The 60,948-nt window shown below is 38.4% G+C and overlaps 1 protein-coding gene across 1 annotated transcript; it reads right to left on the reverse strand.

The window, feature by feature from the left end:
- Positions 1–8,712: 8,712 nt before the first annotated feature.
- On the reverse strand, positions 8,713–60,465 carry AEBP2 (AE binding protein 2). Its single transcript, XM_086610590.1, is given in 10 exon segments — positions 8,713–8,740; positions 9,986–10,052; positions 10,315–10,428; positions 14,699–14,766; positions 22,539–22,663; positions 28,510–28,696; positions 37,362–37,469; positions 40,711–40,918; positions 59,841–60,066; positions 60,069–60,465. Coding segments are annotated over 9 exon segments (1,488 nt in total). The 3' UTR covers positions 8,713–8,740; positions 9,986–9,997.
- Between the last annotated feature and the right edge of the window lie 483 nt (positions 60,466–60,948).

Consider the following 60,948-nt stretch of genomic DNA (forward strand, 5'->3'; position numbering starts at 1 on the left):
AAATTAACAAACACATTTGGCAAGGGCAGAAAAAAAAAAAAGAAAGGAAGGGGACTCCAAGGAGACAAATACATCAGAAACTACAATATGCAGTTTGTACAGCTTGTAGTAGATTATCCAGATGAGGCATTAGCCAAGATAAAGCTTTTGGTTTGCATTTCTCCTCCACAATAATTCACTTCTGAACAATAAATGCAGTTTAAGACAGAGGCCGCCTTTCACCCCGAAAACAGCTCTTTGAAATTTTTACAGCAGATATTCAACTTTTATCCTCAGTTGTTCATTTTAAAAGCTATTACTAACTAGTCCCTGAGAAGTACAACATGCAAAAAAGTTACTGCCACCATAGATTTGACCTACGCAGCCTATGCTACAATTCGAGAGACTAAATGCACAAGAAAGCAAATCCAGACAGTTTCACCCATGAGGAAGGAATTTCCAGCCTCTGAGATCTGACTGTAACATAAATCCTCAACCTTCAAATCAATGGCAAACTCTCAACAGCTGTAGAAGGAATAGCTACAAGGAAACTAGCACAGGAGCACAGAACTATTGAAAACCAAAATCTTTGTATTTATTATCCTCCTTTAAGACTGTACAACCCCATCAAATGTTATCTGGATGAGGTACCACATATATCTGGTTAGTGAGGACACGAAATTCGCAGATGACTGCACAGCACCACGAAAAGGCAGCAATACTACATGGTGGCTCCGAGCATGGAGCCAGAGCAAAATTTTTAAGTATTTACACATGAACTTGCTCACTGTCAGCAGAATGTCTCCTGACATCCTTTTATGTTTCCCCACCTCCCCACTTGTTTGAAAAGAAAGAATCCAGCTGCAGGCAACTGCTAATTAAATACTTTGGCTTTCAGCTACAGTTGCTGTGTGCTCACATCTGCTGTGCAATAAACACTGTTTTAAGTGTAATTGACGTATTTTTCCATGCTCTAGGAGAGAATATTTATGACAAGAAGAAAGAAAAAGCAAGCAGGGTCCAAGCCCCTGCCTCATATTCACCAGAAGCTGCAAAGCGTTTAAAATTAAAACTCTTTAAAAATGCCTTTATTGCTTAAGGGCAGTCTTTAATCTCACATTCCAATGCTTTGCTCCCAAAACACCACATTTACTAATTTTTTGGCCTTGAAATTATGTAAATCCAAACATATATTTCATTGCCTAGACACGTTTAAGTGGCTCATGTTGAGCATTTTGGCATTAATCATTAGCAACATCATGTTCCATTCCCCCTTATTTCACAATCTGGGTTTCAGACAACAGATTTGAAGAGAGGTAGATGAGTCAAAGATCCGTAATGAAGTCTTTCTAAAGTCAACGAGGCATTGGTCAGACTCCATATGGCTGTACAAATCTCACTGAGCTATGTGAGCTTCAACACAACGTGGATGGAACAAGCCAAAAGCCATGACTGAGCAAGGACGTTCAGACAACGAGTTTGGTCAGTGGCATTAAACATTTAGTACTATTACAGAACTAGCTTTTGACTGTAAAGTTGTATTCAAGTATTTCATAAGTCCCTTTGGAACTTATGGCAAAGCATCTTTCTCGCCTTTTACTGGACATTGTTGAAAGCAGCTGTTCTCACAAGAAAGTACTACAGACAGAGGAACATCTCCATTTAGAACCACTTATTTCCCCAACACAGTAGACACTCTCCTTAAATATAATGCAACTATACACTTCCAAGTAAAAAACAAATAAAAATAAAATAAAAAACAACCCACACCCCACAAAAAGAGCAAAACCAAAACCTAAAAAAACCACCCAAACCAAAACAAAAACTCCACTAACACAAACCAAAAAACCCACCAAATAAACCATCACTGACTGAGTTTTCTTGGTTCCCTTTGACAGTCAGAAGGGCTCTCAAATCAGAGGCAGTTCTTCACAGTAAATACACGAGGCGATCAGATCAAACACAAGCAAAATACTAAGATGAAAGGATGGTAAAATTCGACAAAACTTTATAACTGCATTCGGTAGACAGAACTCAAATCTCTAAGCAAGGCGACCCAAGGGTATGCTGGTCAGCAATTATCTCTCATCTGGGATGAAGTAAACAGATTTATCATATTACTTATTATTTGTTACTCTACTACCAAGGAGCATTTACACAAGTGAAAAGGGCCATTTTCAGAGTTAGGAAAAACAAATAACGTAGCATAAATCACAGCGTATTAATCTTCCTAAACAACTGCAAGAGCCGAATTTACCCGTAACTGGCTGTCAACCAAACAGCCTGCTTTTCTTTTTTCTGCTATCAACACAATTTGATTCTCTTTACACCTAGAACTACATTTCTTTATTCTGCTGTAAGCTACACTGTGACAAAGACATACTGATTTTACCTCTTCTCTAGAGAAGAACTAGAGATGGAAGCACAAGCATGCGTGCGGAAGAGAACAGGAAATAAGTATGAGAAACTTCATGTACAGCTGACAGCAAAAAAGCACTGGACCAGAACAACAGGCTAGACCAGAACATTACTTTTTTGCCTTAAAACACTGGAAAATGGCAAAGAAAAAACTTAAGCATAGAACCTTAGAAGAGATATCTAGATCACAGTTCCTTCCAGGTTAGAGCTCAGCACAGTATTACTAACTCTCCATCAACAGCTACCAAACTCTCACAGTAGCATCTTCCTCCCCTCTTGTTCCAAGTCTCCATGAAAGATGATATCCACGACTGGTTTGAGCTATTCTATCAGCTCCAACAGGACAGCTCAGCACAATGAGCCTCGTGGATATCAACAGGTAACTCCCAATTCTGCACCACCCTTGAAAATGATGGTCAGATGCTACATACTGGAATTGGTATATAATTTCAAATAATTTAAGAAATTACAGATAAAAGTACTTTAAGATGAGGTTGCAAGACTTTTCAAAAATTAGGGCACACAAGTATTATGGAACTTTACTTTGATCCACCTCTGTACTTGTACTACTGTGCGTTATAATATAGTGTAGCATGGAAAGTACGGGACAGAAAACATAAGTTGGTTAAATTTTAAGGACTACAAAGCATTACGAGGCAGATAACAACATTCCAACTATACATTTCATTAAAATGAAGAAAAATTCAAAGTAGCGATCACAAAGGATTTTAATAAAGCTACATCAAACCCCAAACATACATGCTTTGTAGATTACTGTGCGGAGTACTGTATATTGTAGTATAAAAATTAAGACATATAGTCTGGGAAGAATTTTCCACTGTAAGGACAACCGCTATAACAGAGTAGGAAAGCAAATTCTCAGTATCGCCATTTCTAGTCAAAATCCAAAAATACAGGTTGCAACACTGGTCAATACTCCTCACTACGGTTTCTTAGCTGGAAAGAGTAAATTCACAGCTCCTCTGTCTCCTGGAACCAGTGTTCTGCTTTAATCACAAAACATTAATCTCTGGTTTTATTCTCCCCTCCGGGAGATAACCTGAGATTTGACAGCATATCTAAATCTATTTGTTTTTTTCTAGCTTGCCGGCTATATTCAGGGAAACATAACAGAATACACGGTTGGAAAAAAATCTTAATCTTCCAGGAGTACAAGGGTTTATTGTTGGTCAGATTTTAGTTCATTTTATGTTATTAAAAATATTTTAATAGAGATGACAATAGTGAAGCTGTAATAATTCTTCTCATAACTATACTTTAAGAGATTCATCTCTAGTATTTACACCTGATTCTTTTCATTATAAACACTAGGAGACTGAAGCTGCATTAATACGGGTATTCATTCTTTCAGTCTCAATTTGGTTGACATAATTGCAAGAACACAGAATTGTAGAAAAAGGTGCCTTATGGAGAAGGCATGAACAAATGGATATTCTTGATTTTAAAACATTTTTTCTATCGTATTGTTCAAATCAGTAGAGCAGGTAGGGTAATTCAGAAATTTTTACTAGAAGTTGAAGCAACATAAGCTTACCAAAGAGTATTCTTTGCTTGGAATAAGTAAACACCAGGATAACTAACAGATGTAAGGGCATCTTTACTTGACTATGAAAAAAAAAAAAAAAATATATGTGATGTTAAGACCATCTTCTGCTGCTGGAATGCTTTGTTTGAAGTGTCTTGTTTTAGAGATGAAACTTTATTCTACTTTCAGAGCCATGTGCATATAGAAGCCATTCACAGGATATCTACTTAGCAACTTATAAGTTGCTAAAAAAAATAAAAATTTATAAAATCACTGAAAGAAACGACAGATTCAGCTGCTTTTCTAAAAGCCAGCTTTCCTGATGAAATGATTTTTCTTTCTGTTGTACTTGTCACACATTCATGTGACAAGAGCAATACTTATGGTAGGTTTATACGTAAGTTTAAAACATCACAGCAAGAGAGCATTAAGTGAGGATATATCACCAATTTCAGACGGAAGTATTAATTACTAAAAACAATGCAGATTTAAATATAATTAACCTATTTGTTCCCAAATGAAGCTAGTCCAGATTTAATAGGTAATTTAAATTGGAAACTACTGATATATTACTTAACAGGCTACAGAAATCAAGAAAAATATACAGTGCTGCATATTATTCAATTTAGCCAAAATCTGAAACATCACAGTAACTTCAGATAAATTTATATGCAATTTAAGCATTAGAAAAGAGCTGATGTGTTTCTGCTCCATCTATTAAAGAAGAATGAGATCTAGTATCAAACAACCAGCCCGTATGCTATGCCCAAATGCTATGAAGTCTTCCCAGACTTCCATCTACTTGAGCAAAAGGCAGAGAGGTTCTTCGTTCCCAAAAGAGCACTCCTCACTCAAAAATCCTGTTATTCAGTTTTAGGAAACTAAAATGCAAGCCAACACATTCCCAAAGGACTGGTGACTTTGGGCACAGATACCTGGGTGCGCTGCAACTCCTGAAAAGCGTGACTTACAAAGAGCTTGATTCAGCACTCCGTTAAAGGTGTCCCAGAAGTAAGAACCCAAGAGAGCCACACACACATCTGAGATTTCTGAAAACCCTTGCTGGTGTCACTGGACAGTGAAGGAGTAAACATTCCATCCCAGGCCCTTTTCAGACCCACATCCTCAAGCATCAGCATCTACTTTAAGATGATAGCACCAGGGTAGTTCAAGCACACAGGCCAAAACGAACACAGACTAAAGCCCCAGATCCAAGTTACTGCCAGAGCTGATCGATTTCAATCCCAACAGCTTCAACTCTAGCCACGATCTATGAACACATGAACAGCTTGCTAATGCCACCTAAACATAGCTGATGTCTTCCTGAGCATGTGGGCTAGAAGAGAAAATCTACTTAGTTCTGAATCACAGAAACACAGAATAATTCATGTCCCTCCCTTGAAGTTCCATGAATTATTCTGTGTTTCTGTGGGAGAATCTCCAAGGGAGCATCTAGTCCAGACTCCTGCTCAGTGCAACACTAACAACACTGAATCCAGACCAGGCTGCTCAGGGCTTTGTCTGGATCTTGAAAACTATCAAGGATAGAGATTTTTGGGACCTCTGGGAGTAATCTGTTCTGATGTTTGACTATCCTTACAGTGAAAAAAACTCCCATTCCAGTTTATGACCACTGACTCTCATTCTCCTGCTGTGCGGTTTTAAGTGAGAGTTCCCCTAAAGCCTTCTCTTTTCCAGGCTGAACTTGTCCGGCTCCCTCAACCCTCTCCTCATGGAGTACACACTCCAGTGTATCTTGCCATGATTTAACTGTAAAATTAGTCATTTTCTTTTGCTCACCTTCTGTATTGTGTTAAAGATAATACAGAACCTCTAAGCGAAAAAGTATAAATTTAGAATATTTACATAGTTACTCATTAAAGCGGTCTGGAAACAGACTGCAGCGAAGGGTAAAATAACGACAAGTTTGTCTTGGTGACACTTCTCTACAAAGAAGATAAACACTTCAGCTGGGAGGGAAAGCGTTCAGTAGGTATTTGAAAAAATGTATTAAAAAAAATGTTCTTGAGAAAAACTGGAGGAAACCTCTATGTGTCACATCCCGAAAGAAAGCGCACGGAACTACTGAAAAGGGGAGGAACAATTATTTCATTAACACTTTTCAAGAATAACAGTAAGATTTTTTTCAGAACAAAGTGATCAATACCTCCCGGCACACTGTGCCAGTTCCGTGTATCTGGTACTCTAAAAAAAAAAAAAAAAAATTCATCTGGGGACAAAGACAAAAACTGAAGTAGAGCTTTAGAGAGACATGAATGTCATTTGAAACATAAACCACCACCAAGTAATTACATCATTTGTGGAATACAAACAACTTTCAAACATAAATAGTTTTAGCAGTCCACTTTGATAACTTCAAGACAAAACACAGCCAAAAGTCCACTTACCTTTTGACTGCTATGAAAAGTTTAATTAATTCCAATGTATCCATTTGTTCACAGATGTCTGGAATTTAAACTGATTTTTCCTTCTAAGGTAGAAGTTGTACCATGAGAACATCAGATAGTACTTCTTAAACCCAAAAAAAGGAAGTCACAGTTTACAGGAACAATATGTGACTTGAATCCATGAATTTCCCATTTTGTAAAGGTATGTGTGTTACCACTTCCAGAGGAAATGAAGGGATACTGACATTTTTATATTTATCTTTGAAAACTTCATTGAAATCTTACAATTTTGAAGTTAATGAGGTTTGTTTGCTTTGTTTTATTAGAAAAAATACTCAGGCAAGGTCTACAATCATCTGTCAATTATAAATGACTTACAAGAAACTCATGAAGCAATAAAATTAAAAAAATACAAATACAAACTATATCTGAAACACTTCTATTTGGCAATTTTATAACAAATTCAAAAAAGAAACAAAGATTACGGATTACTTTATAGGTACAGAAAAAGCAGTAGGTGAAGTGCTCAAGCAAAAAAAAAAACAAAACCAAAAAACAAAACACTGCATTTTTTTCAAAAATAAAGTCACATCACTACAGATTTTATGAATAATACCCTTATTAAACAACCATTCCAGAACATCTTATATTAGTGGTGCTTTTAATCTGCACTTCGTTTCGTTTGATAAGATTTATTTTTTTTTGTGTATATAAGTAACATTTTTAACCCACTGGAGCTAAGCAAGACTCATGTCAGTACCAACGCGGAACGCATTTGAATTCCATTAGGATATGCTCACTTCTGCAACCAAAGGGTTACTTTAAGTTTTATTCTATTTAATAAAAATTTAGTGTAAAAACTGCTGGTTATTAGTTTCACTGTAGTAAATTCCTCCCCAATAAGGAGGACTAACTCTGCAGTTTGACTGCATATATCCATACAAATTTTACATATTAGTTCCTTCCAACAGTAAGGAAAAAACTAATTTCATGTTCACTATTAGAAAGGAGCGCCATGAATTAATTATGGGTACTATTCATCCCTCTAAGATTTCTGGGAAGGATGTTCAATGTATTTTTGTTCTTACAACAGATATTAACAGTAGTATATAGTCCCTTAGGTATGTAAAAGAAGGTTTTTTATTGTTAAGGAAGGTGCTTTTTTTAAACAATTCTTCTGGCAGCACTAGTGAATTACAATATCCTTCAATATTATTTCTACCGTAATATATACATTTTAACTTTCATGCCTCTAGAAAAACATCTACAGTACATTTCATAATATAAAAATATATTACAAATCTGCTGAAATATTTACAAGCAATGTCCTATTATCTATATGCAACATTTTTGTCTCCGTACAAAGACTAACAGGTTAGACACATCTCTATTTGTCAGTTAAAAAAATCCACGGCTTCTTGCTTATTAAGCAAGAAAATGATTTTACTTTCCTTTTCAAAGCCAACTTTGGTGCATAAAGGATTGAATTTCTAGATATTTTTTTTTAAAAATACCATTTTCTTTACATCTAGAAAACATTAGGCCAAATAAAAAAAGTATACTTTAAAAGTGAATGGGGATCCTAAAGGGTCAAAAAAGCAAAATAAACCACCAATAACACTAATTGCTTAAGTCGAGGTTTTTCAAAAACCATCCACCGATACAGATCACATAAAGGCAGATCTCATTAACATACTATACTACTCCTGAAAAGGGGGTCAGACATACTGCAACACTCTTAACATCTTTAAACCGTACTATATGTATTCATAGTCGATTGGAAAAGACAAGCATTCCATCAACATTTGTTTAAACATTATAATCCAACATATTTTAGGGATCTGCAAAAGGACACGAGATTACAAATGACAAATGATTACTATCCACCATACTCAAAGGGCAACAGGAGAATCCCTTGGTATCTGTTTTACTGTCTGGCATGTGTTATATTTGGTTAACACTGACAAGAAGCCTAATAACTTGTTAACAGTTCTCTTGGGAATTGTGAGTAAATGGTGATGGTTACTTTTTCTTTTCATCAAATATAAACTACTGTATTCACTAAAGAAAAAAGCAGCTTAAAGAAGCAAGCATGCAAAGCCTTTCAGTTGTTCCACTAAGTTGCCAGAAGAGTGTTTGCTCAGTCTCCCACTGTACCATTCCATGAAAATGTGGATATACAGTAATATATTAATATATTCCACGGAAGCATCAACTTCATTCACAGAATGTTTACACTAAGCATAAATATTTATCTAAGGGAAAAAAAAAAAAAGATGGGATTTGACTAATGTGCAACTTTATCTCTAAATCCACTGTCAGTGACTAAGACTGCAGGTGTCCCCACTTGCTTGGTTTTTACCTCTTCAACCTCTTCTGGGGCATTGTTCTGTAAAAGAAGATAGTACAGTTTTACTAAAGACCCTGAGATGTACATTTGAGTCAGCTAGTGTGTGCTATGAAATCGCGACTGTATAAAATCTACTTTCGTTTAATTTGATTAAAACTGAAGCCATTTTAGATGATCCCATATTAACGTTCATTTCAGATCATTACTTCAAACTTTCTATTGGAGTCATCATTTTAGCATGACGTTAATAGCTGTCACCGAATTCCCTTGACCACGTTTTTCCCTTGTAAAGTTTTGGTCTTCAACTTTATTTCTTTCATCTCCCACAGTCGGCCCCAAAGCTCTTTTTAATAATCACACACTAATCTATATTGGTAAAAATCTAGTACAACATTGTGTTCTCCAAGGACCTAATCCCGAAGATCATTACGTTTTTATTTTAAAAGGTTACATTTTCCTTTTCAAATCAAACTAATCTCTCAATTTCTGCAAAGGTAATCAATATAAAGATGATTAACACCTAAATTAGATTATAAAACAGTCACTGTGTTAAGCAGTTTTAAAACATGCAGTCCAATTTTCTCGTAACATTTTTATCGTTTACTGTTATATTTTCATATACTAAAGTAAGTATTTTAAATACAAGTACAAGGATAGCAGATATAGTGTGACAATTTATTTTCATATTGTAAACTAAGTTTTCATTAATTTTATTAGTGAAATACGCTGAATGTTAAAGGTGACCTGAAAGGCTTATCGCATATCAGGAGTAGTGTTCTAGTTACTCCTTTAGACACTAAGTCACTGGATGTTAAGGAAGAAACACAGGAACACTGAACTTCTGTTATGGCAGAAAAACCTTTTTTTTCCACAACCCATTTTCATGAATTTTTAACATAAACCCATAAATACGTTATCTTTGGAAGTTCAAAAACCTAAGAGTGAATTAAGCATTTCAGATTACCTTTAAAAACTGTACACACACAGAACTGTGGGTACTGAAAATTATGTGAACACACTAATAAAGAGGGGGGAAAAAATCAGGAAATTATTAGAAACAAGATGGATTACAAGCCAATCTGAAGTTCTAAAACACAAACATGAATCCAGCTTAAAGACAAGTAACATGTACTGTTCCCTTCTGTCCCCCTTTAAAGAATCTTGTATTAAAAAAAAACAGTACTTGTATACAAGTACAGATTTCAAGGTAATACTGCATGTATTACAGTCGAATATAAAAGATGTAAAGATAAATTTGGACTTTAAAAAAATTGGTATACAAACCAGTATGTGATCTTAACAGAAGTGATCTTTCAGGATTCCACTGTATGTACCTCCTTTACTAGAATTTCTGTGTACCAAGCACAAAAAATTAAAATACACTTGGTAAATACACACATTCCCCGTTTCTCAGTAACTAGAGTTCAGTTCAAGAAGTTAAGTAATTCTGACACAACTTAAGACCTCAGAACTTAACTCCTGGATGCTGACAGGATTGAGCTTCCCTGCTCTGGTGTATAATGCATTAGCAATCCTGATGTTCCAACGTCAAAAAGTTAAGCGAGGCTTAAGACCACATTTAAGTAAAGAAAGGTTCAAAATTAGGACGTTACCTGTATATGTTTGGGTCCAGAAGCAAGGCAGTATCTTTTGGTAGTTTTGATAAATGAACTACTTTAGTTTTTAACTGATGTCGCTCACTTTCATTTACCCACACATCAGGCAGACTATGAATAAATAAATAAAATAAAAATATTCAAAAAAGATCAATTGCTTTCTTACCATAAATTTACGTGGTAAACTAGTATACATGAGGTTTTTTAAAGTAATCTTCACATTTCACTGGTTAAAAAGCATCTTCACTGGAGTGAGGAAAAGACAGTCAATCTTTACTCATTATACTTCAAAGTCTTTCAAGTTCTCAGTGTGAAAAAGATACTAAACAGAATTTAGATTATTCCAGAAGAATACTAAACCAACATACAACTATAATGGTGCTACATTCTCCATTTTAGCAGTTTAATGTGAAAATTTTCCTGCATAGCAGGAAAAACAAACAGATGTTTTAAAATGTTTTATTTTACTGGGTGTAAAATTCTTTGACGCTGTCTAAAAGTAAGTAAAGGCCAGAGCGCACTCCGGGCACTGAGCTTCAAGTTACACTAATTTCCTTGCTCCAAGTTCAAAGCTTTCAATATCAAAATGCTACAGCTTTGCTGAAGTTAATCATTTGATTATCTTCTAAGGAAATCTAGGTCATCACCACAAAATATTTTGGCTACTCAATAGTTTTCATTGGGAGATGGAATACAACTTGGTCTTTACACATTAAAGGGAATCGTTGCTTCAGCGTCACTTGCAATGAAATCGTGGGGAAGAGGGCTGGAGAGAACATACACAATGGATCTATGTTTTGTACTTTAATTCTTTGAAGCCACACATGCCTACTTACGAGTTGCTCACTGCATTATTGCTCCTTGTGCTACAAGAACACTGGGTTTTGAAGGCCCTGTGGAGTTTTGCAGGTAATACGTTGCTAAGAGAGGCACTGGGTTTGCAGAGGTCATTAGTGTCCTACTGAAAATCTGCTTTCCTGTCTCCTTCCAAAAGTTAGCATTGACCAACGCTGTGCAGAACAAACAAGTTATCCATTTTGCTTCCACTATGGAGGAGGTGGAAAAAATCATCCCCCAAAAAGCAAAACAAAAACCCTCAAAAACCAAACAACTCCCTGAGATAATATTTTCAGCCCACATAAAGGGTTGGGTGTGTTGTTTTTTTTTTATTATTTGTTTCTCACATGATCTAGGAGCCAAAAATTAATTTCAGGTTGAGGAAAAGTTTAAATTTGCAACTAAGAATTCTAACATTTTGAAATAAGTTTCAAATTGAGACACTCAACATTTAAGACTATCTAAATAAAACAGTTCTTTCTCTGACCAAAGCTATGTGCAATTTAATAGACTTCTGCAAATTATTAAATTGAATCTCTGTTTTTCAGCAATGAAATTCAGCTGCAACTCAAATTCAATCTTTTAGGTAAGCCATCCAAAAAATTAAATGAAACAGAGAATTTCTATGTCAGTAGGAAAAGGAGTTTCTCCAATGATACTTCTCCCTTTTCAGATGAAGGTGGAAGAAAAAAAGAAGAAAAAAAGAAGGAAAAAAAAAAGAAAAAAAAAAGAAAAAAAAAAAAAAGGGAGGTGGGGGGACACCACCTAAGAGGTAATCATAGAATGGTTTGGGTTGGAAGAGACCTCAAAGACCATCCAGTTCCAACCCCCCTGCCATGGGCAGGGAAACCCTCCACTACACCAGGTTGCCCAAAGCCTCATCCAACCTGACCTTGAACACTTCCAGGGATGGGGCATCTACAACTTCTCTGGGCAACCTGTTCCAGTGCCTCACCACCCTCAGAGGGAAAAATTTCTTCCTTATATCTAATCTAAATCTCCCCTCTTTCGGTTTAAAGCCATTGCCCCTTGTCCTATCACTACATGCCCTTGTAAAAAGTCCATCCATAGATCTGTTAAGGTTTAATACACCACAGATCATGAAAGGTGAAAAAAAAACACTTTTTTTTTAAATAAAGCCAAAATCAGTTTTTTGACAAGCAAGGTTTGGAAGACATTTTTAGTAGAAGCTATATGCTGAAGATGCAAAACAATTTAAACAGTAAATAAGAAAACTTTTTGCATGCAAAGACTATTTGAAATGTAAATAACAACAAATCAGTAAGCCAAGAAGTACTGGCACAAAGAACAAATGCCTGCTCTAAACCAAAAAATTAAAAATTATTTACCTCTTGCATAGGAAACAAGTTAAAGACTAGTATTTCCTTCTCCTGAAAAAACACTTCTGGTACAGATAACCCGGAGCAGTTTAACAGTTTCTCAAGAGGACTGAAGAGTAGAAAAGGTTAAATCACTATTACTAGCTCCATCTGAAAGGCTGATGAACAGCTCAGCGCAAGGGAAAGTCATCATCATGACTGCGTTCAACTTTTCTGAAGTGTGAGTATATTCAGTGTGTAAGATGGATAACACTAGCCATGACACCTTTCATGTGCTGTCCTCAACTGCAATGATCAGGACGAAATTGAGTCTACCCAACACTCAATAATTCAAAACTACATCATTCAGTGCAGGAAACATAACTTCTACCTAACCCAACCGAAATGCAAGCAATATCAGTATAAAACACATTATTCCTTTGACCTGACTAATCAAATCCACGTTCTATCCATGATGTCTTAACGTTACTGAATAACTTGTCTTCTCCAATGCAGAGATTCTGATACTGTATTCATCTGCAGGAGCAAAAAACTCATTCAACTCTGTATTAGGAAAAAAGTATTCTGATTTTTTAAATTTACTTTTCATGTTCCCAAAGTGTTAGATGCTTTTTAAATGCTTATCTTAAAATGCAATTCACTGTCTTTATCTGTAATATTTTAATAAGAATCATTTCAGAATGCTGTTACATACAGTGTTACCAGCTATTCTAAAAGGAAGCGAAACACTTCGCTCCCTACTACAATATTTTAGTTATTCTCTCCCAAGTTGAATTAAGACTTGCAGTCTACAAGTGCTGCAATGAGCAGCAAAAGCTACAGACACTTTGAAATTACACCAAAATGCCAAACGTTGCTGCAGATAACTATCACCAACCCTAGTCCTCTGTAAGTTAAACTTATAGTAGATTCACAGTGTCAAGTTCACACTACTGTACGTGACCAATTTGGGACACTACAGAACTGAGTAATTTAAACCACTTCTTCAACACACAGGTAAATTTCTGTTAAGGCTTTTCATCACCATCCCATTTGATTACTTAAAAGCAGAACTAAACCTAAGAGATCCTCATGTTCTAAAAGTTAACTGCATGAACTTTGACTACTTTATCTGAAACTTAGATATCCTTACCTAGTGAATTCTACCAATTTAGAAACATCTTCATGGTAAACCTGAAGTTCCTTTTAAGAACGAGCCTCTAAACCTGCATGTCCTACCTCATTATGCAGCTCTTCATCTTAGTGTGAACTAAATGTGTCAGTAACTTCCATCTTCCAATGTCAACTAAACGTGTCAGTACATTAATCTGTATGCAAGACTATGGATCCAGGAATCGGTATGCAGGAGTATGGATCCAAAAAATTAATGCTATTATAATTACCTCTTACCTTTAAAAGGAAAAGTAGTTAATCGTCTTAAAACTTACGGAAAACATGGAGCATAGAGCTACTGCCTCTCCTAAAGCTACTCTGCCTACTGCCCTCCTACAGCATAGCAGAAACCATTTACTCTACTTTTCCATATAATTAAAATCAAAATATTTAAATATAAGTTCCTCCCTGTGTCAGAAGAGATGAGATCTCAGCTATTTCAAAGAAGTAGATAACTTTTTTCTAAAGTACACTTACTACTTCATACGTCCCAAGCCTACCCAAGGGCAGCACCTTTGTCCTGCATTACACACAAGGCTACTCATTTGGAACAAGGTAGAACTTTGAAAAAACAAGGGAAAGAAGCAGCCAAACATGCTGGAAGAGTATTCCAAGCTTCAGCTTCAATGGGAGAATCCAAAGAAGCCGCAATATGAGACAGATACCTTGAAGGGCCAAATGTGGTTATTATAATGTTAAATCGTGGCACCTAGGGCACGATTCTTGTAGATCTGCTGTTACACAGATAATTGCACATTTTTCAGTATTTAAAACTACTTTAGGATCATGATGAATCAGTGGGTAAAACAAAGTTGTCTCAGTGATAAACTTCCATATCAGAGTCTAAAGACTTGAAAACTAAAGTAAAAATCAATTAAAGCATTGTCTATTTTTTAAAACTGCTAAATTACTTTAAAAGCATTTTTTTAAAACGTGAACTTTAATTTAAATATTCAAAGGCATACCATAATTTAGTGACAGACAGTTCATCTACCCCACTGTAAATCTTTCCCCATTTAAATCCTATATCGTATCACTAGCAATATACTCACATGTCCTCTGGTGTCCAATGAAGCAAGAGTTTTATTTTTCCAGAATCTTCTTTTCTTTTAGCTATTACCTGATAATTACATAAATCATAATTAAAACCAAATCTGCAGATATTTTGCTCAAAAAAAGTTGTTCTTCATGTCCAACTGGACGTTCATAAACGGCAAACTGTTCTACTCTTTGAAAGTTGTATTAATTCTATATATAGGTAGAATGTACATATCACTACTCAAGCCATTCTTGGCAAGATTTAATATTTTCTTTTAACGTTTGTCTACTAAGTGGTGCCTGGGGGGGGGAACAACACACAAACAACAAAACACACCAAAACAAAAACCGAACAAAAAAAATACACACACACGAAAAAAAAAACCACCAAAAAACACCCCCTACCAAAACGCATCCTGTAAGTAGTCTTGCTCACAACTGGTAAGAGTTTAAGTAGAGCATATGTACTCCACTGGTAAGGTCCCAGACAAGAAGTAAGAACTCCTTCCTCATAGTTTCATATATGATTCACAGTAGACCAGCAGATAAGATACTTTCACAGAGAATAAAGTTTTTAGGTGAAGGACCCTGAAGCTAGACTCCCACTTTTAGCCAAGATAAAGCTGGAAATACACACACAGAAAGCATAAAAAATAAATCTGTTCATTCAACTACAAATATATTCTTTAGCACCGGCATTCAAAAGGCATCCCAAAAATTTACAGTATTCAGAAAAACAGGCAAAAGCCATTTGCTGCTTCTTCTACTAATTTACCCTCAGCTTCTCCTTTACTACACATCACAATACTTCATACAGATTTTCCTATTCGCTTCAAACATCAACTCTCCCCAACTTCGGCATCTCTAAGCATAAAATGCACATTAAATCTTGGAAAGATTCTACACACAGCTACTGCAGATACTGTAAACTCCAAAAAGTTTACTAGAGAACCTTTGAAGCACAGAAATACAGAGGGGTGGGAAGTGATCTTCGTGAAAAAGGCTGAACTAAAATGTAGCATACAGAACTTAAAACACTGAAGTCCATATTCTGGATCAACCAAAGCACTTTCCCACAAATGAATATCATGGTAAATTAAACTTAGTCATGACACTTCAGGGAATTCACAAATTTGCTTAAAGTTTTGTTTTTAAAACTATGCAGTGATTCTCTAAACAAAAATGAGGCAGAGAGAAGTGTCCACAGATTTAACAGCCAGATTATTAATATAGACATATTTGAGATATCTGAAGGTATCAATATGCTTGTAGACAAGAACTGGAATATTGGATTTGCATGGCAAGATTTTGGTAGCAGAGTAGCTACAAAGGTGGCTTCTGTGAGAAGCTGCTAGAAGCTTCCTCTAGGTGTGATAGAGCCAATGCCAGTGGGCTCTGAGACGGACCTGCCACTGGCCAAGGCTGAGCCCCTCAGCAACAGTGGCAGCACCTCTGGGATAACGTATTTAAGAACGGGAAAAATTGCACAGCAGAACCTGGAAGAGAGGAGTGAGAACATGCGAGAGCAACAACTCTGCAGACACCAAGGTCAGTGAAGAAGGAAAGGGAGACGGAGCCACAGGTGCCGGAGCAGAGATTCCCCCGTAGCCTGTGATGAAAACTGTGATGAGGCAGCTTGTCCCACTGCAGCCCACAGAGGTTAACAGTGGAGCAGAGATCCACCAGCAGCCCGTGGAGGATCCCACGTCAGAGCAGCTGGATGCCCAGAGGAGGCTGTGGGAAGCCTGTGCTGGAGCAGGTTTGCTGGCAGGACTTGCGACCCCGTGGGGGACCCACACTGGAGCAGTTCATGAAAAAGTGCAACCCTTGACAAGGGCTCACGCTGGAGAAGTTCGTGGAGGACTGTCTCCTGTGGAAGGGAGCCCACGTTGGAGCAGGGGAAGAGTATGAGGAGGAAGGAGCGGCAGAGACAATGTGTGATGAACTGACCACAACCCTCACTCCCTGTCCCTCTGCACCACTGGGGTGGATGAGGTAGAGAAATCAAGAGTGAAGTTGAGCCCAGGAAGAAGAGAGGGGTGGGGTGAAGGTGGTTTAAGGTTCAGTTTTATTTCTTATTATCCTACTCTGATTTGATTGGCAATAAATTAAATGAATTTCACAGAGTTGAGTCTATTTTGCCCGTGATAGTAACTGGTGAGTGATCTCTCCCTGTCTTTTATCTCAACCCACAAGCCTTTTGTTGTACTTTCTCTCCCCTGTCCAGTTGAGGAGGAGAGTGAGCGGCCTGGTGGACACCTGGCGTCCAGCCAAGGTGAACCCACCACAGTGTTTGAGATACTGAGTTTCTGAAAAATACTGAAGTTTTACATTAGAAGGTTAAACCAAGCTGTCATGAGATATGGAAAAGGTCATCCAACGGCCTAAGGTTAGAGAAGCAATGAACTAAGTACAGTAATGCACAGCTCTTCCAAAAGGAGCAGGTTCCCATTAGTTAGCCCAAGGTTTAGGATCTCTCATTTAATAGTCACAATTCATCTGGAAATGGGACTGGAAGGCAAGATGAGAAAATCTACTTTTGGCATCAGGTAATTCAAGACATATCGAAGGAATGCTCCCTGCCAGAACTGCAATAGGATATTATAGTGGGGTACTGCAGATAAATGACAGTTAAAAATACTTTTTGTAGTAATCTTTGCCAATTAGACAAGCTTGACTCTTGTATCAAAGAATATTATAAGGTTCTTTATTTACACATGCGAAACATTTCTAAGACTTCTCCTCCTAAGTCTCAAGCCATACCCACAACAGGACACATCCTTTTGCTAATTTGGAGCAGGAAGGAAATCGCTGACTTCTTTTTAAATAAAGATTTAGAAAGCACTCGTCCAATGCCTTCCAACTTTAAGTTTCAGCCTTTAGGTTTAGCAACCTTTAGGTTTAGCAACCTTTAGGCTGCTTCTTCTGCAAATTCAGTTTCTTTGTTGTAGACAGGAGCACCTGAGCCTGCAATCAAATGTAAGTCAAAGCTCACTTTACAGGGCAAGTAAAACTCTGTTCTCATCAGCTTTCCCATTCAAAGCCATACATTTGCTTGTACAGTCCAGTTCATTCTCAAATTAACCTTCAAGTTTTAAAGAGAAGCCTATGCTCTCTCATGTAATGCAAGCATCATGGATATCACATGCTGAAAAGTTTACAGGTGACATTTTAAAATGTTAGCATTTGGACACAGTTAACTAGCTACACCCACATTAAAAGAAGAAGTTATTCTCCACAAACTACTCTTCATCCTACCTAAAATTTGAAGAATATTAACCAGGAAAACATACAAAATACATAAGTCATAGATGCATATTACATCTGAGTTAAAGCTGAGGTTGCTGTCCCTCTATCACATGATCAACAGCACTGCTTCCATAGGGATTTACAGTATAATACATGGTGATTCCACAACCTCAGAGATCTCTAAGAACCACCCGATACCATCACCTGCATTCTCCAACTAGGGAAAAAAACAACAAAGTACATACACTCTCAGAAATTAAAAATTTCTCGGTTTTAGGAATATGTAGTATGAAATTTAGGACTCTGCTGTCCTACCATCACCACGCTGAAAAGAGAAATATTCGTAAAAACTCAAAAAAATGAAACACTGATGTGTAGAAGAGATTCAGGGTACAAAATTTAGGGCCATTCTAGTACTGCCTGAGTTACACCACTGCAAGTACCATTCTCTTATTCTAGAGACCTAGGAACATCTTCAAGCAGTCAGTGCTACACAAAGGGCTTGAACTAGCTTTTAAACACACACAGAAGTTTAACAGGAGAAGAAAGTAACTTTTAGCAGTAGAAAAATTAAAAAATATTTTTTCATAACAAAAGAGCTTATCATATATAATACACAAAAGCCATGAAAATTATAGCTAGGATGCTTTCGCACAGAGAGATACACTTGTGTCCCACATGAATTTTGCACACTCTTCCCCCGCATCACTGGCTCATCTTGTCCCTACTAAATAATCAATACTGGAAATCTGAGCAATTCATTTGGTTTTGACTGTGATGAAAGATCCTCTCTCCATAATATGGAGCAAGCGTATTTTTGTTTACTATTCAAGGAGTGCGTTAGCTTTCCGTTAGGAGACAACAGAAATCTGGCATCTATAGCTGCCATTGCTTTTTCCCCACATAAATTTTGAAATTGTCAAATTTAAAGAAGTTGTTACAAAAGGTATAAAAAGTATCCACTTTTATCACAATTAGTGCAATGAAAATTTTAGCACATCCTAGGCAGGCTAGAGTCAGAAACACATCTACGATGCAGACAAATGCAAATTGCAAAAATTTTGAAAAAAAGCAACTGAAAAAAATCACTTGATATTTTGACACTAGTCAGAGCTTTCCAGTCAAGTCTGCAAAAAATACAGCTAAAATGGAAGAAATCTAGCATGTCTCCAATAATGATGCTCTGAAGTCTTAAAATTGTTTTGTAAAGAACTTAAGTCCCTTTAAGTTTTTCATTTAAAAATATAATTCAGCCAGTAGATGTACAGCTTTATTTGAAAAAACCTCTTACTTTATTCTCTAAATGTCATGCACTGTCCCAAAAACAAAAGGGAAATTTCATTTGAATTTATCTGTGTGAAGGAAACATGCAAAAAAGTTTTCTCAAATGAGAAATGGAGTTCTGCTGACCCCTTCTGGAAAAATAAAAAAATGTCACTGTGTAATTGGTACACATAACATTTCAAACCATATGTAACTAGTATCACTACACCTGATTGCTGAACTGAAACAGCTAAAAAACCTAAAACTAGTGAAGAACAGTTTAGTATTCAAAATATTTTAGAGAATTAATTCTGGCTGTTTTCAAAAAGCTGGGGGGGCTGGGGGTGATGTGGTGTGCAGAAGACAGGGTAACCTATAAGCTGCATTTTTTAATCAGTGTAATATCAGCTCCTTAGGTTAAATGGAAATGCTTGACTTTTTCCCTCTGAGAATCAAAGTACCAAGAATTTGACTCCAATAATAAAACCAAGTAGGAAAAAAAAAAAAGAAATCAAAGGTGAACTCTGGACAGCAAAAACACTTCTTCTAAAAGGCTTTATCGATCGATGACTGTATTCTGCAGCTTTCCATATATATAAAGGATGGGTTAAAAAAAACCCAACATATATATCTCTATAAAAAAAAATAAAAGGAGTGCCTTTTCATTGGAGATGAAACATATCTACAGTGACTGCTTAGAAATTCTTCACATTAGTAATTTTTCACTAGGACATCCATCCTGTAAAATACTGCATTGTGCTGACATTATTCTTATGCTGCATAAAAAAATAAACGTACACCATTGTTGTGTTTAACCCAGCTGGCAACTAAACACCATGCAGCGCTGGCTCACCCTCCCTCACCCCTCTGGGGAACAGGGAAGAGAATTAAAGGGGAAGAGGGAAAGAGACTCATGGGGTGAGAAAAGAACAATTTAATAACTGAAATAAAATTAATTATAATATATGATAATATATAAAAACAATAATAAGACATGCAAACAAGTGATGCCCAGTGCAATTGCTCAGTTGCTCAGCACCTGCTGACCAGCACCCAGCCTGTCCCAGCAGGTCATCTCGAAATAGAGACGTCCCAAAACTGCAATCACGGGAGCAAGAGCTCCACCCCACCGCCCCCCTCAAAAGAAAAAAGAAAAAAAAAAAAAAAAAAAAAAGAGAGATACAAAGACGGCAAGAGAGAGAAACTTCCTGGCCAACCTTCATTTATATACTGGGTATGATATGGAATATTCCATTGGCCAGTTTGGGCCTCAGACCTGAATCTAAGCTCAAACCAAAGCTGGGAGCTGTGGGACCCTTCGTCCCAGCCATGCTCCCCCCCAGCATGTTTGCTGCTGCACACTGCAAAACACGGGAAGCTGGAAAGTCCTTGATCTCTCAGCACCAACTATAAACATCAGTGTGTTATCAACATTCTTCCCATAACAAATCCCACACTAAATTGAAAACACAGCACTATTCTAGCTACTAAAAAGAAAACTAACTCTGTCCCAGCCAAAACCAGGACAATCATTTATGTTCGTTTTCAGAGAGCAAGGCAATTTTATCTTCATATTTTTCACCTTTCCAATTAATGCCCCGATAATTACACATTATTTCTTCATCTGAGGGCAGACCAGACAAACTATATTACTCTATTTAGCCAGTCACCATCCAAATTCAAAGTTCTAATGCTTCTAAGTGAGGCACCCGAGGTGATCATTCGCTCGGTGTAACAGCGTACATCCGTAAGACTGCTTCTATTCCACCTTTCCTGTTTAAAGCAGGCTTTAGGCTGAGTCTCATCAATATAGCTGATGCCAGCACAAGCCCACACTACTGCAGCAGCACACTAAAATAGGGCAGCAAAGTGCAGCACAGGGCTGGAATTGTAGAACAGTTCTCCCACTGGTGCGACCCCTCCCAGAACTGAGGCCTAAGCAATTTCAGATCTAATCAGCCCCCTACGATCTCGAGTGACGCATGTACGGATAAGCTAAAAGGATTTTCACTACTTTCTCCAAGTTAATTTGAAGCAGTTTTAGAGCACATTCCTCCCTCTAACTCCATCTCCTTATGAATTATTCCGACAGCCAGACATGAGCTTCCACAACTGAGTGGTCTGTCTGGATAACCTTTCAGATTAAAGCAAGCTGTGAACTGGAAGAGAATCTGCTTTTCTCACAGTATTGTAAAATCTGTGTTGGCTGGGAACACTAGAATGAGACTTAAACACAGTCACCTGCGAATCTCCACTTGCAGCTGGTGCTCAATGCACAGAGAGTTCAGGAGTCATCATTTGGGAAAAAAAAATTATAATACAGGCCACAGACATTTACAACAATCACCAGTCTTGTAGAACAGGACAAGGTAAGTTTCATGTGTATGAAATCATTTTTTATTTATGGAAAGGGACTGTCAGTTCAATAGTCTGACTCGTGTGTTAAGGTTAAGTCACAGCTGAAGACACAGCAGTGAGCATTCCTTCCCTGGACCGCAGGTCATCCTCATTCCCTCCCCGGACTGCAGGTCATCTTACACTAGAATGTCAATTTACAAAGCACCCCCCTCATTTTGTCTCATCTCTTCACTCTTTTTTTTCAGCTGAGTCTCTACCTTTCATGTGCCCATCTCTCCCAATTTGGTTAAGAAAACCTGAGGTTACATAGTTTTTTGAACTTCTGATCCCTATACCGCAATTCAGTACTTTTTTCCCTGTTTTGAACTCCTCTAAATTAATACTGAATTCTATTCTATCCAAACCAAGTGAATATCCTAACAAAATAGGATCTGGAAACAGGACTAAAGGCCAGTTCCCCACCTGGTACTTGCCTCCTTCTAGCACTTCACTGACATTTTGGTGGTAAGTTTATTAAAAGAAAAAAATGAGGAAAACAATACATTTATCCAAGATTATATCTTTTAAACTGAAAAAAAGGAATAAACACAAATTTCAGATCAGCATCTTTAAATATTCAACTATACAAAATATTCCTTGTGATAAACTAGCACTGTCACTCACAATTATGGAAAAGCCATCTGAATTGCATTCTTATTTGGATGATAACCAAATTTTTCTGCACCACATACTTGCTGTTAGATATTTCCCCAAGTGTATCAGACAAGAAATGTTGCAAGCTATCCAATTTGTGAGCTAGAACAACTACTAACAGTGCTTTCAAAGGTTAATTTGCTAATAGAAATGGACAAATCAACGATGTCCAATATCCATTATTACTCATTTCTGATAAAATGTCTACAGCAGTAAGAGAAAAAACAGAAATCTTTCTGAAGTGTTTTTTCATACACATAGGCAAACAGAATGCATGATCTATATACTTACGGTACTATGAAATACAACACTGTGGCCTTTTCCTAAACTTTCTATATGTGCTGAGAGGTTAAAGCAGATGGCTCGATGTCTTATAGCATCCAGTGTTTGCGCATCAAAGAAGTCATGAGGTCTTGCTAGAAAAAAAAAAAGAAATCCTTAAGTGTTCAACACATTGAAAGCATGTAAATAAGTCTGAAATGTCATTAGTAAATAATTTATCATTATGGCAGCAGCACCACCTTGTCAGAGAGTTGTAAACATTAATTCAACTGAGAGGAAGAAACGACTCCAAGAGGGGTACAATTCATTTAAGTCTGGTCAAAACATACTCCTTGTAGCTGAAACAGCTATTTTGATAAACTGAATTACACTGGGTCTTTTTTTTTTTTTAAGTTTCAAATTAATTCTATTCTTTCTTCATCTTTGAAATTAAGAATCCATTAACTTTGCTGAGTACCTTTGGGAACATCCATTGCTATCATCTCTTAAATAAAAAAAAAAAAGAATTCTCAGTACAAAGAAACTAAACTCAGAACTCGTTAATAAACGTGAGTTCTAATCCAATGCAAAATCAGCCCATTTAGGTTGTGATGTTTATGGGAAGCTAATTGGCCAAGTTGCCCTTACAGCACAGTCAATAGTTCCAATATTACTGCTCTGACTTTTTAAAAACTAGTATTTAAGTACTTCAAAACATGATAGTGCGTACATTTAACATCTTAAAAGCAGAATTATGCCTATACCTTATTTCTTAACTTTATTAAAAACAGTCTACTCTGATCTAATTCATAATTACTAAAAAACCCAGCTATTTCCAGTGAACACTGGGATGCTGCAGAGAAAATAATGGCACTGAAAACATGACTGCTTGGCACTGCAGGGGAACACAGCAAATGATTCAGTAAGAATTATTGTGAACAGACAGAAAATACTAGCTTGTCAAGAAATTTTTGATCTCCAAGGAGTAATAATGCTGAACAGTCCCATGAAAAACTCCACACTGCTAGACGTGGTTCTTTCTACGTACAAGTTGTCATTCCACATTCTTAGTAAACAGATTATTTTCTAGCCAAAAAGCACCAACAGCATCCCATACTACACAGCATCCCATACTACACCTCAATTTATAATGAAAAAAGTGCAATTAACATCCATCAGATATTTCATGACTAGTCTAAAACCAGCAGGCTCTAATAAAGCCTTTTCCCATTTAGGAAAGGACTTTCACAGTTAGGTGTTTCTTGAACAACAAAAAGTTATTGATTCTGATTCAGAGTGTAAAGAAGGTCTATCAATTCTACATTAAAAGTACTTTAACTAAAAAAATAACTGCTCCTAGGCACGTATTTGCATACTGTTAGAAATACTTCATGCAATTTTTTTAAAATATGCTGTATAGTACAGTAGTGAAATTACATGAACAAATAAAGTATGGATGAAAGTATTCAGACTTTTTTAAGCTTTGAGAGCAGTAATTCTCTATATAACACACTGAAATGAAAACTAAAAAGTTGATATTATGTTATCATCCTGTAATCTGCAAAAACAGTGATTCCAAGGTCCATTGTCTTCATTTAGAACAACTTCTATATTCCTTTTCACCAAGATTATCCATTCATTATTTCAAAACAAACTACAAATTCCACTTAAAGCTAGTATTTGCTACGCTCCTGGGACTAATTGTTGTTAAGCATTCATGTGCACATTATGTTCTGTCCTTACCCTGCCTGTTGGATACTGCCAACGAGGCAACCATCTCACTGAAACGTTTTCTCACTGTAAGTGGCAATGTGGAACCACGGCTCATGCTGCAGGTGGTCAGTGATGCAAGCATATAAATATTTCATAAATTAATGTGAGGGAGGAAGAAAGGGAGAGTGAAAAGGAAATGACAACCCCAAATTTTTGCTTTTGGTTTCATATAGTGAATCTCTTCAGGATTTACCACTGAATAACACTCCAACACATGCAGAAGAAAGGGCAAAATTTGCCAAAGGCACATGAATAGTTTTATTTACTCTTCATTGAGTGTTAATGCTGTGCTGTATCTTCTATGCATTTAAATCTATTCCCTCAAAATTATTTTCAGATTAAGGTGTCTTCCATCCTGCTGTATACAAGTTTCAAGTACACATCAATTACTTACGTGGAGTAAATAAAAAACTTCCTATCAGTAGCCTACGAAATGAAATTCCAAGTCTTACATAACTAACATTGTCCTACCGTGAATTCCATGAACACTAAGTTCCTTATCTCACTTACATGTCTCCAGTAAACTAAATTATCATGCTTGTTAATAACTACAGCGTCATCTTTGCTACTAGAAAAGCAAGCGACAATGTTGTGAACATTATCTTAGGTTCTGCAAAATTCTTCGAAGCTTCGGAACAGCAACACCATGACCTATTTTAGGGACACACTCTTTCACTACGTTTGGCTGTATCCCTCTAAACGACAGACTACATGGAGTTGTGGATGTGTATACAGCTGTGCAGAAGAGAAAGCAAGCTACTGACTGCAGTCCTGAATTACTGCGCAACACAAAAATTTACATGACAAATCAGCCAATCTCTCTACCACCACTCATGTAACCAGCTATAAACCTGTCTATAGTCATACATGTTTTCATCATAAAGTACTAATTTCCGAACTTCAAACAACACGTACTGCTTATGGGAAAACAGGAACACCAAACAGTTTAAGAACAGCAAGATGTTACGAAATAAATAAAAGAAAAATACCAAGTAACAGTAAGAGTTCTCTTTATAGTCTAAGTCAGCAGATCATGTTCTTGTCACATATAAAGCCACAAAAAAATCTCCTTTTTACATTTCTGTATTAATGTCTCTCAGAAGGGTGCTAACTTTCAGATATGAAACGCAGAGAAAGCAAATTTACCGATCTGCTGTATTTAAACTATTAAGAATTTATACACAAGGATGCTTCAATAGCAGCATGTATTAGCAATCAATTGCCAATAAATATTTAGTAAGCTGCTTACACCTTGCAAAAAAATCTATGGTCTAATCAAATCATAAGGAGATAGAACAAGTTGGCCACTTCTGCAGCAGAAAAATTGTTTTGTGATATAAAACTAATTTTTTCATCAAATGATTATTTGTGAGTGATTTAAACAGACTGTACACTATCAAATAGCATCTTGCTTTACACCCATTTGTCTTCACTTCTTGTAACCCAAATTGCAGAGAACCTGGTACAAATGTTCAACACCTCCTTCTGGACGCTTTAAAAATATCTAAACAGAAATCTATGTTCCTAGTTTTATATATCTCAGACTGAAACTACTTAATGTGGTCATTTAGTTTACTTTGGTTTCTGAGATAAGGGTCCTTGCCCTTCCTTGCTCTTGTAAAGACAAAATACATAAACTTGCACTCTCCATTCGTTAACTGAAAGTAAAACCAAGCTAAGAAACAATGACAAGCAAAATTATATCAGCCTTTTGTCAAGTGCACCTCATCAACAATAATCCAGACAAAGTTTTAAAGTAAAGCTACCAATACTTAGCATTTCAGAAAACACCATCGACTTTGGATACGTTTCTGGGTCACATACCCTCTGGAGAAATACATTACAGCAGTCAGTTCCCAACTCAGTTAGAGACGATTTTTGCCTTAAGGCAAAACTCCACAGCCAGCGTTGCATTTGTCTCAAGAGGCAAGAAGATAAAAAAATTGCTCAAGCAGCTGTCATTTTTCTTCCTGCACAACACTTCATCAAGACAGTAGACCATTCAAGTCCTGCGGTCTGGTCTTTAACATGCCCATAATATTTACTACTTACATTTTTTGCCATAGATTCATTCAAGAATTCTGCAGTAAACTCTTATTACGACTAGAACATATTAGCAGAGAATCGGAAGTTTTAACTATGAAGCTCTGATGTGAAACTTGTAAGTCAATAATGTTCATCAATTCCTAACAAAACGCCAACCTGAAAAACTACTTCTGCATATACCGGGGGAAAAAAATTAATTAAGATGCATTAAGTCAGCCACCTTACAAAATCAATATGGAGAAGCAAGCTCAGATGCAACTCAGGAATTTCTGAAAGTAAAAATTTTGAAGTGACTCGTCCTAGACATCTGTATTTTGTTTGAGTATCACAGTCAACAAATCGAGATAATTCTTTAGGAAATGGCAACTATTTCAAGTCTCTCTTTCATTACATCCAAGGTGAACTAAAAGGATACTGCAAAGTGAACCTTCATGGATCAGCCTTCCCTTCTTGAACCTTCTTATTTACGTAGGTTGCTAGAGCGAAAAGCAAAGCTCTTCAAAAGCCAAATTCTGAATTTAAGAGAAAACTTTCTGCCTTGACTGTTGAATCAGTGTCAAAATTAGAGGAATTATTGAAGTTTACACTTTTTATATATGTTTAATGATCTAATTTGCTCACATATATTTTAAGAATACACAAGCATTCTATCCCTGTCCTCTCCAAAAAAACAAAAGGGGGCAAAAGAAAAAGAAAAAACCCACCATAACTAAAGTTAACAGTGGCTCTTCTAACACTGAGCTGCATAGTTGTCACACAGTGTGGAAGAAAGGCACACAATACAAACTTTTCAGAATTCTAGGCAATACTGTAACTTTCCAGGACAAGCTTCTTTGAGTTCAAGGCAGAAACGCGACCACTGCTTCAAGAACTCCACTTGCTTAAAACACAGGTGAGGTATTATCACAAGGATGTGACATAGAGTAATCACCTAAGAGCACCAGTATGTGCGCCCATTGTTGCAGTACTATTTGAGTAACTAGTGACTGTATTTCTTCACAGGAAGAGAAAGATCAATACAGCAAAGTGTTCTGCCACAGAACAGTTCTGGAAAAATAAGATTGCAATTGCTGACCCAGCAAAGTAACACAAGTTCTCCAGCACACCATCACTAAAATCCTACCACCAGCCAGGAGACAGGACTGAAATAATTGCCTGCTTATGAACAGAGCTCCATTTCCATGGACAATGTAACAGGTCCAGTGGTTCATAAAAAAGGTATCTTGCATCTCTCAAATACTGTAAGGCTGACTTTACACTACAGGTAAAAATGAATGGAACTTTTTTCTTCAGCTGTTGACTTACCAGCAGGAAAAAAAAATCTAAATGGGTTTTTAAATGTCTCTACTCTAAAATGCAACCGTCACAGTAACAGTTTAAAATCAATAAATAATCAGTTCAGTACTGGAGAGTTGCATCCACAGTGATTATAAAACAAAGTTAACTTTTTTTAACAATTCCCTAGTCTCTCCTAACCATTTCTGTACATTACAATGTCTAAATAAATTTGACATGGTTGTTAGTCTGTTGCTAGGACAACTCAGGAATCAAAAAATTGGATCAAAGTGGACTAGAAAAGGTACTGGCTAAGTGATTATTACTTGCTAGAGGAAACAATTCTCACTTTAAATGATAACTAACACTTCTCAACACATTAGTTCATATAAAATTAATGAACATCAACTGTTTGCAGAAAGATTAAAAAACCGTAGAAAGTCAAACCTGCCCAAAATTAGATCCTGGTTATGCTCATAAAACTGTCATTAAGCTAATGTAATGTTGTGTCCAAAAGAGAACATATAGAACATGTATTTTTCTCTAATTTATATGAATCTGCAATTTCTGCAGTACTGAACTTCAGCTCTCACCATCACCAAACAGAACATTTTCCAACAGTAATATAGCTAGTAAGCAAAAAGTGACTCGAGAAGCATCTTTAAATTGTAAGCTCAAACTGCTGCTCACAGAAAACTGATCTTTTCTACTGAACACATAGATGCTTTACCTAAGGAACACAAACACAATCTGGAGTTGTTTTCCTTACATCACAAGGGATGCCAACACCATAATGGTAAAGATCATCAGCCCTACCAGATGCACATCTGCAGAGAAACAACCACATTGAAAAGGAGCTTCCTAATCTAAGACAGAACTTTCAAGAACTACTTCTGGAAGTACTTACGTAATGATCGTCGTCTCTTGTTCTTTAACTTTCTTCTTTTATTCATTCCAGCTTTAGATGGAGATTCCTCTTTGGCCTTTGGCTGGCTGGCAACTTTTGAAGAGTTCTGCTGGCTGAAATGTGTGGGCACATGACGGGCAAGTCCTCCCTGAGATGCAAAGCTGGCATTGCATCCACCAACTACACACTAATGAGAAAAAAACAAAACAGAACTGTATCAGCGTGCTACACAGCTCTCATTCACAGGAGTCTGACAGATCTTTCAGTTTCACTTTTCTCACTCAACCTCCAAGACACTAAAAGGAAGACAAATTCTTAATGACCATGCGATTCTTAAAAAGAAAAAATGAGACATAATGTGAAAAAAATTCCTATCTGAACTTTAAAACTCACAATCATTATTCCATAGGATAATTTTTTTCCTATGCTGTATTATATTCTATAATATTGTATAGCATAAACCCAATCTTTTCCTCAAACAATGCACTGACAAACCCTTCCCACAGAAAATAAGTGCTTCTGAAGAACTTTCCCCTTCACAGACCAACATCCCCTTGCCTTTCAAAATACTGCAGTTATTCTGCATTTCTCAACAGCTCTCAATCTTCTGCATTTGATATCAGTAACGTTCTCTAACGTCCTTTTTTGTAACAAGGCAGAAGTAAAACAATACATCCTTACCCACATTAAATTTGAAATAGCTTAATACTTTTTGTAAATGCTATACAGTCAATATACAATTCTCTTACAGTTCTGTCTAAAACTTTAACTTCAGTAACTTCAAAGTTGCATTAACAGTTATTTATACATTTATTTTGGGATGCTACTATTACTTCAGAAGTATTTAAGAAAGTTCTTATTTAAAGAAAATGGTCTCTTTCGAACAGAAAAATAAGAAAGATCCAACAATAATTAAGCAGAAACACAGAAACCACAAGATATGTGCAACTAAGCTAGTACTGGCTACAATAATTATTGGTATTTTTATAAGTATTTGGTTTATATTTACAATTATTTCATTTGCAAAATGAGTATTTAAATTATATCTGTTGAGGAGGGATGCACAAATCTCTTTTGTGCTCTGAGCTTAAAAAAAATCACTTTTCTATTACCCTTGTAAGTTACGCATTCCATTATTGGCTGCAATGAAATTGTGCATCCACAAGATTGATTTTTCTTCTGATTCAGAGAATTGCAGCAGGACAAATGAGTTCATCAGTCAGTAGCGAAAAAAACCCATCACCACTCTAAACCATTAAGTAGTTCTTCTTTCACATCTGTTCTGCTCCCTCCCCTCCTTCCCCTCTTTCTCAGCTCCTTCGTCTGCACCTCTCTTCTCCAGAACTTCTCTTCACAGCAATCTGAAGAGGCAGCTCCACCAGGAGTCTGGGAATAAGTGATGCTGCAACTATGTCCATAATGCTAAGTTTTCTCTGATGACTAAGGATAAATTTGCAAGCTCTTACAGTAATCTGCCCCAACCCTGCACGTTTGATTGAAAGACAAGAAAAGAGAACACCACTCAGCACGTTTTGTCCCTAAAACCCAACTGTGTCGTTTTCCAACTGTGGCTGCAGAACTCAAGTCTATTTCTGCCTCAAATGTAGCAAATGGTTTTCCATGATCATCATAAAACAATATAATGTCCATGAAGAGAAAAATCTGTGTTATCCCCAAGGACATAACACTTGCTATAGGACTAAAAAATACATCTCTCTCTCGCTCAAGACAGTAAACGAGAAAAAATAGGAGGACATTTTTTACATTTTTTTTTTTTAAGGGAAAAAAAAACTTAGAGGAAGTTAGGGAAAGTTTTCCAAATACTGAGCTAACTACAGACATATAATTCCCTGACAAAAAGCTTTAAGATCCTTCATACTGTATTTGTTCCTCCCTGACTCCCCCACTAATAAGTATCTTAAGAATTGTGAAGATTTTTACCAAAAATCTACCTACGCCTTATTACCTTGCCCTATATTCCCCATGTTCAAACAGCTGCAATATTGTGTACTTATATTGTAGCGACTTACATTGCAGGAAATCCCAGCACATCTATGAAATTCAATACACTTAAGATCCTGATCTCGTTTCCACTATGGTAACCTCAAGGCAATATTTATTACTTCAAATTAATACTAAAGATTACGTTTTATACTTGTAGAATCACATAAGGGTTTAGGTTGGAAGGGATCTTTAAAAATCATCCAATTCCAACCCCCCAATGTGGGTAGGGACATCATCTACTAGATGCTGGTTGCTCAAAGCCTCATCCAACCTGACCTTGAACCCGACCCATTTAGTTGTATTAAAAATGATTAAACTCACAATCAACAGATACAGGTAAAATACATGTGTGCATTAGTTCAAACAATTTTTTATTCGCCAGTTTTTAAGACCTTGAAATAGCTGTCTTGCCCATAAAAGCAGTTTCATGAAACTAAACTAAGCAACTAAATTAAACTTTGGTTTAACTGTCATTAAGGTGCTCCTGACCTCATCTTCCAGCTCCTTCTGATTCTACAACCACTGACAGAAAAAAAATGAGCATAAAAAAATACCCCATACCCTGAAGTTCAATCACATTCAGTAACTAAAAGTTCAGTCTTGCCAACGCCTGCTGGAGGTCAAAAATAACCTTAAGTCTTGGTACAGTGCAAGCTTTACCATATTTGAAGTATAATATCAAAAGGTAATACCTTCTGGAAACAACCCATGAACTCTGTGTCAGGCATGTTTCTAAGACTTTCTAAAACATAAGTTCAGATGGGAAACATTGTTTTATGACAAACTGCAGTTTGGCTCACAATGCCATCACGTGACTTTTGCCTAGTCATCTACAAAGAAAACAATCACAGATATTCTATACAGCTTATCTGCAGAAGCTACCCACTTACTTTCTCGCCTTGCCTGAGTTTTATTTTCAACAGCCCCAAAACAGCATCTTGAAATCTTCAATACAAGCAACTTGCAGCTAGAAATTATCTTTTTCTAGAAAGCCAGTTTATAGTCTGCAGCCATAGTATGAATTACTTGCAGAAATCATTACATTCAGATATTGCGTAGTTTGAGACTACGTGATCATGTCATCAAACCATCAACAGCTATATATATTATATATATACATCTCAAAGATGACACAGAATGCCTTTGCAGTAGACAGGAAATAATAGAAGAGGAGAAAAATCTTACCTGTTTGTTTCTTTTTTTTTCTCTAAAATAATATATCCAGCAATCCGTTACTAAGGGGTAAATTCTCTTCTCTCCAAAGATAAAGGAGCAGTTCAGGCTGTCACTTCAGGATCTCTGGACGGTAAGTCACACCAAATCAGCTTCCCACCAGATAATTATACAGATCTATAGGGCTTCTAATAAATCAAACTCAACTATTATGCACAACTTTAAACCAATTGCTTCTTTTTTTCCCCCAAAACCTAAATCTCAAAATTTTGCATTTAGTTTTAAATATGATAGATTGGGTCCGGATTGGTGGATATGTTACTTCAAGAGAAAATAAGTCAACACGTAAGAAGTTTAATTTCTCCAGTGTACCCATACCCACCATTATTAATGGGCATTAATGACCAGTGACTTTAACAAACAGGATTTAAAAATGTCCAGCATTACAGTTTTTTTCCTAAATTCAAAATAACCAAATCTCCTTTTTAGAATATTCAATGTGTAATTTTTCCAATAAACCTAACAGCAATATTTTAGACATCCGGATAAACTTTCTCATTGTCTCAATATCTAAACGTTCAGTTAGAATGCCTCTACATTTTCTGTCTGCATCTGCAGTGCTCTAATAGGTAGAAGATATTCTGTCAAGAGAGTAACAGACATGAATTCTGAAAGAGAAAGACTGAAGCTGCTCTGCTGCGTTTTCTAGATTTCAACAAGTGTTACTCTACTGAGTCTCATACCGAATGCAGTCACTGCTTCACGAACTCTGGGAGTTACAGGTGCTAAAACAAGCACCAATTTTATTATTTATTTTATTATTACTTTCTTCCCCCCTTCTAAATAGCGGATGAACTCCGCCAAGGAACCTGTGTACTGTCACTCGTTGTTACTGAAAGCATTTACCCAACATGAACAAACCTTGCATGACTGACCTTCAACATTAAGAGCAAACCTACGGGAATCAGTATGTGAAAGTAGCTGGCAGCACACCCACATGCAGTCTTGTATTTACAGAAGATTGCTACATGCAATTATTTTGCATAAAATCTCCCACTGTTTTGTGCTCACTCTACCATTTGTCCCTTCATTGTGCCTAACATCTCGTATTTGGTCATCTAGACTACATTTAGAAGTTCATTAGATATGTCTTCAAGTAATTTTCAATGCCTTGTACAGCAACAAGACAGCGAGCAGTACTTCAATTGTTTTTTTTTTTTTTTTGAGTACTGGAAACCATGCTGGAAAATGAAGGTTGTCATAGCACCTTAACTATTCAAATATTTACTATTTGTAACAGCCAAGTTTAGGATAAGCAAAATAGAATTTCTTCATTCACTTTTTCTCAGCTTGCCAAAGACAGTAACCAGCATCGGTTTTCTAACTCAGCAGATTATTGCTCTAGATACACCTGTCTACACATTCAGAAAGCCTGAAAGTCTAAGTTGCTGAACACTCAACAGGACCACCACTACATGCTGATGATACTCCGCAACACTCCACCAGTTTCTAAAAAGCTGAAGAAATTCTGTAATAACAGACTAAAAAAGAATGTTTAGTTTTTTCTCTCTCAATTCTGAACGTGAAAATGATACACAAACATGAACGTAACTAAACATCTTCCAGTACCTAAAGGGGGTCTACAAGAAAGCTGGAGAGGAACTTTTTATAAGGGCATGTAGTGATAGGACAAGGGGTAATGGCTTGAGGGGAGATTTAGATTGGATATAAGAAAGAAATTCTTCACTCTGAGGGTGGTGGAGCACTGGAACAGGTTGCCCAGAGAAGCTGTGGATGCCCCATCCCTGGAAGTATTCAAGGCTAGGCTGGATGAGGCTTTGAGCAACCTCGTGTAGTGGACGGTGTCTCCGCCCATAGAAGGGGGTTTGGAACTAGATGATCTTTAAGGTCCCTTCCAACCCAAACCATTCTATGATCTTCAGAGAAACAATTACATGCTCTGAGAATATCTAGATTAAATGAATGTGCACAATGACACCTCCCCCCCCCAAAAAAAAAATTACAAAAAGGTGGCTAGAATTGGACTGCAACAAGCAAAGAGAAAAATCCCAGCAGCACAAAAGCAATGAACTTTTAGTATTAAGAGGAGCAGCATAACTTCAAAAATACCTAACAGTGGGCCAAAGAAGGCCGGCAAGATCTCAAACAGAAACAGGTTCTGTAAGATCAGTTTGTTTAAACAAATCTAGGGATGCTTACCAAAACCAGGATTGGACAAACATGCCACTTTGCAGAAATCATAATTGACTACAGACTGAGAACTAGCTGCAATGGTAACTACCTCTCATTTAATGGACACTTTTTCTTTGGTGGAAGGATTGGCGGGTGCCCTAGGAAAACACACTTCATCAGTAACAAAACTTAGTGATGATAGTCTCAAAAAACCAAGCAAAAAATCCATTCATGTGTTCCACACGAAACCCAAGGCCACCAGTATTAAAAACTTAGAAAAAAAGGGAGGTAACAAACAGAAAAGCAATAGGATGACTAAAGGGGAAATGAGGTCCTAAATTCTGTCCAAAGATCTAGGGTATCTTTTTTTCCCCCCTTTTAGTTTAGCAGATAAAAAATGTCTCCTTCTTATGAGCTGGACATACACTACTAGGAAATTGCCCCATATGAAAATGGAGCTAGCATGACAAAGGTCTCAGAAATAGGCATTCACAAGGCAATTTACCTTTTCTGTGACACAAGTATTGCATAATTAATGCTGAGGAAAAAAAAAACCAGGAGAAACTTATGAAAATAGGTAGCATTTTGTCTTTGTAATTTAGAAGTGGGGTCATTTCCGTGACAAATGAATCACACAGTCAAGCAGTTTACATGAATGAATGGAAAGGACAGGTAAACCTTTTAATGTGAAAGCACAGCAGCTCATTTACAGCTGGATACTGCTTTTAATCAAAGGACACCATCATGTGTATCACAAAGTAGATAATTAAACTCAAAATGGGCAACTACATAAAATGAGTCCACTTGCAAGCAAAAGGGTGACCAGACAGGGACCTACTCTTCAACAGAGCAGTTCTAATGCAAAGAGCTTTATGCATGAGACAGTCCCCAACAACCTTCCAATTTAAGAAAATACTTTTGCCTCTTATTTTGACAAGAGCATAGCAATCTGCCATATATTTATGACTCTCCTCTGGTCATTAAAGTATTCTTTTACCTTTACAAAAGTAAATTTTCCATGCTTTTAACTATCACTTTCCTAGTTAACATTCTCTGCTTTTCTTAAAAACAGCAAGAACACAAGTTCTTCAGAAAACAGCATACACTATTTCCATTACTGCCTTTTACAGCTTTCCTCAAAACTCCTGACAATCAGTAACTTTCTCCAAAATGACAAGTTCCTTCCTTTTATGCTAAAACTTAAGTATATTCTCATGAGGCAACAGAAGTTTCATTTGTAATTTAGGTTTTGGGAGATATTTTGTCTGCAGCAATCAAGAACAAGAGGTCCTTAATCCAACTCTGAGTTTTACTAAAAGGTGAGCAAAGATTTATAAGAACAGCTAAATGCACCAAAAGGAAACATTTGCTCCGTTTTGGAACGACTGTGGTAAAATAATCAGTAATGGCTGGTTTTGGACCAATCAGAACTTATACCCAACACTTAAAAGTGTTTTTGTGTCAGACTTCAAAAGCTTGTAAAAAGAAAAGAAGCAAGCGAGGGAAGTGGGTGAGTTAATTAATAGGTTGCCATCACAAGACACTTACATACTTGGCTACCTCATGTGAGCCCTGAAGCTTATATTCAGCATAAATGACAGGGGAACAAAAGATGTTACAAAATTCTACTCAGACCACAATTATCTTCCATACAAACCCCCAGGAACAGATTGAGAAATACAGAGATAAAAAACAAACAGAGGGACTGAAGACAACAGCAGGAGAAAGTGCTGCACTGACACACACCGAGCCACGACGATTAACTACTGCAACCCTAGCCTGTGTTTTGTTCTTTCCCTTAGCATGACCAGAAAGTACAGAAAAAAAGTACAGAAAAAAAAAAAAAGTAACTCATACTTAATGCAAGATGATTATTATCAGAACTAATTTAAATTTTAGGGCTCTAGCTGTAACCAGCATAGCCAAAAAAACTGAGATCCCAACTTTCACTGACTTTGCTGAGTAACTCTGACAGGCTCAAAAGAACTACGGGTATTTCTGAGCTATTCCCACCTCTTAAATCCAACACCTCTAAAAGCGAGTTTCTTTGATTTAGATCAAATAAGCATACAAATTACCCTACTGAAAGGCTTTCCTTCAAGACTAAAGCTTGCCATTATACTTTAGGGTATATAAAATACTTAATTCCAAAATTAGAAGATGTAAGGTTCAAGTTTCCTCTGATGACTGGTTGGGTGGTGTTTTTTACTTTATTCAGGGATTAGCATTTAAGATTAGATCAGTTGCTGGAACAATCATCATATCTGCAAACTTTCAGGGATCTATGAGTCTTATGCTATGATTCCAAGAGCATGCTAACCTTACTCCTTTGAACAAAGGGTATGATAACCTCAAGAGCAAGTTTCCTGTTGTTATTTACTGTCAGTCAGAAATTTTCAAACTAAACTACACAGTTCAGTATCAAGAAAAAGTCTAACCTTTATTAAAAAACTTTTTCACGTGCAATGCACTATTTTTACTCTCTAGGTTTTGAGTTAAGTTTTGGTTTCTGTCACAACTACTATTATAAGCTATGCAGAATAAAATTCTGGAAGACATCACTGTAACAGAAAAGTCTTTTTTAGTAATAAAGCTGCCTTAAATAAAAAATAATAAATAAAAGGCAGGAGATATTACCTGAGAAGAAAGAGAGGAGAAGAAAGTGGAGATACAGTGACTAAACTTGAAGGGGTTGGGGGTGGGGCAGAGGAAGGCATAAAATGCTACCTAAACTTAAAAAAAAACCTAATTCATTTTCATATCCTACATGGAAGGAGAACTTCAGTCTGAAGTAGTGTGGGTGGGACTTACCATCAAGTGATCCAGGACTGACAGCTATGAACTGCCCCAACTGTATCCATAACAGGATGAAGCAACTCATTAATAACGGATTGGTGGATATGGGAATGATAAACACTACTATACCTAGAATTGCAGGTACAGATTAGGGGGAGAAAGAAAGAGAAAGTTAGAAAATACTACGCAGGAAATACAGTCAGCTCAACGGTCCCACACTCCTGACTTCCTCATCATTCTCAGAGAGGTTAACCATAGTACCTGTGTTTCAACTGAATTTTGTTAACAACACCAGCTCTTATTCAAGCACAGAACATGCACCATCGAGCGTGATCCAAAGTTCAACGTGGAAGTGTAAAGGATAAGGCAAAATATCTCACTGTTACAGTGTTAGCAGCTCAACTGGAAAATGCACAACAAACCGAACTTCAGCACTATCCAGTTTTACACTCCCCTACCATTCATAGATTAAAAGAAACAGGGATAGAGAAGCCATAATGGTATCTTCACCTGTTTTTATAACAGAACAGGACCTTTGGACACTATTCTTGCAAGGACGAAGGCTCAGCTCACTGGATACTTTTTAAGAAATCCTCCTGTGATGGCATTTTTCAATTAATATATTGTATCAGGAAAAATAAAAAGGATCACTCTTAACATAAGGGATATCTTACACTGAACCTTACCTTGAAAGGTTTGTCCCCACTGTGTGTCAGCATATGCCTCTGCAACCAACTTTGACTTGTTGAAGGTGTATTATATACTTTGCAACCTTTCCACAAGCAAACAAACACCTAATAGAGCAAAAACGTGGTAAGTTTACACAGGTCAAAGAAAACAGTAAAAAAAAAAAACTAAATATTGGATTAGCAAAGAAGTCTGTTTTCACAATACAAAGTACTTCAAAGAATTCTGAACAATATCCATTTATTTTGCAACACACTTCTCCTATCTCACCAAGGAAGAAATAATTACAACCGCAAGTATTCAAAAAAATCAGGTCACTGGAATAAAATATCAAAACACAGATGCTCCTGCAGATAAGCAAAACCAAGAGCCACAGCATCCACTGCAAAGAGTTTGTGTTTGCACTCAACATCTGTATCCACTGGATGCTGAGAGAGAAGATTTTTAAATGACAAATTTACATTTGCTAGGTAGCAGATACAGAAATAAAATAATTTACTCCCATAAGCAATTAATAATTTTATTCTTTGAACGTGGAAAAGTAAAAACTCTTAATTACAATACAGTTGTTTAGATACCAGAGTTTTAACCTTATGGAATACCAGACACCTCTGGTTTAGGGCCTTATACTCAATTCCTGATGAAGAAAGTTAGAATTTCTCATAGGTTTCAAAATCTATGGGTGTTCTGTGATTACGGTGTACAGATCAGCCACATGCACAATCGTTCATTAAGGGGAGGAGAACTTACTCCTGCTGTTTTCCTCTCTGCTCTCACTGTGTCTATCTATAACTATAGAATAAAAACTCTCCATGAACTTGCCTTTCAGTAGAATTTCCTCAACAGGTCTGTGCGTGAAGGGAGGCACAGCCCTAATTTGTAGCAGCAAAATAGTCCCGAGGAACAGCATTGTCCATAACACAGGTTTTCAGAACTGCAGGAAACTAATTGGATTTGAGTTTATTGTTCTCTTTTGGAGATTAAAAACTCAATCTTCAAAAGATTGCATTTTCAAAACGAAAAAGCAGCCGCAGGAGTGCTATGTACTTGTATAACATACAGATAACCTAGCTTACTAACACAAAGCTGCCTGTCTGTAGGACTGATCCAGACCTACTGACTGACACATAAGGCCCAAGCCCCTAAACCTTTGGTGTCTGCTGCTCCTGCATTTTGAGATTCCCCCAAAGCCACAGAATTGGCTCTGCGACAGCTCCATAACTGTCCTGATTTCTGTTTCCATCAGAAACTGCAGGCTTCAGGACACTCAGAAAAGGAGCATTACTATGAACTATTGCAGAAATGCAATCCCTCCCAAAAACAAGGACTTGTTTTTACGACAACCCGCCACAGGTCCCGGCAATGCTTCTTGGGAATCCTTGTTAAAAGGCTGAATCCAAAATATTTCTGAAAAAAAATTTTTTGGGAAGTAAAACTATTTTGCCAAAAAGTTTCCTGGGCTCTTCATGGATCTATCTGCTTTGGTTTGGAGCCATTATCTGAGCTTGGAAAGATACATTTTACCATACACGGATGCTCATCACATTGCTTTTAAGTTCTCAATAAGCAGTTACAACCCCCACCTGTCTTCACATTTAGTCACTGTAGTCAAGTCGTATCTGAAATCCCACCAAAACTACAAGACCATCATTTCTAACACCGCTTAAACACCTGACCAGCAGGTGGCAGTCAGACCCTTGAAACTAAGCAGCCCGGATCAGATCCCTTCCATAGCCTCCCGCTGGAAAGTTTTCCAAAAAAACAAACCAACTCCAGTAGGGACATAACAAAGTGTGACCTGAATGCTACAGCTATTAGACAGATGGTGCTTCCAACAACCTCCTCTTCCAGACAGAAAAATACGGTCAGGCATTTTCTTAATAAAAATATTCACAAATCGTGTCACATTATTTTTTCTTAATAAAAATATTACACATTAATCGTGTAAGTGAATAGAAATACAATTAAAAAACCCAACAAAAAAAAAAAAAAAAACCAACCAAAAACCCCAAACCACCACACACACCCCACCCTGAAAAATCTTTCAATCTTTTTTTGAGAAATGAAAAGGGGCCATGGATGGGATGGCAAAGATCCCCTGAGATGCAGTTCTGTGAAAGCCCACAGGACACCGATACACCTCATCCATTTCCTTGTTTTGTCCAGGATTCATATAACACTTTTATAAACCTATGAACAGAACTACAGAAATCATTTCATGAGTGACTAAAAAGCTAGCTCACTGGATGGATGATTCTGCTTAGAGCTTGGACCAAAAAAAAGTCACCAAATACGAAGCTGAAAGTTCAGTCATATCAAAAAAGATTAGCTAAACACAACCAGAGTCACAGCTGTCTCAGTGACACGACTACATAACAAATTATTTAAAGTAATGCAAATTGGCATTTTATTTACATGTCTTATTCACTCAAGATAAAGTGTAATGGCTTAAAATTTTACTTCTGGAGAAGTGACAGGACAAAAAGTCACAAGACAATAATGACTCTTCTAGGTTGAGATTTGATATTAGCTCTCCAAGAAATTAAAGAGCTGCCACATACAGCACCAAAAGCAGGCAGATTGCTTGCGTTTGATGTAAAGGTAGTTTACATGACATATTCCAGGCATCAAAGGTAATTTGGGAGCTTGAGGAGGGCAGGAAGTTAAGTACAGAGTTGAAATTACTCTACTGGAAGATGTTTTGAAACATTAAAATTGTGAGACCAACGGAAATGATATGATTTGACCAGGGATTAGACTGAAGTATACATGATTATATATGCAACTCAACAAAAAAAAAATACTAGATGCAATTCTATCGAAGGTATACTTGTACTAAAGACAGAGCTGTTTTAGTAAGACACTGTTCTCTCGAGTCAATGAGTCTTACATCTTCCCTACTACACCATCCGTATATATTTTACCTCTAGTGAGACTCCATTTGTAAAAATAACCAATGTATGACTTCACCTGAGTTCATATGCAGGAACACGTACACTGATAGTTCTGAGAAAATTAATTCCAAGTATAAGCACTTAAAGATATACCACCAGCTTCAGGATGCTGAGGTTAGCACATCTATCAAAAACCTGATAGCCTCAAATCATTTATGAAAAATAACATACTATCTTCTTAAAGTTAGGCATTCAACTAAAACCACAGAATACCAAACCAAGTGAACCACGCAAAAGACAACAGCTGAATGCCTAATATCAGACTGCCAGAGGCCCATCGTAGTTTGCCACTACCTATGGAACTGATACTTTAAAACATAAAATTTGCTACTATCATTGAAGAGTAAAATATTGGCAACTAAGAAAGAGGGAGAAAACAAAAAGCAACACCAACCCCTCCTCGTTGGCCATCCACATGTATGGAGCGAATGTGATCTGCCAAATCCGGGCTGGAGCTGAAGCAAGCATGGCAGTGGTCCCAACAGCAGTTATAAGCAATGCTTTTTGCAGAGGAGGCAGGAACTCCTTGTCCATTCATCATAACTGGCGTTGAACGCCCACTGGAAATTGTGCTGTCTACGTCCATAATAGTGCTGCTTATGCTGTAAGACATAAAAGAAAAAAAAAAGAGAAAGTTTATATTTGTTGCATGTTAACAAACAAAAATCATAGCTCTGTGGTGTTGTTTCACATATATGTATACAGGTTGAAAAGAAATAAATTGTTTGTGTAAGATTTTATCATTCATCACTTTAACTGTAACAAATGTACAGTCAGGAAATAGCTACCATTACTTGACAGTACAACTTCTTCTGGACACTGGCAACAAAAGGGAGATATAGAAAATTCTCCCATTCACTGACCTGTCAAAAAATTAACTCTCATGTGATTAACAAAGTTATTTTTAAGCTACATTAAACAGCCATCCTTTATTTTTATTTCCCATTTTTATTTTATTAATTTTTTAATTTTATTTTTATATTATTTATATTACTTATTTTAGATTTTATTTTATTTTTATTTTATTTTCATTTTTTTTATTTTATTTATCTACCACTCACACTAGATCCTTAAAAACAATACAGCACTGAAGTTCTACAGAAGGTTTAAGGTACTCCCACACTTGCCCCAGCATGGTGTCCATCACATGCATGGTCTAAACTAATGCTTTTTGTTCTTTTTGTTTGTTTTGTTTTTTAAAAAAAAACTTTCCAGAGAAGCAGTAGTGGGAATACATGGCCAGCAGTGGTCATTTTCATCAGCCATTCTGCTCTGTATTTCGTCAGACACGGAGCCATGTATCAAACTGGACCAGAAAAAATTGCAGAGTGTTATCTTTCCATATATAAGCAAAAAGTATGGAAACGGATGTTCTTCCTGGATAAACATTAAAAAAAAAAAAAGTGTATCAGTACCTATTTAATCTTGTGAAACTGTTCACTGCCTTTTAGGACCTTTATGTTTTTACATTCCACAAAGCCGCGGCATTACAGAACAGGGCATCTTTGAAAGGACCTCAGAAAATCAGGTGGTCAAATCTGCTCAAACAGGAGCAAGTGACATCAGATGGCTTGTGGTCTTGTCTACTGGAGTTGTTAATGGCTGTTTTCAAAGGCTGGAGTTTCTGCTACCTTTCTGAACAATTTTCCCAATGTCTGATTAACCTCATTGTGGGGGAGGGGGGAAATTTCCCAACATCTCATCAGAATTTCCAGTGTGGCAACTTCAGTCGGTTGCCTCTCACCCTTGACAGCTCTAGAGTGCAGATGATTCTGGCTCCTCCTTTCAGGTCACTGAAAACAGCAATAATCCTGCCCTTCTTATCCTAAAACTGAAGAAACTTAATCTCTCAGCCTTTCCATGCACAGCATTTGATTCAGCCTTCTAACCATCTTTGAGATCCTCCACCAGATCCTCTCCAGTACATGACTATCTGGGATAAATCCCAAACCAGTCACAGTAATCCAGACAGTAATCTGCCCCTCTACTCTGCTCTCGTGAGACCACACCTGGAATACTGCATTCAGCTCTGGAGTACTGGAGCTACTGGAACGAGTCCAGAGGAGGGCCACAAAGATGATCAGAGGGCTGGAGCACCTCTGCTATGAAGACAGGCTGAGAGAGTTGGGGCTGTTCAGCCTGGAGAAGAGAAGGCTCCGGGGTGATCTTATAGCAGCTTTCCAGTACTTAAAGGGGGCCTACAGGAAAGCTGGAGACGGAATTTTCACAAGGGCATGTAGTGATAAGACACGGGGCAATGGCTTTAAACTGAAAGAGGGTAGATTTAGACTGGATATAAAGAAGAAATTTTTCACTCTGAGGGTGGTGGAGCACTGGAACAGGTTGCCCAGAGAAACTGTAGATGCCCCATCCCTGGAAGTGTTCAAGGCCAGGTTGGATGAGGCTTTGGGCAACCTGATGTAGTGGCAGACGTCCCTGCCCATGGAACTAGATGATCTTTGAGGTCCCTTCCAACCCAAACCATTCTATGATGGTTCTATGATTGTCTTAATGGTGCCAATTGACCATATAGATACACTTTGCCAATACACTCTAGTATGCAGCAGTAATTTTTACATAGGTGCCTTTACATACTCTTCTGAGCAAAGAGCAAGGGGAAAAAAAAAAGTCTAATTACATTAAAGAAAAAAATATAATATTTTCCTATTTAGCTCTACATAATATTTGTAATCTTCTAAATTTATCATAGCCCTTTTCTCCTCCTCCTCTTGAACATAATTTCTATGCTAAAGCATTCTGCTTTTAAAAGGTATAGGTGCTGTTCCATATGTTGATCATCACAGTTTACATACCCAGTATTGTTCTATCACACGCTTTGAGATGGATGAAACAAAAACTACACCATTATTCAAAATTTGAATATATCATTAACGTTTGCTCTTTTGCTCTAGAAGCCTTTACTGGCAATTTCTAACATTATCTGTATCTTCTTTAATCACTACTCTGCTAGCAGTTTTTTCCTGTGATAGATTTTGAAATCATCACAGATATTTGCCTTGGTTAGATTTCTTCCCCTCACCCCTCATGTGCATTTATCAATAAAAAAATGTCTTGCCTTAGTCAAAGTAACAGAGTCTCGTTAGCAATGCTTTCCAGTTAAGTTTTAGTTTTAACCACCCTCAGTAACTTGGTTTCATGAGCAAACTCTAATCTGAGAGATACTGGCAAGGTAACATTTATGAAAATGCTGACTATCATATCCCAAGCACAGATCCCTTAAAAAAAAAAATCTTCTTCCAACCCATTAGTCTGTTGTTTTTTTTTTTTTATTTTAAAACAGTCTGTTTTACTGTTATTAAAACCAACCAATTATTCTTAGGCCTTTGTTTTCCAAGTTAAAAAGAAAGTTTTTTTAGCTTTAATAACAGTATATCATATACATACTGCCTAAATGCTATACAAATAACACATGGATTTTTTTCTCCCTTTCCCAATTTCAAAAAGCTTTAGCAATTTACAAGGTGTGACTTCTACCCATGAAAGTCACATGAGATCATTGCTGCTACACAGCGTTTTTCCACGTGCCCACTATTTTTGTTTTCTTCCCTTTTCTACACCCTGGATATGCACAGCTTTCCATGATCCCTCCCCAACTCTCCTTCGCCCTGCCCTGCCCCCCCCCAAGTACTCTTGGTTCCTTTCATGACATACAAGCTCACAATCTGGGACTAGCAAATTAAGAAACAAGGTAGCCAACAGAGGCCTATAGAGATGGGTTTGAATCTGTTCCATATTACTGCCTTTCCCAAAAAGTTTATTTCATGTTCACCAGAAACCTACAAAAAAAAGACAAAAACACAGCTAGCACTGAGCTGAAGCTACCAGTCCCCACAGCTCTGACAGCCACAAACTACACCTACTGGTAACAGTAGTTTAAGATCCCTCTAGGAAATTATCGGAAGCTTTACGCGCAAAATATGTTGCAAGCAATCCCAATTTTTCCACAATGTCAGGCCCAGAACAGATGCAACTAGCAGACTGACATCCCCTTCTTCATCAGCTGATGTCTAAGTCACAAATTATCCTCCAAAGTAAAATCGGTAAAACTGTGTTATGAAAGCAAAGTTTACCAATAGGATAATAGGAAAATGGAATAAATAAATAAACATGGCCTCTACACACACCTGAGTTTGAGTTATCCAAATACAGTTTTCTCACAATGAGTACTTGGAAGAGTGGTTCCAACAGGAAGCTGCTTAGCCAAGGATGGCAAAGCACTGCAGACACAGCACGCATGCGAGAGCTGCCTCGGACCTTTTCACGTGGATAAGTAACTCTGCTCCCAGCTGAAAGGTACCAAAGTACCGTACTTTATAAATACTTTAGGCTCAAACTTCCAAGTCATTTACAGAGTTTCTACATCCACTCACAGCATTTAATATCATTCTTAAAAAAAACCCACAAATGAACATAAGCAAACTTCTGACGAAGAAGACGTATGGTGCTGGTGACCACGAGGCCAGACCACAAAGGGCAATTCAGCACAGTTCTCTCAAGGGTTCCCCAGTTTTGCAGCCTGGTCTTTAGCAGGAATGCAATGAGAAAACATAAGCCAGAACAAGTTCGGAGAAAGACTGGGGCGGGAGCAGGAAGGGCAGAGAGAAGTGCACGCTCACGCCGGTGTGTGTTGCTTCTCTGCTTCACGGGCACACAATCTGGCTAATTTCGCTAAGCAGAGATTAAAACAAACCCTCAAACGGATGAACCTGTAGCAGGAGAGTTCATTTCATATTGCAAATGCAACACAACATGCTTTGCCAACATTATGATATAAAAATCACAGTTCTCTAATTTACAGCCTAAGGAATGCAAATACTTTGACTTTTGAATATGCTATCCTACATAATGGGTACATTTTCAGAGAAAAATACGTAAGTCAACTAGTAATACTGATCCAGCAAAAGATATTCTGATAAGCAGGGTTATTAATGACATGATAAACCTATAACACTTAGAAAGCTGATTTAGTTACATAGTTTAAATGTTAGCTTGGTCTGGTTCCAATAGCTTAAGTGTTTGCTAAGGGCTAACAGATTAGAGTTGCATACACAATATCAGAACTCACTATCACAGGAACTGGAATACAAAAAGGTTGCCCATAGCACTTAAACCGAGTAGTAGCATATAGAATCTCTTGGAAATTGAGGATGAAGTGCTACATTGAACTGTGACTCTATAATCTATTCAAGATATGGTCTAAAAAGGGGAAAAAAAATGTAACTCAAATCCAGTTTAGTGATAACAGGTCAATAAAGAGTACAGACAAATAGTGCTGTAACAGGACCTACTAGACAAATAGCTAAACTGCTAATAAAACAAAATGGTTAGGAGTCAAACAACAAGAGATCACTGGTTTTTGATGGTTCTCTTGATAAGCTCTGCCAGAATGAAAGAAACTCACTGCCCTGATACATTTCTTCTCTAGAAATAACCTGTTAAAATAAAAATGAAAAACACTTTTTTTTTGTTTTCTGTTCCTCCAGAACCAACATATTTCAGGTGATCAGGCGCCTCAGAGTACCGAGAACGTAGAATTAGTTTCTGTCCTTCTCACTTAGTGAGCTCTGGAGCACCCAGGAAAGAGGTAAAGACTGCAAAGAGAATCTGTGAAAGACCAGCAACATCCTTCCTCTCTGTCATAGCGCCCGGTACAGCTCGAGCACGTGTGCACGTTCTCTAGTCTTCCATACACTGACAAAATACCAGGAAGCTTTTCAGAGAGAAGTCTGTAGTATATATAGCATCAGAGAAGACACTGACTCAGGAAGTCTCTTGCCCTTGACCTGTTACTTCAAGATGAAGCGGAAAAACGATGGTAAATTTTACAGCTGAGCTCTGGCTGCTGCTAAGTCTCCAGAAACTTAACTGCAACACTGGTTTTGTTAGACCTGCTGATTCATCCACTTTTTTGCTTGTTGGGATTTTAGAATGGGTGTGAGGGCAGGACATACAAGTGGGAAAGATGTGTGCGCACACTCTTCCATCTTATCTAGTCCACTTGAGTGTTCTCCTGACCAAAAAGTGGAAGCACATCAACTCAGCTCAAGAAGGGCTGGACTACTGAAAGAGTGTCTGTGTATCTTTCAGTCTATGAAAGGGGCTTTTCAATCCAATCTGACTCCCTATCTGCTTAGGATGATCCAGGAGAGGGAAAGTTCCTTAACAAAGGGAAGGTACTAATGGAAATTACATCCTTCTGCTTTCTCATTTGAAATCCACAAAGCCTTTAAGTGGGAAAGTAATAATGTGCATCAAAGAGGAGAAACCAGCAAAGTAAGGAAAACATGAGACATTCTGCCAAACCACTGGTAGCAAAACAAAGACACTGAAACAAATTTTTAGCTAAATAAGTTAAAGCGAGTTTTTCTGCCTTTTTCTAAGCCCTTTTTTCCCCCAAGTCGGGAGATCTGTTTAAACCTTGACTGCCACTATCACAGCAGAATGACACGAGTAGAACATAAGCGCTTGTGGCATTCTCCTATTGCTGCTGACAGACAGGTCCGGGTCTGCTCCCAAGCTGCAAGCAGGCTCTGGCTCCATTGTAACGGATCTATAGACCATAGCCTGATGAAGAACATTAGACATTTGAGTTTCAGAGGGTTCAGCTCAGGGGTCATCCCAAACAATGAAGCATCAAAAACAGTCACTGCTGGAGAGGGCCTGCATACACAATAGTTTTTTTTAAGAATCACCATTCAAAAGACCAACTAATTACTAAAATTTTAAACTGTTACAGCAAGCACAACATAGTCTTCGAGCTTATGTTATCCCTACTTCCATCCTAATCCAAGCACCAGAATCGACTTAAAGTAAAAATCACAGCTCTAGAGGCAAGAACTGAATGCCTTTCTAACATACCCTTATTAAACCCACACCTCATTTTACCAAGTCTGCAAACACTGGCAAACAGTGCCCTCCAAACGCAGCAAGGTGGAACGGAAAACAGTCTTCTCAGAAGCATGAGACCTTTTCCCCTCCTCTTACAACTTCTCCCTTTACCAAGAGATCAACAGCTTTGAAATGATACTGACATTTAAAGTGTGTTCGTTAAGCAACAATATTAGAGCAAGCTTAAATGGAGGCATCACTAACTCAAAGACACTGTTTCAGGTCTTATTTTCACCTGTAACAACTTTACCTGTAGCTAGAAACAATACATGTTCATAATCAAGCCGATTAAGACTTTTTTAGCATCGCTTTCATGTTAAAAGGTTAGTACCTGCACAATCTGTATGTGCCTGTGAACCAAACACGTCTAGCTCATTAAATCCAGTACAAACTGTATTTAAAAACAATCCTGAAACTGAAACAAAAAAATAATAGCAAAAAACTTATATGAAGTTGCAAGTCATTTTCACTTTATAGAGAACAAAAAGTTTTTCAAACATTTGAGGTCCTGGGTTATTATTTTCCTTTAAAGAGCAGTCATGTAAATATGAGTATTTTCCATAAGGAAAAAACCAAATCTCCAAATTATTACCAATTTAAAATGAAAAAAACCGTTTAAATGCAAAAATTTCAAACTGCAAAATTTGCCACATGTGCATTTGGGCACTAATTGTTATGTACAGTTAAATGCAAATGAAAATATAATGAGTGTGTGATTTAATGCATTAAAGAAAACAGTGTATCATACATCATTCCTGACACACGCTTGGCTCTCCAAGGAGATCAATTTCCTCACTACTGCAAGTAATCCTTCCATTGAATTTAATGAATGGAATGCCCACAATTTTTTCTTTCCCTTTTTCTGTTAATCTTTCACAACAACAGACTAGAAGGAGTATCAACAAAAACAAAAGAACAGCAGCATAATTTCATTTTTACTTTCCATGAATCCCCATTAGCAACTGTCCACTTGAAGTAATAAGAGAGCCAGACACCAAACACATGCACAAAAGCCCAGTCAATTTGCTATTATACTTTCAATGTCTGCTAAACATACTCCCCCTAGACCTTAACTGAAGTAACCTTCCCTCAGGCAAAACTCAGACCTAACAGATGGGCCTTATACCATGCCCTTGAGGGTCAACAAGCACTACTCCAGCCTGATCAACAGGAGCTCATTTCGGAGTTACAGCACCTCCACCGAGAACGCCTAGCTTCCAGTCCCCAGATGATGAGCAAAGGGCTCGGCTGACTTCAGCTGACACCAAGGGAAACGGCTGTGACAGATCCTACAAAAAATAACCTTATCCTGTAAAGCATCAAATTAAAAACAAGTGGAGATTCCAGGAACATACATGGCAGGGTCACTAAAACCAACCTACTCAGGAGCCATCACGCTGCACAACTACACTAATTCAAGTGAAGAATGTTAAGGAAGAGTTTCTTCTGAAGTGGTAATCTAGTCACAAAGCATCGAATCCACAGAAGATTGCCTCTAACTGGATGAAAAGCATAATTAGCATTCAAGAATCCAAATACTACAAACCTCACTGGAAGTACAGGAACATTTTAAGGATAAAAAAATATCCTGCCAGTTTCTTCAGCTTTCAAAAGTCAGCGAAATATCCTGTCATTTCTACATGGAGCTTCAGCAACATTGCTCCAAACCACATGAGGGAAGCTTAAGAAAGAAAACTGAACTGTAACACCCAGATAAAACAAACTCGGATAACAGAAACACTGTGAATGACAGTAATTTCTTACAGCAACCTCAAGGGTTAAAAACTCGAATCCAACAGAAAAGCTTTTACCACATGGAAGACTAAATCACAACTAGGTACTAATCCAAAAAGAAAACAGACAGCATCAATCACAGTCATTCAATTACAAATGTCAAGTCGAAACAGAACAAAAATTGAAAGAGAAAAAAATTACATTGCTAGTAATACATCCCAGCACCTCAATATTTTCATTGCACTAGGAAAAGTCCAAAGTGAAAACAAAATCTTCACAAGTTTCCCCATTATTCTATTCCTTTCCAAGACAAGGTGTGGAAAACTCTGGTGTACAGGTCTGGCCAAAGGAAGAGTTCCACAAGAACAACAGACCACCTACCAGTTTTACAGTTTTTTGAGGACACCAAATCCGAAGTGATTTACATTCTCTACTTGCTAATGTGCTCAATGGTCAAACGAACCTAAATCCTCATAAAGCTTGAAAACGATCAAATTATCAATTCTGAGCTCACATCATTGATAGGAAGCTCCTCCATCTGTTCTATTTTTTTTTTTTTGTAAAATCTCCATCGTCTGCAAACATGAGAGCTGCTCTATCTTCTCCAAGAAGCATTACATGATTGACTTGTACTTTTTTACGTTCCACCCAGCAATGTGAATGGCAGACCAAGGCTGTTAAAAACTGCAGTGGGACAAACGTCGTTCCTAAGAGCTAACAATTCCGACAGTACAACTGAACTTGATACAACTGATTAATAACAGACATTGATACACTGGCCCCTAAATGAAAGCAGAGGAAGAATAAATTCATATGGTTTTGTACTAAGATTTAACTTTTGCTGATGTTCAATGAATATTAAGCAAAGTTTAAGGCCAACCTCTTTATGAAGTTGCGATAAGAACAGCTGGCTCAGGGTACCAGTATGCAATGAAATGCAGTGCTCAAGGCAACTATACACAAGTGTCCAAACAGATTTAAATTAATCTTTGCTTTTTGCTCTCCGAATGATCATGCCAATTTAGAAGTGAGATTAAAACAGATCTTCAGAAAAATGAAAAGATCACAAAACGTGAGCAACCGCAACGAGCCAGCAACAAAGTCTAAAAGTTTAACATTTGCCTGATCTTTTTTGTTCCTCTCCCCATCTTTAGTGAATTTGGTAACAGATATACACCTACTACTAAATTTCCATGACTTATAAACTTAAATCCCCAAATCAAAAATTTATATTTTGCACAAGCAAAACAGTTTGCCTTATTTTAATGGATGTCGTTTGACTGTGACATAGAAATGCCATAATGCTTTAGAGCTCCCACAGTTTCTTTTCATCTAACCAGCAAGTAATTCAGAGAGAATCTTCAAAGTAGCCAGAAAATAACTTCAGCTACCGGCATTTCTAAGGGTGGGGTTTTTTTTTATTATTTTCCTGACAAAAACATTCATCTTTAAACAGAAAGTAGCCAAAATAATTTCATGACTAATAATGATCAGTTTCTGAAGTCAGGAAAATCTACCGTCAGTAATAAAAAAAGAATAGTATGTGTAGATAAACCACCATCAAAACAAAACCAGAAGAAAAAACAGATTGCCAAACACTAAATGGCTGCCAAAGAGAAAGACAATTCACATGGCAACAGGAAATTAGAATACCTGGATCGAAATAATAAGCCAGAACTACATGAAGTGAAAGTCCACCACTGTGTTTTAAAGGCAGTACCTTCTGTTCACTTATGCTCTTGCAACTCCCATCCACAAAGATCCCTGACATCAGACAGCACAGGTGACTCCATGGCTCTTCATAGGCAATGGAGGAAAAACGGGATAGGCAACAAGTGCGTATGTCAGCAAAGTTACTTTGTGAAAATGAGGGAGAATCAACCTAGCAAGTAAGAGAATACTAAAAATTTAAGAGGGAAAGAAAAGGGAAATAGCAGCATTTGGTGGCTAGCATTTTCCAGAAGCACCTTCAGGTTCTTCATACCTTTAAAGAAGTAAAAGCAACATTAAGGCAACTTCTGGATAAAGGAAAAAAGTCACGTATTTCCAGGACTATATGATTTAAGAGAGTACCCGTACTCACTTGGAAGCACTTGTGCTTCTGAATCACTCAGGCACTTTTTTTGGAAATAAATCTATGCTTTACACAGATTCAGTTATTCTAACAAAAGCTTCTTAAAACGAACAAGACTCAAAAAGTATTCATAAATCAATCTTAAAAACAAGTCTGCAAAACTCTTTATTGAATATCTATGTAGTTATATGACTACTAAGAAATCAACGTAGTGGAAAATAAAACAGTCAAGAAATAATTTTATACAGCATGATGAGTGGTAACATTAGAAAACTTGTTTTGAAATTCTTTTTGAAGCAGCAGCTTATTTTAGAGTAAAACTACGTCTAGGTTAGGTATAAATAACTAGAAAAGGGAGCAACACTGCAAACACTTGGGATTGATAACATAAACCCAGGGAAGATAGAAAAGCTTTTGAAGACAGAGAAATGGAAGGAACTTAAAATAACAAACATGCACAGGAAACAAAACAAGACTGAGAAAGTGTGTTATGAATCACCACCTCTCCAGAGCTGTTTCCACTGCTCTGGATCACTCACTTCGATTATTCAGATTGTCAGCCCTGGAATATTTGGGCTTATAACGCTTACATAACACAAACGCAGGTTATCCCTGGATTTATAGCCCTAGATTTGTACAGAGGAACAGGTGACACAGCAACTTGGAATGCCAAAACGTCAGAAGTGCCATAACAAGAGTGTAGCAGATTGAACATGCTTGCCTTGTGATATGACAGCACAAAGACTACATATGCAAAAGGATTACACAAATCAAGAAACTGTAAGTGGTTCTGCCTTAAAGATACAAATAAAACCAACTTTCATTTCTGGGAACCGCATTATCTTCAACCTGATAATCTCCTTGGAAAGTTAGGGAACAGCAAGAAGTGGTTCATAATTTTCAATCTGTACTGGTAAAGCAGTACGTTTACTAGCACAGCTTAAGAGAAGTACAGAAGAAACACACTCAGTCATTAAAAGCTGACAGAATTACATTTTATTTTTCAACTGTGCTTTCCATTCTAAGAACTACAGTAGTCTACTCAGCATTGGAAGTTAACAGCCCTTAGGCGCAGTGGCAAGGAAATTTCACCTGCTATAATACCCTTCCATCCTCAGGATACCTTCTCTCACCCCCATTCCCAGAACACAAAACGCAGAAAACGAGCAGAAGACAAAACGATCAAAGAAAGATGCCAAACTCCCAGAGGAGACCTAAAAAAACCCTCCAGTTCCAGTTACCACCATGTTTATGTTCAACTTAGTAGAGAATAAAAATATATATAGATAGGATAGCATTCTATAAAGTAGCAGCCTTGCCTGTTCAAATCTCAGTGAACAGTTGCTACTTCAACTATTAACCAGGTATCAAAAGCAGAGAAACCAGCAAAGTAAAGCTCCACTAATTGTCTCACTTCATAATAGAAAGGTCATAAATTAAGGTCTGATTCCTGTTCTGCTGGACACTGAATTAACTACTTCTTGTACAAAGTGTCTAATCTAAAACTTGGCATGCAAGTTAGGCAAAGGAAGTCTACTTAAAGACATGCCAAAAGTAGTTTTATTTCAAATGAAAAAAAAAAAAAAATTTCTCTGTTTGCTGTGTATATAATGAAAATACTTTCTTTGCACCTTTAAGATTTTTTTTTTTATTTGGAATCTAAGTTATGATTACCAACAAAAAAACTATAATGATCAAAACAAGGACTTTACTGCGATTTTACATGGGAACTAGTAATTTGTACAAGATGCTGCATGGAACAACGTTAAGATTAACAGTAAGTGGAGATTCTTTATTCTGTATTCTTATTTCAGTAAAGTATATTTAATAAACAATGCTACCACTATATATACCAATAATCTTGTCTTTTACAAGTCCCTCAACTCAAACAACTTGGGCTCATTTTGCTCCCTCTGACATTACACAAACTATTTGAATTACAGCACTCCTCTACGGTGCATCACAATGACAACAGGACTTTCAAGATCATAGCAAATCTTCTGCTTTTCTATCACTATCAAATATCTTTGCATGTACCTTAAGTAATCCTCTATTAAAGAAAGTATCCATTAAAAATTACCAACTGAAGTTTACCAAAATATATTTATCTTAAACTCTATAGTAGAGAAGAAAATTAGATATGGGAAAAGAAATCCCAGGTCGGTTTTGGTTGTGGGTTTTGTTTTTTTTTTTTCATTTTATCGCCATGAAGGGAAAAGTACACCAGCATCTTCAGTGAGAGGTTTCCATTTTTTTTCCCCCAATTATTTGTTGTTTTCTAGTTTTGCAAAATTACAATATGAGAATTGTAAACACTATCTTAGTACATCACAAAACCAATGATAAATAATAAGCATTTATTTTTAACAAGAATTTGTTTTCAAAAAAAAATTTATTTGAACATGTTCATATTCTAAATCTGAACAACTCCAGAGAGAATGCATATAAAGTTACAAAAAAGAAACAGTTATATAGATAGATAACAAAACAAAGAAACCTCTACCTCGAAGAATCTTCTAAAACTACCACTTTTGTTTTCTGCAAGTCATGCCACCACATTTTTTAATAGCAACTGGGACAGTGGATAAAACTCACTGTTGACACAAAGGAGTTCCTTACACTTTTCTGTTCCCTTCTCCCGTGCAAGTTAACTGGAGATTACATTCTCACCTGGTTCAAGGATTCCCTGCAATTACTTGGCTCCTTTATGGCACAGACCAATTCTGCACTTTCTTTGGGTTAAGCTCTCGCTTTTTCCTAAGGCTATTAGACATATCTATTCCCTATCATATTGCATATTGCTCATTCCCCCACCATTATTCTCTAACCAGACAGCGTTTTTCAAAAAAGATGTAAATATATTAAAGCTATTGGAAAGCTGTACAGATTTAAGCAGGAGTGTTTATGGTGGAACGTTTCCACTGCACATCTAAAAAAGTTAGTTTTACCTGTGACCAGCTCCAGAAATGTATGATGTCACATCTCTGCCACATGGATGCTGAGGCTGCACATAATACCCAGTTTAACTTAACTGGAAAGGGGAAAAGGAAGTGGAGGGGAGGGAGAAAAAAGAAAAGACAAGACAGTTCTTTCCACTACTGCCTAGGAAATTCCCTGAAACAACCCATGGTCAAACCTCATGTTCTGAAGTTACCAGACTGAACGATGCCACAACCTTAAAGCAAAATGCACATAGACCTGTGTGGATGTCCAAATCCAACATAAAAGCAATACCATTTATCTCTTACACTGAAGAGGAAAACGTTTTTCTCAAATTCTATGAAGTATATTTACATCTTTCTACAATAACTGTAACAGCTCATTATATCAAGCTCTTTCATCTAGTTCACAAAAAGACCTCATGTTAACCACTCAATTATACCAACCAACAGCTTGAGTAATAAAGATACTCGCCATACAAAATATCTGGGCTGTTTTGTCTTCCCATCAAAAGCTATTTTCTTCAGTGCCAGGAAGGCCTGAACACGGCCATTACAGAAACAAGGGGTTTATTTTGCAATTTGAAAGCAAATAACAGCAACAACAAATGCCGCCAGAAACACTGGAAATATAATTTTCAGCAGAAATTTGGAAACCTCAGGTAATCTTCTCTATAGCCGACTCTGACACGTCAATATTACAACACACTCTAAAAAAAAAAAAATCTAACGACTTAACCACCGTGCCCTAAGCGCTAATGAATGATTCTTCACTTCCTGGGTAGGAACAAGTGAGAGTATGAGCAGAGAGAGGCCTGAAGCACTTTTTAATATTAGTATCAATTAATATTAGTACCTATTAGTACCATATGATTATATTTCAAGTTTACTATTCTGCCTTCACAAAAATCACTCGTACGATTCACGTATCACTATCTAGTCAGTCTTGAAGATTCTTCACTTTTAAGAGCTTAAAAACTAGATAAAATAAAGACTATATTCAAACCTTTAAATAACTAACATTTTAAAATCAGCATACTTATTACAGGTTGAGAAGGCCTTCATTTTAAGCAAGATTAGGAAAACATAGCCTAGATCCTGGATTTTTCATGTCTAAATCTCTCTTCTTTCGACCTGTTAGTTTCAGACCGCCTCACTTCACTCGACAAAATGAACAAACCTGACAATCTGAAGCATAAAAACGTTTATTATTGAAAAACTTTCCTGAAACATCTGTTTTCAAAACTGCTCATCTATTACATAGGAACAGAATAACAACATCTCTAGAAATACTCTACAAGTCTAACATGGTTAAGATACCTAAAGGTTTCCTTAAGTATTACTGAGTATTGTTTGAGTCAGTCCCTCCCAATAACCGACTCTGTTGGTGAATAACAGTAAACGTGCAAAGACTGAAAAAAAAAAAGAAAAAGAAAAAAAGAAAGCCTTACAAGTTACACATGAGAACTGCCCACTTTGTGAAAAAGATGGACATTAATTAGTGCTCTGCCTGAGGGAAAGATTACTACATAGGTCCAATGACAACCTGTTACATTTGGCCTACCAGCGAGAGTCAATCAGCACTTACATACCAGTCAGCAGAACAGCTGACACCTCCAGCACAAACATGTCTTCAGTGCTTCTTGCCTAGTCGGTAAGAGGAGGGTGCGAAGAAGGGTAAAGATGACGTTAGAATGGAAAAACAGGAGTAACTTCTAGGTGAGAGTATAAAGATGCAAGACAAATTCACAAGGGTGAACAACAAAGCCCTTCATAGAGCTTTACTATTTACTTATATTTCTGCTAAACATCTTATTGCAATTGCAAGATCCACCACTGTTCTCTAAATCAAACCAAATCTGATAACGAAACTCTTTCAGATCTAAATATATTTCCATAATAAACTTTCCAGGAAATAATACTTAAATTATTTCACTAATTTAACACTAGGGTTTGTAAGTAAACACTGTAGCTCAGCAATAACACACCAGTGAGCTGCAGACACATCTCACTGCATTCAGATCAGCTGATTTACGTCCAAATCCATGTGCCTGCTTAGGTTCAGCTTCAGTACTTGGGGCCCAGTGCTGAACTCAGTTACTGTGCTCACAGGTAGATGAGCCATTATTTGTTCTTTGTAAGTCATATCAAATGTTTCTCAGCATTGTAATAAGACCAGCGGCTCCAGAGCACTCTGGGGAAACACATCCATCCTTTCAGCATGTCTGAAGTTAGGGAAAGGTACAAGAAAATCACCAGCATTCACAAGCTGATAGTAGTCTTTGTCCTAACTGTAAATCTGGAAGATAACTAGACTTGAATGCAGCCTATTATTATTGAGCCAGCTGATTCGAGTTTGCTCCGAAGTCACAGAGAAACTTCACAACAGTAGTGGGAACTTAGCGCAATTCCCAGGAAAAACCTGGAATGATGACAGATCAACAAGATACCTGGTAGTCCTACAGTTATTACACTCAGCTCTCATTACTAATACCACTGAGCTGAAAATGCCATCTGGTTATCCTAGGCATCAGTTTGGGTTTTGCTTTTTGGTTTTCAGGGTTTTTTTTGGGGGAAGACAAATATATTTCAACAAAGTACAGTCTGCCTACATCCATGGAAACAGGTGGTTAAGAGTCACCCTAAGTTTCAGGGCATCAATACTCAACATGATATTTGTTTCTTGTGTTGTTACACTTACAATTTCCCTACATTAATGCCCAAAATTATTTATTCTATTCACAGATAGTCTCAAAATACACTCAAAATGTTGTTAGCAATAGAAGTTGCTGAGCAGTAGTTCCATTTTCATCCTATGCAAGATTTTCTCGTTCAGCTGGTTTACTTGTAATTTATTTTATGTTTGTTATCACTGAACTAAAAATCAAAGAGAGAACACACTGATAATTGTGGAGAATGATAAAGACTGCACGCAGGGCAACAGGAATTTGATCACCCACGGAATTCAGGCCCTCTCACCACACCCTTTTATTTATTCAAATTTCCTAAAGAGGAAATGAGAAAAAAAAAATCCCAAGCCTAAGGGCACGATAGGAGTGTTACCAAACGTGCCTACAGGAGGAGAATCTCCAAGTACGCCCTTCTTCCAGCTTCCTCTCGCTTAACCCAGGGACTGTGAATTCAAGCATGTTAGCTCAGCCTCTCTCTTTCCTTTCCTCTCTCTTCCCTCCCCCAGGTAATCTTACTCTACAACACACTGCGAGAAAAGACAACGAGTTCCTTCAAACTTCAGAGACACAGGTAGTCAGCAACGGTCATGAAGTACTGTACAATACACTGTTTCATGTAAAACATCACTTAATACATAAAATATCATTCTCTAACCATTACAGAACTTACATTTCAATGCAGAGGTGACCAAACCAACGAATGACTAAGTCTTTAAGGTTTTTAATATGTTATTATAAACCTGTACCTCCACCAGTAAGTCTAAACTGCTCCCAACTCTCCCCTGGTATTTCACCATCTCACCCCACGTGCTCTCCAGCCCTTCAGCGCATCCCCTACCTTTTGTGACACTCCGCTTGTCTGTCCGATAGTCTAGAAGGTACAAGGTTATGTTCAGGCTGGCTTCCAAGCAGCAGCAATCATTTGGACCAGTAGGTCACACAAGTGACTTGCCAGACTACACGTAGCAAAAATAATAAAGCGTTCTACCACGCTGCAGTGAGGAGTGCACACAAAATGAAATTTTCAATCATCAAGAATAACAAATGGCGCTCTTGGTAGCATTGCTCTTTTCCTACTCAACTCAACAAGCAGGCTTTGAAATTACAGCACAAAATTGCCTCAGCGCTCCAAGTTTTCAGCCTGGCAGTTCAAGATAAAACTTTGCAAAGATTAAAAACAAGGCGCAGTCCTTATTTAACCATTAAACGCAAAGAGTTCCACTCTCCAACTGAGTCTGCACGAACGCTACTGGGAAGAAGCAATGATGAGTACACATACAGATTTAACTGTGTGACGACAGCAAGAGAACCATGAGAACAATGACGGAGAAAGAAAGTAGCACACCAGCTCTGGAGTGCACAAGTAAGGCATAATGACACTGTGCTTCCAGAAAACCCCTGCAAGTTATTTTTGTTGTTTCCTCAACCCACAAAGTGACACGCACTCAGATAAGATCAGGATTAGATTGAGATTTTAATTTGATGAAAACCAAAAAAATATTATCTTAAAACTCCATTATGTACCTGTCATTCTTCCAGAAGCCTGCTCCCATACTTAGGCGATTTCACATAAATCAGCGGGGGGGGGGGGGGGGGGGGGGGGGGGGGGGGGGGGGGGGAACAACAAACCAAACTCAAAACCCACCCCCCCTTTCCATCTTGCACAAGTCTGCAAGAAAGAAAATGTGACTCCTATGAGTCTCCAAAGTCAGAGGGAAACTAAAGAACTGAATTTTTTTTTTTCTCTCTCATCTTAAGACTTTTAGGTCAATTACATGGTTTTGGGAAATTGACTCACAAGGGTTTTGTTTGTTTGTTTTCAACGCTTGAGGTTAGATCTAGTGATGCCCCACTTCTGAAACACGGGTATTTGTATAGCTACACAGCATTTTATCTAACATAAATTCAAAGGACGTTTCTGGACCAAACCACATAATTCTTCACACTTAACAATGAATCTTAAGAAAGCCCCAAAAAAATTCTAATTGTTACTTAACTGTAATTCTAACAGGGACGCCTGATATTTTATTTTGCTAAATTGAAATTAAAAAAACAGCACAAGTTTCTTAAGCTATTTTAAAAGACTAATTAGGAGCCTACAGCATTTTAAGACTACTCTGCTGACCATTTTTCGTCCTATTTTCAGTTTGTCAATTAAACCATTGCACACAACATCCAAGAAAGCCATGAACATAAGCCATGTTCTTTGAAACGCTTGACTCAGTAAGCTCAACCCGATCTGGAAGGCACAATTCAACCACGTGTGAGAATCTGGTTGTGCCTTTTCACGAGAATCAAGCTAAAATCTTGGTAAAACGAGACGCACACCTCTAACGTATGAAAAACTAAGAAATAATCTTCACGTTTACTATTACAGAACTCATCCAAAGATGACTTTGAGCCTCGAATTACTGAGCCTCGCTTAATACTGTGAATACCTAACACGGAAAGGCTGGTCTCCTTTTTATTTTAGTGAACTAGATTATTATTTCCCCCCCTTTTTGCTGTAAAAGGTTACCACTGGGCTTTCTGCCTCTAGTGCAGAGCCCCTGGTGCGGGTAAATAAATCATCCACACATTATTTCCCATCCTGAAGCTTTAGTACATCCCGTCCGCGCGTTAACGCAAGATACGACCCTAAAGAACCCCCAAAAGCTTTATCCGACCAAAAAATATAAATCAGCAGCTTCTGCGGAAAGCAGCGAGCAAATACCGCCGCCCGGAGAGGCAGCGCCCCGCGCTCGGCCGGCAGCGGGGCCGCTCCGCGCTCTCCGCCGAACGGTGATGGCTGCGGCTCCGGCAGCCCCGCGCCCGGTGCCGGGGCGAGCGGGGAGCGGCCCCTCCTCCCGAAAGCAGCGAGCGGGTTTTCGGGGGCGCCTGGCGGAGCAGAAGCCGCGGCGGGGGCGCCGGGCCCCCCGCCCCGCCCGGCACAAGTTGGCCGGGGAAACCTGTGGCTGCGGCCCGCCACCGCCCTAACAGCCCCCCGCGGCCGGGAGAGGGGCCCGGCGAAGAGAGAGAGGCCCCTTCGCCGGTGCGGCGGGGCGGGCGGGCCCGCCGGCGCTGCGAGCCGGGGAGGCGACCGGACATGGCGCCCGCCGGCCCCGGGACCAGAGGGACCCTCCCGCTCCCCGGGGAGGGGCACCGGCGGCGGCTACGGGAGGCCGGTACGCGCACTGACCTGTCCTCCGAGTCCATGCGGCTGAGGGGCTCCCCGTCCGAGGACATCTCCAGGCTGCCCCGCCGGCCTCCCGACGTGGCGCTGCAGCTGCTGCTGCCGCTGCTGCTGCCGCCGCCGCCGCCGGTGCCGTAGCCCTCGTCGCCACCGCTGGACACGCTGCTGGAGCTGCTCCCCCCGCCGCCGCCGCCGCGGCCCAGCCCGTCCTCCTGGCTGCCCCGGGGCCCTTGGGCTCCTCCTTGGCGTCGGCCTCGCTGCTGCCGCCGGGGCTCAGCGAGCGGGTCTCGTCGCTGCAGCAGCCGCTGCTGGTGCTGCTGCTCCCCACCAGGCTGCTCTCCTCCTCCTCGCCACCCTCCTCCTCCTCCTCTTCCTCCTCCTCCTCGTCCTCGTCCTCCCCGTCCCCGGCCTGGCTGGCGCTCTCCGGACTCGGCTCCGACATGCTCTCCGCCTCGCCGTTCAGCAGCAGCAGCGCCTCCGTCTCCGCCGCGGCGGCCGCCGCCGCCGAGGACGAAGGCGACGACGAGGATCCCGCCCCAGCAGCAGCCTCCTCCTCCTCGGCCGCGGCGGCCGCCGCCTCGCCGGGAAGCAGCCCCTCCGGCTCCGCCATGTCGCTGCGAGCGGCCGCCATGGCGCCTGCGAGTCGCTGCGAGCGGAGCGGAGCGGCGCGGGGCCGGGCGCGCGCGGCGGCGGCGGCAACGGCGGGGGCGTGCGCGTGGCCGGTGCGCGCGGCCGCGCTCCCCCCCCTCCGCCCCGCGAGCTCTCGGCCCTCCGCACCCGCACAATCGCGCGGCGGCGCGAGCCGCAGAGAGGAGGGGCGCGGGCCGCCGCCGCCGCACGCGCTACGGAACGCGCCTGGGGACAAAAAGCGGGGAAAAGGCGAAGTGGCGGCCGCCGGCGCGCGGTGCGGCGGGAGGCGGCGCGCGGGAGGGGCGCTTAACGGGCGGGGCGGCGGCGGCGATCGCGTCGGTCGGGTCGGGTCGGATCGCATCGCGCCATCGTTACTCACCGCGGCCGGGGAAGGGAAGAGCGGTGGAGCGCTGCTGTGCGGAGGGGATTCCCTCGGGGCGAGCCCGGGACGGGCAGCGAGGCGCTCCCGGCCGCGAGGCGCAGG

Source organism: Tauraco erythrolophus, chromosome 4, assembly GCF_009769465.1.
Source record: "Tauraco erythrolophus isolate bTauEry1 chromosome 4, bTauEry1.pri, whole genome shotgun sequence".
Classification (NCBI taxonomy): Eukaryota; Metazoa; Chordata; class Aves; order Musophagiformes; family Musophagidae; genus Tauraco; species Tauraco erythrolophus.